The 72,089-nt window shown below is 39.9% G+C and overlaps 1 protein-coding gene across 1 annotated transcript; it reads right to left on the reverse strand.

The window, feature by feature from the left end:
* Positions 1-1,842: 1,842 nt before the first annotated feature.
* Positions 1,843-58,014, reverse strand: loxl4 (lysyl oxidase-like 4). The gene is made up of 15 exons (XM_034184775.1): positions 57,941-58,014; positions 55,639-55,956; positions 53,307-53,602; positions 53,001-53,215; positions 38,382-38,420; positions 37,277-37,490; positions 37,001-37,178; positions 22,669-22,823; positions 20,616-20,783; positions 18,497-18,659; positions 18,161-18,404; positions 15,502-15,617; positions 14,131-14,267; positions 6,784-6,895; positions 1,843-6,686 (listed from the first exon to the last, which is right to left on the reverse strand). The coding sequence occupies exons 2-15, from the start codon at positions 55,931-55,933 to the stop codon at positions 6,616-6,618; spliced, it is 2,403 nt and encodes an 800-aa protein (XP_034040666.1). The 5' UTR covers positions 55,934-55,956; positions 57,941-58,014; the 3' UTR covers positions 1,843-6,615.
* Positions 58,015-72,089: the final 14,075 nt, after the last annotated feature.

Raw genomic sequence — 72,089 nt, forward strand, 5'->3', positions numbered from 1 at the left:
TGTTCAAATACTTATTTTCCTCACTGTAACTGATACAAGTTTGTGAAATGGCCTTTTGTGTGGATGATCGTAAGGTTGGTCCACTTTCTGGCCATGAAAATGTGGATGGGGAAGCTGAAAGGACAGCAAAAGTCTGACTTTAAATGTCATCTATTGCGAGTTAACATAACCGACCTGAGTAGCATCTGGGTTTTGTTCCATTCCAAAAAAGGACAGTATCAATTTTTTACAACCTACATCATGTTAAATCATTGTGGACAGCGGAGACTTTGAGTGTTCTACTCACCTTTGGCAATAGGAAAAATGTGTTTTTCAGTCAGTTATGATGTTTTTGTAATATTGTCTTAATACCGATTGTCTAAAAATAATTTACTGATTGATACAAGTATTACGTTCTTTCTAGTCCTATTGGTTGCACAGGTGTCTTGGAAAATATGTGTTTTTTGGGGGACTTTAATTTTGATAACCTTGACCTTTGACCAATCCTACAACAATTAGTCATCTGCTCATCCACTGGTGAGATTCTAGATTAGATTAGATAGAACTTTATTGATCCCTTGTGAAGACTCCCTCAGGGAAATTGAGGTTCCAGCAGCATTGTATAGTAGCACACAGGGTTAGTAGCACAAAGTGCATCAAAAGTAAGTAAAAAAGAAAAACACTTTGCAAATCTAAACATAAATACACAAATATAAATACCAGAAATACTGCTCACTACTGGTTTACTGGCTACTGTCAGGGTTTAGATTTTTGTTTCTTGTTTTTTTTTTTTTTTTGCTCCATTAGTTATTGTGTTTTGGTCTTTTTTTCTGTTTTGTTAGTTATCTTGCTCGTCTTTTTCTGCTTGGGTTTTCTCTGTCCCTTTCTCTCTTGTCTTTTCCGTGGTGCTTGGTAGTGGCTGTTTCACCTCTGTTTGCCACACCCTTGTCTGGTGCTTTCCAGCCAGATGAATGCACCTTGTGCCTTCTTTCAGCTCTTCTCCGTGTGTTTTCCTAGTCGTTTTGCCTCTTCGTTTTTTTGACCACCTGCCTGTGTACCCGACTCCCGCCTCTGTCTAAATGTTTTTTTGTACTGCTTCTTGTTTTGGACTGCCTTTACATGTACCGACCTCTGCCTGAAACTTCACTAAACCTTTTGAACCACAGAGCTGCTTGTCTGAGTTTTGCATTTGCGTCCAGACATCTTCAGCCACCAAGCCTGATTGCTACTACTGTTCGTCTCCTTCCTGTCCCGTCTTCCTGTTACTCCTCCTCCCTGCTGAGTGAGAAGTTGTACAGTCTGATGGCCTGAGGGACAAAGGAGTTTTTCAGTCTGTTGGTCCTGCACTTGGGAAGGAGCGGTCTGTGGCTGAAAAGGCTCCTTTGGTTGCTGATGTGCAGAGGGTGACTGGCATCATCCATATGTCCGCAGTTTGTCCAGTGTTCACTTCTCTGATCAGAGATGCGAGAGATTTGAATCACCCAAAATGAGTCAAAGCTCAACTGGCAGCATTGTTTTAACAGCGAGAGTTATGTAAAGATGATTGTTTCCTTTCGATTAATAAATCTTTTACATGATAACCTGGCTTCATTTACATTCATTTGAAGTGTACTTTACATTATTCTCTGGTCATCTAATCCACTGATGATGAACTAAATGCTCTAAACATCTGATTGCCCCAATATGAAACAAAATCCACCTGAAATAAACCCCTATGCATTTATTTATAAATGCATAGGAGCAGGTGGATGGAAAACGCATCAGTGCAGAGAAAATACATCCTGTGAGCAAACTTATCATCTAAAAATTCTGCAGGCTCATGCATTAAGAGCAAAAAAGAGGCAGAAAACAAAAGACAGCTTCGTATGTGATTAAGTTTTATTGATTCACAGTCATGATGAATGAATTGATTGTGATTTGTTGTTTTACTGTAACTTGCCTCCTCTCACTCAGCCAGTGTCTAATCAGTTATCCAAACTTTTTCTTTTCAAGGAAAATGTTCCAAAGCACCTATTTTCATACTTTAAAGGTTTACCAGCAGAGAAAACATGGATACAGATGACATATTGTAAACTCATATGCAACATATACAAAGCACCCAAAATTATATCACATGAAATGTTCCTTGAAGTCTTTGAGATGAGGTCAAAGTCCCTGAGAGCACAGGTTTCTATACATCAGCACCACAAACTGCAACTCACACTTTTAGCTTTAAAAGGCACAATAAAAGCTCAACTGGCCATGGAAAATGCATGTCCAAGTGTGTGCACTATGCAATGCTATACCTACAGCATGGGCACGCATACAGTAATATGTTGAGTAATTGTGAATGAACATAAGATCAAGAACATCATATACTTAATATGTCACATAGAACACAACGTCGTAGTGTGCCAACAAGCAGAAAATGTACCAAATCATGATGATGTTTGCAAAATGGGGTTCACTGTGTTCGGATATTATTACGCACATGTGCATGGATTATACAGTCTGTATCATAAGTATTTGGACAATAATGCAGTTTTTGTAATTTTACCTCTGTATACCTCAGCAATAGTCCTGAAATGAAACAATCAGCATGTGCTTGCATTGTAGATATTCAGCTTAATAAATGCAGCAGGGTTGACCAAAATTTCACACATACCATTTACTCGTATTTATGACCGTTTATGTATACAGTCGGTCTATTTTCAATTAACAGGCTCTGAAAATGAAAATGCCTCATTTATCTCATTAAGAATTATAAACAGAATGGTGAGGATGCCCCATGGTTGTCTCCCCAGGGAGGTCTTCTAGGCACATCCACCTGGGAGGAGACCCTGTGGAAGACCTTGGACACATGGGAGGCAATATATTTCCCAGTTGGCTTGGAAACACCTTGGAATCCCCTAGGAAAAGTTACAGGGCTTGGTCGAGGATAGGGAAGAGTGGGATGAGCTGTTTGGTCTGCTGCGACAGTAACCCAGACAGATAAGCGGTAGAAAATGAATGAATAAAAACAGTGTGGTGTTGTATGGTAAATCCATCTGGTGTAGGCTGTTCTCAAAAAGTAAGTGATTATGCAAGAAGGTGATCAGTGAGGGAAGTCACCAAGACACACCTGACAACTCTGGAGGAATTAACAGGCTTCTCTGTTTTGGACTGGGAAGACTTAAAACAACTTCTTCCAGTTGTACCACAGCTACATGGTGGAGTGGAACACGTAGATTTTCTTTAAAAGCAATGCAACAGGAGTTGCACAGGTATTGTTGTGTGATGTACATGTTTTCCAATCACAGCCACAGAAACCTACTGTATGTCCTTTGGCAATATCATGGATATTCCCTCACCAGTCTAAACATATCCTTCCTAAAAACTTTCCTAAAAACAAAGAATATACATAAAAACTTCTGTAAATGTAAATTGATATTAATAATAATTGTTATATTTAGTTTATCCAATCACATATGATAGGGTACAGAGGTAAAATTCCCAAAATTGAATCACTCTCCAAATACTTACAGACCTGAATGTAACAGCCATAATGCTTTCTGAGGCTCCTTCGTGGAATTAAAAATACAAAGGTTTACTAAAGACGACGACCATCTGCAGAAACAATGAAATCTATATTGGTCTTTATGGGTGACTTGACTACAGCGTGCTCTGGAAACTGAGTGAGAAAACCGTGTTAACAGGTTTAACCACTAAGAACAATAAGCCAAACACATCAAAGACATTAATGGAGTAAAACAAGCAGTTTGGAATTACACGCCGTAAAAAAAAAAAAAAAAGTGAGTTACATCATTATTTGGTGAAGTGCAGAAAATCAACTTATCCAGCAAAGCTGTAGGATAATACAGTACGTTTTCAAGGAGGCCTGGCTTGGACAACAAGTAAGGCTAATGTTTACTGTGTAAACCTGTGAATTTGTGAGTGTATTTTCTCCTCCCAGACAAACATGTTGTTCTCGTTGGGGAGCCGAAAATGCCAGCTTGCGGTCTTCGTATACGGCAGCCTACAAAAAGGCAGCTCTTAGAGTCAAACCTCCAGTCTCAAAGCTTTCCCGTCTGTCTGCTGTGACTCCTCTTACTTTGTCCTCCTTGTTCTCTTGAATCCGTCATAACCTTTTCATCCTCCTCTGAACGTCTTTGATTCCATGTGTGACAATTCCGCCATTTTTCTTTATAAAGCACGTGCTATACTGCTGACTTTAACCATAACCTTAACCCTAACCCAAACAGACATAATTAAAAGGCTTTTTTACGCTCTCCAAAGCCAGCTTCACTGCCTACCACAACGCTGCGGTTTTGTCAGACTGCTTTTCACTCCCATCACAAATGTTAAGACTCCACACTTCACTTACTGCTACTTTCATAACTAAAATAAAATAAATAATTATTCATCTGTCAAAGTTCTCTTATTTGGCAACTACAAAAAAAGTGTTTTCTGCCAGGTTAACGTATCTCACAAATATTTCAAACAAAACCTATTCAGTAATATACAGATAAATGTGTGTAAGGTCATGCTGTGTAAGTGTGAATCTCAGGAATAAATAAATTTACAGCATAAATAGTACATTTATCTGAAAGCTAAAAGCAAACTTTAGATCTCACTTCTGCAACTAACACACACACACACACACACACACGCACACACACAAATGTATAATTTTGTTGATAAAATCACAAATTTGGTGAATAATTTCAAAGTCATGTGGGAGCAGGTGGGGTAAAATTAAAATACTGATGTTAAAAAGTTAAAGTGCTTTGTTTTTTAAAAACATTTGACCTATTAAGGCTGTTTTTACTCTCACCTTGCTGCATGTTTGCAAAGAGAAGAACTGTTGGTAATCAAATGAAGCACCCCTGCCACCCTGTAAAGCCCCTTTCACACCGGGCCAATGTAGAATTGCGTAATTCCATGTACCGACTACACCAAGCTTATACAGCCCTACGTGGCAATACGCTGAGGGACGCAGAGGGGTCCATGAAATGGATACCAAAAAATTAAACATGTTTAATTTTTTTCACGACCTTTTGGAGTAGATAATGGACGCAGTGTTCCATGTAAGTCTACACAACATTGCGCTGCTGTACACCAAGCCTCCGTAACTGTACACAACCCAACCCAACTTTATCAGTACATACCTGCATTACTAGATTTTATTCATCCTGCTGGACTTTGCTGGCAGTGAAGCTTCAAAATCACAAAAGAAGAAGAGGTGGACTAGACAAGCTTCCACATCCACTAACTCCTCATGGACAGATCGCCAGCGAGAGGACATGTCCACCGTCCACTCCTCATGGCCAGATCGTGCACACGATCACGGCTGCAGCTCCACGGTGCTTTCACCTCCTCAAGTTCTCTCACAATTGTGGCACGTTACAGTAAATAAAGTCCATTAACTCCTGGAAATAATGTATTCTGACTTTTTCCAATGTATCAAATCCACCTGTGTGTCCAGGCAGCCTGTAAAAACAGCATCAATGAGCTAAGCTTCTCCCCCCTACGCGCAAGGTTTTTTCTTTTCCCTGCAAGCAACTTTCATAGTCATTCCTATGAACTAGATACATACGCAGGCCCGGTGTGAGAGGGGTTTAAGAGTGTGTTGTGAACCCCCCTCCCCCCAAAATAGGCAAAATTTAGAAGATTATTATTTACGAAAAATCATCAAGAAACGCAGATTAAGTTCAGCACATATAAAACCCACGTAATAAGGCAACAGCAGGCTGAAACCTCTAGGGTTCTTCACCTGGATTTGCTCTTTGCTGCGCTTTCTGGTATTGAACTTATTACGCCCCCTAGTGGCAAAGCATAAATGTGACCATACATACAACCGTAGGGCAGCATCGTGCACCAATGCACAAAGTATGAATAAAAACCAGGCTTACCAATTTGAAATGAATAGGAAATAACTGTAGAATGACTACTGTCATGTAAAAGAATGATTTTTGTTAGAGCTAAATAATAAAATATCTCATTAAACAATGCAAAAATGCACTGCACCAGACATGTAGTGAGGTTACTACAATACATTATGCTGAAAGGCCACTAATATTTGTAATATTTGTAAATGCACATCAGTTACATTTGTAAGTGTAGAAATGTCTTATAATGATGTCAAACAGTAAAATTTTAGATTTGATGCTACATCAGATGACTGAAGGTGCAGAAGAAACTCACATTGCATGCCTCATCATTTATATGTTTAGCTTTAGATTTTCCGGCATCACCAGCTTCCCCTGTTGACTTTTGTGACAGATTAGTTATAATGACATTAATGTCTTTAATGTATATATATTTGTATAGAATAGATAACTTAAGTTACAAGCTGTCCACATTCACAAAAATCAATATAGTTTGAGTCAATATCTTCTTACTTAAGTGAAAAACATGTTCAGCCGAGTGGCTCCTGTTCCACTCTTGTTGTCAGTGACTGTTTAGGTTGAGAATGAAGCCTCTGCGACGTCTGTAAAGTGATGTTTTCACTGATATTTTTATCTGCATCTGCCAAGTAGATGGACAGGTGCCATTTGGAGCGTTTCCTAGTACTTTGGGCCCGGCTGAAGTCCCAAACACCTGTGGCCATCAACCCCATCCCACCCTGAGCAGTCTCCAGGCCCATCGGAAGGCCGTCCTACTGGGCCCTGGGACAAGCTACACAAAGTTGTTGGTGATTTGTCTCTGGTGCTCAAACAGATCTTCAATCTCTGCACTGTAGGCATCACCTGTGAAGGAAAAAAGCACGACTATCAAAGACTGAAAAGGGGGGGGAAATGCAGAGCAAGTGAAATACAGGACAGAAAACTGCTTTCTTGGATTTACCTGCGTGACATCCATACATGTAAACTCTGTGCCCGTCGTATTTGCACCTACATCTCATGACATTATTCATGAAGTCAGACTCAGCCATGTCCATTGAGGGATTGACTTCAACCTGCAAGAAGACAAAATCATGAAGTTAGAAAATCTTCCACATCAATCTTCCATCAATACTATCACAAGGTATCACAATGCTGAGACATTACTGATTGTGATTAATTATTCATTCAATATGCATTAAGAACATTGAATATTTTTTTTCTATATTCATTCTTTTAAACACTCACATGTGCTCATGTTGCACATTTAAACAACATCTATCCTCCAGTTTTGTTTTTGTTTTTTAAGTTGTAATGTATATTTCAATACTCATTACAATACATCTGGTTTTAAGTATCATTTCAAAATGCTTTAGTTTTAACTCTCACTTATTTCTCAGATATTACCCACAAAAGTGTTGATATATGTCACAGAGTTCTTTGTAATCCTTTTTTTAACATTACTTCTACCATAAAAATTGCAGTTTTTCACATATTGTGTTTATTTAAATTCATTTATTGTGTGTAAATTACCTGCCATTTTCAGATTTTTATATTTTTTTTCCTGTATATTAATTCCTTCAGCATTTAGTTATTATTTAAGTGGGCAATATTTTACAGTAAGGGTACATTAATTAACAAGCCACTTATAAGTATTAACTAACAATTAATTAAGAGGTGACTATGGTGCTTATTAATCATTTATTAATAGTGTTCATGTTAACCAAGGTATTCATTTAAGTGTTTTATTACTGTTATTGAACTAAGAAACTAAATCAAAATGTGTACAATTTATTGGTTTGCATACACTTGCATACTTCCTCGTTGGCCAAACGTTTGGAAATTTGGTGAATAAATATCCACGGTAGGATCCACATTAGACACCTGTTTTGTCATCTTCATGCAAATTTCAGTGATGTATAGATACTTTAAAATGCAAAAGAAAAATAATTTCTCATGCTTGTTGGTCGAATGTCATAGCAGCAGACTGATTGGCCAAGTACTCCATATCAATGTGTTGACTATTTCAAGGCTGGAGAGTTGGTGCAATGACACAGACAGAACAAATAACAAGCACATGACCCAGACCACATTTAACTGCACCTTAACAACACTCCCATATATTAGCCCTTTCTAGCACCTACAGGGTGACCCAAAAAACAGAACCCATAGAAATTGTAATAAATCCTACGTGATCGTAGACAATACACTGAGAAGTCTCATGGTTTTTTTTTGTTTTTTTTTGTGCTCTCGTCACCAAATGATTCACATTTTGTGACTTTTTTTTTTAACTCACTATTACTAACCCTACCCCTATCCCCAACCCTAACCTTAACCATAACCTAACCCTACTCCTTCCTCTAACCCTAACCATAACACCCCAGACGCCCACCCCCCGCATCACTTCTAACTTCGTGCAGCCATCACGGAATGTATGAGAATAAATTTGTGCTCCCATTACGAACATGTTGCACTTTTCGTGACAATATCACAAACCAATAGATTAATGTATAGTTCATGCTGCTGAATCACAACATGCCGTGAGACTGGGTTGGTTGAGGAAGACGACTGGAACAACAGTCTTTGGTCAACCAAGAAAAAGACATTTTGCCTGGAGGCCTTTTTCGCCAACAAATTTTACCATTTGGAGCATAATTTTGAAAGAACATGACTTTTATGCAAACCGACCAAGATAACTGAAACTTTGAGGAATGATCGTACACACTTTGTAGGATTTATTATAGTTTTTATGGGTTCTGCTTTTTGTGTCACCCTGTACACAGTAAATTTTGCAGAGTAAAATTTATTCTGCTGGGATATCATTTGGTCCCAGTCTAAATAGAGTTAAATATACTCCATCACAGTGTAAAATCAACTCTTATTGGCGTAGAAACACTTGATCACAGAATGTTGGCTCAAGTCAAATCAGGTCCCAGAGCAAATGCACTACCAAAACACCACGGATCCTGGGATGGTAACCACCCAGGCAGACGGCACTGTGCATAGCTGCACCAAGTAATATTAAATATGTACGACTATCATGTCCAAAAAGATCTCATAAGAGTGTTGGAAGTTTGACTCGATATAAATCTAGGCACTTTGTAAACACTTATTGTAATGGCAGATTCATGTGAACTTCTGACTTACAGCTGCTTTTCACATCTCCATAAACATTAGAAAACAGGACAAGTTAAACTCTCTGTCATTCTTACTCTCTCACCCATGGCTGCCTGGCACATGGGCAAACAAAGAACAAGGCTGTATGTCCCAACACTGAGAAAGCCATTTGAAATAAAAGGCAGTTGGATGTAAAATTGTTAGAGTGCCTCTTATTAAACAGCACTCGTGGCTGGTATTGTTTTATAGCCCATCCCTTTCACATCCATAAAAAGCTGGATGACTTTTCCATCCAGGAGTTTTGTTTGGAAGGATATATACACCATAATTTCTTGGAGAATTTCTGTTAAATTGACATTTAACAGGACAAATCTGCACTTTAGCATATGGACTCCATGATGTGTGGTGGTTAGCTGTTTGATTTTGCTGGTATTATAAATAGAACAAATCCTACTGGTGATTTTTTTTTTTTTTTTTTTTTTTTTTACAGAAAACCCATCATAAAATATTTTATAACCTGTACAAACACAAAGACAATGGTGCCGACACAAAACATGAGCAGTGCCAACATAAGCAGCTTCATAATTCTAGTTTATGAATGTGGTTTAACCCCCGCCTATGCCTGCTCTCCTCACGGCAACATACAACCCCAAATCAGAAAAAGTTGGGATTTTATTGAAAATGAAAAACAAAACAGTGATTCTTACATCTACTTTGACATATACAGGTGAACCCTGTTAACTCACGCATGCATAAGTCATGATTTGGCTTTACTTACGGTCGATTTGTGTACCCCAAAAATTTAGACTGCTGTATAATATACTGTTTTTTTTTTTTTGGTTTTGGTTTTTTTTGGTCAACTTCATTAACTTGGGGTTTCAGATAAGTCATGGTCCAACTTTGTCAACCCCAACTCGCGCGAGATAACGGGGCTCACCTGTATTTCTTTGTAGACTGTATGAAACCAAGAAATGTCACGTTTTGTGTTAACTTCATTTAATTTGTTAGTACACAGCCATTTCTGCATTTCAGGCCAACACATTCCAAAAACCTGGAGTGGGGGCAAAATTGAGCTAGTAATGAGGTAAAAGAAAAACATAATAATAATAGCACTGCATTAAGAACCCACAATTGTGTGGGTTCCCTCCGGGTGCTCCAGCTTCCTCCCACATCCAAAGACCTGAAGGTTAGGTGGATTGGAAACTTTAAATTGTCCATCAGTGTGCGTACAGGTAACAATATGTTTGTTTGTCTATATGTGGCTCTGCATTAAGAAGCGTCATTCATCAATAGATGATATAACCACAAGTGATTACTTTGGGAAACCTTTGTCGAGCACAACACTGAGTTATATTCACAAATGCCACTTAAATATTTACTGCACAAAAAAAGAAGCTTTATGTTAAATTTGCTGAGAAACAGCATCAACGTCTTTGGGTTCTGAGGCATCTGGGTTGGTCCATCACACAGTGGAAATGTGTACTGTGGTCAGATGAATCAGTATTCAAGATCTTTTTTGGAAGAAATTGATGCCATGTGCTCTATACCAAAGACAAAAACACCCATCCAGACGGTCATCAGCAACAAGTCTAAAAGCCAAGGTCTGTTGTGTAGGGTTGTGTCAGTACTCTGCAAAGGTCATTTTTACTTCTATGATGGCAGCATTAATGCAGAAAAGTACATTGAGACTTTAAAGCAACATATGCTGCCTTCAAGATGACATCATTTTCAAGGACATCAAAGCATTTTTCAACAAGACAATGCAAAACCTTATTCTATGCATGTTTCAATGGCATGGGTGGAAGAAGAGGGTTTGGATACTGGACTGACCTGCTTGCAGTCCTGAGGTGAGAATGCTGCACACTTGAAGACATGTTTGTAGCAAAAATTGGACAAAAGTAAACCTGACATGCTTCCTCGCTTGGTATGCTCAATGCTAAAATGTCTTTTCAGTGTTGTGAGAATGATTGGCAACATTACAAAGCTTTTAACTCCCAACTTTTTATTTCTTTTTGGAAGGTGTTATACACCCAAATTAACAACTGAAATGAAGTTGACCACATAAAACATGAGATATTTTTGGTTCATATGGTCTGCATTGAAACAGGTCAAAGTAAACGTAATAATCATCGAGTTTTTGTTTGTTTTTATTATTATTATTAGTTTGAATTTTGCATATTGTCTCTGCTTTTTTTTTTTTTTTTTTTTTGTAACGTTGTAGGTATGCAATAGTAACTAAATTAGCCCAAAATTGAAGTCTGCTGCAATAGTTCCGCATAAGCATGTTTATATGTCTGAATTGGGTCTGAGTGATGCCATACACTATACTAATAGTTATGTGCAGAGCAGCTCTGCTGATACAACTATTCCCTTAATCTGGCCTGGTGATAACACTGAGAAGCCATTTACTCTAATAGCTGCTCTGTAAACTGCTACACCCACTTTAAATACAGGTTACAAACAGCTACAGCAAGCAAGAAAGCAAACAACTAAAAAAAAACCCTTCTAAACTTTTACTGAATGCACCAAACCTGTCTCTTAATTTTTTAAGGTAAATTACAGCGTTTGCAGAGGGCTGGTTCTGTGGCAGAACGTCTTTCTCAGAGAGAAAGAACTAATGAAAATAAAAGCAGGCCAGAAAGAATTCCTTGGTGCCAAATTAGGCGTTTCTAATGGAAGAAGGGGGTCTAGGTGCTGCTGTGGCGCGTGACAGAAGGCAATAGTTAATTTGGGTAATTGATATGTTACATTAGCGCTCGGTGGTTAATTGTAGCCTTGTTGACTCTTCCTTTAAAGCTCAGGGTTACTAAAGTGAGTTAATGGTGAAAAACTAACTACTTGGCTTACAGCATGCCGTGTACTCTTTTTTAAAACCGCTAAATTTAATGTTCATTTTAAAGGACCCTTCAAAAGACCTTTTGGCCTTCAATGGTTCATTCCATTTCACTCTCTTATTTCTTTCCACTCCATTTACGTGCTCTGTAATCTATCCACCTCCACTATGTGCATAACTGTATTATTCCACTTTATAATTACGCAGTGCTCTACATGCTTAAAGTACAAAACATTCTGTCTGAATGTGTATTTATAAATGTTCAGATAGAAATTTCTTCCACTGTGGCTAAATTACATATATCCAGAGATTTAGTGTGACCTCTTAAAGAATTATACCCCTTTTCAGAATGACATGGTGATACGGGTCAAAGACAAAATCGACTGTGGATTGATTGAGTTGCCTGACCTGGGTCTTTACATCGTGACCTTATGGAACACGACATCCTGTTGTGGTTCATGTCCCTGCTGTTTTTTGCTATCTAATGGTGCATTCTCAGTTTTGGATTTATGCTACAGTAATTTCAGTTTTGGTTAAGTTTGTGTTGTTTCTGGGTCTGTTCATGTAACTCTTTAGTAGTTTTAGTTCAGATTTTTTTTTAAAATGTGTATCTGTTCCAGTCTTGTTTCTAAGTGCCATTGGGATTTAGGTTTATTTCTAAATGTCCTACTTTTGTTTTATTCTAATGGCTTGTCAAGTTTACCCTACTTCCTGTTTTACTTTGACACAGTCTTCTCTGTTCTTGTTTGGTTTGCTTTCTTCCTGTTTGTGCTCACACCTGAACTCATTTAGCCATCAGTGCACCTGCGGCCAATTGTAATCACCTGCCAGTTTATTTAAACTCTGGTTCCTTAGCTGCTGGGTTTTTTTTTCTTTCTTTCTAGTGTTTCTGTGTGTTAATGTCTACCAAGTCAAATGTCCTGGTTTTGACCTGTAATTTCTTTTGTAACCTTTGACCCTGCTGTTTGCTTGATTTTTGGACTTTGTGCTTTAACCCCTTAAGGCCTGAATTTATATAGCTGTATATAAAAAATGTTTTGTGTGTGTTTTTGCCTTTAAGTAGATGGTAAATAATGTTGAGATTATTAATTTCACTTTTGCACAAAACATAAATAGTAATTTTTGTATTATGGTAATAATTTATGTTATAATAATAATAATGGTATGTTGCAAATTTGCGACAACAGGCATACTGGTCAATTTGGTATGTTGCATATTTGAGTCAAATATTGTACCATATATGCGACAATAGGCGTTAAGGAGTTAAACAGTGATCACCTGTGTATGACCTCTAAGACTGGCTTTCATTAAAGAACACAGTGTGTCATCGTGTGTTATATTATATATATATATTATATATATATATATATATATAATCTTCAGTCATAGAATAGATTTGGCCTTTAAACACAGAATTGCAATCCCATATGGCGTCTTAATTTCATTATAGAAAAATCACACGTTATGCCTCATCAGCAGTAGTTATTCTATGTTACTTCAAAAATATTCCAATATTAGACTGAATGCAGTGTCATCCAGGCCACCAGTCTATCACAGGGGAAGGCAACTTCCTACATTATGTTGTTAAGTCTTGTCTGTTAGCAAGCTACCTTTTAATCCAGTGCTGCTACTAGCATGACTAAGGAGTCAAGGCTCAAGTTTTGAGACACTTTGCTTTTGCAGTTCCACTAAAATTCTGGTACCTTCCAAAGACACAAGATGGTGGTTCATCAACACAATGACAAAAAAGATAAGACCGTGTGAATATTTATATCTTTAAATCACTTTCCCAATGTAATATTACATCACATTATTGTATTCTGCATATGCAGTGATGCGGAATGCAGTTTGTAGACATGTGACAGACCTGGTCAGTAGTGAACTTTGACAAACCTTGATTTGAACATCTCCCGTGTCCACAACAATGATCAGAAAGAATGCTTACAGGCTCTGTCACAGCTGGGAGGTATAGAAGTGGCAACATGCAAAGATCTGAGCACTGATGGTACCACAGAGAGATCTGTAGAGAGATGGTAATGGAGCTAGAAGTCCTTGATGTGTTTTACACCAGTACCCACAGTGAGTTGGCTAACTGACCCCAGACAAGCTAATGACAGACGTGGGGCCGAGTGAGGTGGACCAACATAACTGTGGTCACTGGGGGAGATGAGATGTCCTATTAAAACAAAGAACTATTGACCAGCAAAACTAACCAAGGTGACATTCAAGTTTTGTGAATCTCTTCAACATGTTTTGAGTAAATCTTTGGTTGGAATACTTTGTTCTTCTTTGTGATTTGCAAGCAGTGTTTCAAATGTACCACTATACATGAAGGTGGGAGTTAGAGAAATGATTCCTGACCTGGAAGACGTAATCTCCTGGCCGCACGTCTGTAATGTCGACCCACTGACAGTCGATATCGTGACGATAGGTATCCCAACAGCCCACAGATATGCCTTGGTCACCCATGTTGTAGCAGGAGAACCGCTTTTGGAGTCCTAACAAATGGATGCACAACATTAACAACAAACAGGAACAATTTTCTCATGGAAGACAGTCACGTTACGTTGCAAGTTGACCCCAAATGAAAAAGGGGTGTGTTCATTTTTAGTGTTAAATTACTCCTGTGATACAAAACCATTTGCTTTCTGCATGAGTGGGATGACAAGTATTCAAGTGTAATTATTTAGTCAGTTGAGTTCATGTTACAGGGAACAATTTGAAGGGCTTCTTAAGTTACTGTTGGGTTGTGAGATTTGGACACCAGTGACCTAAGGTGATGACTAGATGTCACAGGTACTAGGTCAGTTTGGAGGATCCTTGGATACGACTGGAATTACTTTATATCAAATAAGTGGTTACTTTGGTAGACTAAGATGAGTATCACTGTAAGGGAACATCAGGTATAACATTTTGGTAATGTGGAGTGTTTGTTTGGGCATGACCCAGCACTCGGGTGCCTCAGTGTTGAGGTCCCCAGTAGCTGAAGACCAAGGGAGTGCCCACGCTTCCAGTGGTGTTTGCTAACCTAGACTAAAGCAGATCTACAGCATGGTGAATTCAACAGTTCGCATGCTCCCAGACCAGTTCAATCCGGTGTTTCCTGTCATTTACTAGGAAAAATGTAATTGTTAAATTGGAGCAAATAGAAACTTGGGGCATGTGCAGTAATTTAAACTCATAATTTGCACTCTGGTCCCGTTGGTTAATGAAATCTGAGTGAATTTTTGGTTATTGCCATGGTAACCCTTGAATTTTTTTGACAAGGTGTTCCATTAAAGCCAACAGAAACTTGCATCTTGCAAATAATTTGACACCACAAATAAGACAGCATGACTAGCAGTTTATGAGATATGGCACAACAGTCACTGAAGTGGAATGTACCATACTGTGTAATTTATGTCTTTTTTTTTCAGGTTAGTGAATTATTCAGGTCGGTATGTGCAGCAACAATCACACCGTCAAAGCTTATTTAATGCTTTCATTTCCCATGTTTTAAACTTCCTCAGTTGCACTGGACTGCACATCATCTCCAGTTCTTCATAAGAGTTATTTCATCAGTGATGTAAACAATAGATGGAGTAAAGTAGCAACAATAGCTATTATATAGTACATTACCCACAATGTAAAAAAAAATAAAATGGAGTAGATGTAGCTTAAAAATTTTAATTAATTTTCTGTCAGGACTGGGAGAGTGTTTTGGGACTCCTGTACAGCGGTGCACGTTATTACCTTCAGGGCAGTAAGTGTCCTCTAGACAGAAACTGGCCTTGTGTCCCTCAGCAACCCTCGTGCCGTTCAGAGTCAGCAGGTCATAATGTGTAAAAACCTCAATGCTGTGGTAGTGCCTGGGATGACAGAGGGGGGAAATCCAGGTTACAGCGCTCGTGTGTGCGGTGCTGAGTGTGCGCATTTATGCTAATCGAACACTGGCTCCCTATGGCTGCCAGACAAATGACCTCACTTCTCGAGCATGAGTCACCATCACGCCTCTCACAGAAGCTTGTTATAGCTCCGACTTGGTGGAGCTGTTTACCCATTCTGTGTAAATGGAACGCTGTGAAACACACATTCATCGGCCTTCTGTGGAGTTCTAACAAACCTGACATGTCTGACCCTGTCCTCTATACTCCAGTGGACTTGTGGTGACTGGAGTGGATCAGCCACATGGTGACTAATGAATGTGGAGGGATGACTACATAGTTTGAGGCCACCCGTAACTTTGCTGGGACACCATTGACACTGTCAGTAATAAATGGCTCCTTCTTCTCTAGTGGCAACATGTACAATAAGCATTCACATCCTTTGGAAAGAAACTGAGGTGAGGGGATGTGTTAAGAGGGAACCTGAGGACAAAACACTGGTTAAAATACCTCTGAGGTCCATAAAACGTTCACGCTTTGCATGCTACTGACAGATAAAGTGTTCTTCATGTGAAACTGCACGACAGCTTATTTTCCTTCCTTGTAACACTTGAACTCAATTAAATTTAATATAGCTCAAATTACTGGGAGTGGAGAAAATTATACACTGTAATATTTTATCTGGAAAATTGTGCACCAGAAGCAGGTGTTTGTCAGAGTATTATTGGCAGCTTCACACCAGACGCACCTGCACCCAGGACATGCTGACCACAGGAACAACAATAACAGCAAAAAAGAGAAAATCTAAGTAGTTTCAACAAGACTCCATTTTGCAATGATAAAGTATTTTCTCTGTCTGGCCCCGCCCCTTTCTGTTCATTTATATCAAGATGTAATAGTTTCTAATGCTCAGGTCAAACCTTTCTACCAAGGTTTGTGGAAATTGATTTACTATTAAAATGCCCCATTTTACAATGTGAAAAATGTATGTATTTACTTTGTATTTACATGTTTTTGCACACCCTTTTAAAATTAAATTTTAGGAGTTTTATGTTGATTACACCATTATTCCCTGTTTCAACTTTAATTTATTTCTTTTTATATCGCGCCATATCACAACAAAGCTGCCTCAAGGTGCTTCACACGAGTAAGGTCTAATCTTATCAACCCTTAGAGTAAGCACACAGGCGACAGTGGTGAGGAAAAACTCCCTCAGATGGTATTGAGGAAGAAACCTCAAGCAGACCAGACTCAGAGGGGTGACCCACTGCTTAGGCCATTCTAACAGTTACAAGGTTTTTACAAAGCTGAAGAAACAGGAAATCAAACACGATCTCCAAAATACAAATTATAAAATATTTCAGTGGTTCTTATCAAGCAGGGGGTGTCACTTACTGAATATTAGCTAATGCTAGATGAGGCAAATGTTAGCTTTAACATTCATCTGTAAACAATCCTGTTCAGAACCTCAGAAGGTAAGAAAGTAACATATTAAAAAAGCTAGACAGTTACATAATTCAGTATTGTTTGGCTTGCACCACACACTGGACCAAATACAGCAAAACTACCAGTGTTAATTTAACACTGCAAAGAGGTGACACATATCCAGCGGCTTCGCATTTAAAAATATCTCAACATCTCGAGTGCATGATTTCATCCAAGATCCATGAGGAAAAGTTTCCAGTTTGCTGAAAGAATTGTTGTAATCTTCTAGTTCTTTGTGTGGGAATCTGGAGTATGATCTCTTGATCCTAAGCACCTGATCGTTCCCAGATGAGTTGCTGCACAGTGGAGCAGCACAAAAACTACTCATATGAACCACTTTTTTAAATTTTCAGACCAGCTATTTTGGGTAGATCACTCAAAAAACAGGCACCCCTGTGTCGTGTTTACCGGAAAATGTTACACGTCTATTTTCATGCCAAAAATCGTAGTGCATTGTGGGAAAATTATGGTGCATTAGCCACTGGAAAAACACTTTCTAGTGTTACCCTAACATTGTCCATGTTAATTTAACAGTGGCGATTTTGCTTTGTAGAGTTCAGCCATTGCAACTAAGGTTGAGAAATAGTCTGGCCAGAAATCATATTACGCATTTCTTCCAGGCATGAATGGGGAAATACATTGTAATATTTGTAGTTCCAGGGAAGAAGGCTATATTAATGTTTCACCAATCAAATGGGTGTTTTTACCTCTTTTGATGATCAAATTCTTAATTGGGGTGTCAGAACTAACCCCACTCTCAAGTACCCCATAATTCTAACCACGCAGGTGTCAAGACATTTTGTACAATTATTCCAAAAGGTGCAATATAAATAAATACAAATTAAATTTCTTTAATTCACTCATTTGCTGAACCCACTCATTCCAAATTTAATATTATAATTTTTAAAGATTATTGTTGTCCAACATTATGTGGCGTACTGCAAAATGTAAATCTATCCATTAATGGCTGCATCAAACATTTTTTGTAAGATTTGTGAAAGTCTACTTGACAAAAATAAAACAAACTTTCAGCTATGTTGTACCTGTGGCATTGGTGCCATGTCCAGCTCTCCCTTGAGGCTTTGGGTCTGAAATCAGACCGACCCAGGTTCATAATGCGGGAAGAGAAGCGCAGCAGGCGGCGATGGCCGTAGGGCCAGTTCATTCTGGCAGCAGAAGAGGACAGACAGTTCTCCTCATTGGCACAGGTCAGCAGGTGGAGAGGTCGGTCTTCCAGATAGGCTGTCTCCTGGACCAGTTGGGCATCCAGAACAAGGTCAGGTGCAGCTGAGACAGGTGAGATGTGAGAGGTAAAACATTAGGGGCACAGTGTCATCAGAAGATAAACCTTGGAACTATAATGAGCCAGCTGAGCTTACTGTCTGAACAGCTGACCCCAGCGGACTTAGAGCCACCTCCTCGAGGACAATGAATGTGGTTGTTACGACGACACTGTTGAATGGAAAGTTCTGTGCCAACACAGTGAGCTCCACTGAGAATTATTTCAGCTGCATTTGGGTCACCGGGCCAGTACCAGGTCTCCTGTTGAAAGGTGGGAGTGGAAGCATAAGGCATAGACAGCTTGTCGATGAATAGTTTCATTGTTTACTCTTCACATCAGGGAATTAAGGGGGAGTGACTATGGATTGGCTTCTGTCTATTTGTTTTTGCCATTTTTTTGTTTTTGCTTTATGAGACACTGCTGATGGAACTTCACAAATCTTGAAGAAATGATGCTTGTGACAGGTGTTGTGAATTTTCTAAATTGCACAAAGTTATTATGAGGTTTGTTTGTCAAAGAATCCATGCAGAGTATCTCAGACACTAATGACACTTGGAGAATAAATGAGAAATGATCTCCCGGCACATATACTCGTATGACAGTTGGATAATGTGGAGACTTTTAAATCGAGACTGAAAACCCATTTGTTTTCCTTGTTTTATTGTGTTATTATAATAACATATAAGGATAAAATAATATATAATAAATATAAGGATAAAATATAAGATAAAACATAATATATATATATATAAGGATTTATCCTTGTGCTCTTTTTATGTTTTGTGTTTTTATTTTTAATTTTTTTTGTTTAACTAAATTTTTGCTGTTTTCGGTATTGTGTTGGCAATCTCATTGTAAGTTGGTGCTATAGAAATGATTAAATTTGATATGAAATGATGTATGTCATTGTTTTGTGACATTACATAATGACACTATACTTTATTGTATCAGGACAAAAGCCATAGTTACTTCAGAATACATGAGATAATTAGAATTTGTAATGCCATTGGGCAAAAGGCAGGATATACACTATAGAGGAAACCAGACAGACAACCAATCAGTATCATAATCACAACTTGGAGAAATTCTGAGTGCCGAGTTATCCAAACTTGGAAGACTTTGTGTTATGGGGCAAGGTACAGCATATGGATAGAACCCCCACACACATGAGGATACATTCAAACATCACACAGAAGGGTCCCAAAATGAGTTTGAACCCACGAAGATGCAGTAAGATAACAATGTTAGCAAATGCCCAAATTGGCGGATCCACAATATGGAGCACCACTAGCTGCTTATGGGAGGCATGTCCAGTGTGGACATTAGCATAGGATTAACATGGGTTTCAACGATGATGGTGAGAGCACATGTGCAATGAAGGGGAATGACACTGAGCCAATTCACAAATTAAAACCATCACGGAATTTATTTAATATGCAGAAATACTGTCAAAATAATTTTTAGAATGGCAGTTGTAAACACGGTGGATAATCCACTTCCAGGCTCCCGATATTTATCATTTCCCATGATGCTGTGCATATTACAGCTTATTTCTACCAAATGATATATGAAGCTTTGGATTGTGAAACTGGTCAATTAAAAAATGGAATTACACAACATTTCACATTGTAGAAAGTGCATGCAAATTTCTAAGATGAGTGGATCTGCACATCCTGGAGGCAATTTCAACAAGAGGCACTTTGCTTAATTGCTTAATGTACTGCCAAGTTATATGTACTGCAAAACTTTGATTTTAAAATTGTTCTTTGTAGTATGCCAGTCAAGAAATATCACATTCTGAAGCCTAACACCTAACATTTCAGTGCCTAGTCAGGTCAGGACACTGTCCTGGCTGAAGGCCATGTGGCTATGAAGGTATAAATCATGAGATATTTTTGTTCTAGACAAATGGAAACGATTACATTCTTATCTTCACAAAAAAGAGTACATCTTAAACTTTACGTGATGATTACTATTCAAAACTTTAATGAATTTAGAAATAAATGAGAGCTTATGAGAAGGAGGTGCTGGGCTAGTGGTTAAGTGTTGGGCTTGAGACCAGAGGATCCTTGGTTCAAATCCCAGCCTGACTGGAAAATCACTAAGGGCCCTTGGGCAAGGTCCTTAATACCCTATTTGCTCCCGGTGTGTGGTGGGCCAAGTAATATGCTTACATCCACTCAAGGCCTGCTGTGTTCGTCAGGGTGGACTGTTACCTGATGAGCACTGGCAGCAAATCCAAGGCCCAGTTGTCTGCAAACAACCATGGCCTCATTGATACCCCAGTTCTCACTGCAGACGGAACCCCAGCGCTTATAGCCCCCAATCTCCATCAACACCTCCACGCGACCTTCTGATGGAACTCTACCACCAGCCAGGCGTACCTGTAAAGAAAAAGATCAGCTTTATTTATCCTGAAGGAATTATTTTGCCAGAGTACAAAAACAACAAATAATGGTTAAATACACAATTACAGAAAGTGTTAGTGTTAAACTGAAATCAATCTTTTTTCTTTTTCTTTTTTACAACAAATTAATGCAAAATGACTAGAAGATATATTGCACATAACTGTATTTGTTATGTATTCATCCTGTAGAAGGGGGAGGAATTATACAGTCTGACTACCTCTTGTGGTGTTCTGTAGTGCACCTCGGTGGTCTCAGTCTATGACTAAAGGTGCTCTGACAGGACATTAGTGTGCCCTGCAGGGGGTGGGAGGTGTTGTCTCGGATGGTGATCAGTTTTCTCAGCATCCTCCTCTCCAACACCTCCACCACAGACTCCAGCTCCACCCCCAGGACAGAGCCAGCCCTCCTGATGAGCTTGTTGAGTCTGTTTGCATCAGCTGCCTTCAGCCTGCTGCCCCAGCACACTACAGCGTAGAAGATGATGCTGTGGAGACCACCAAGTGATAAAACATCTGCAACATATTTCTGCAGACACTGAAAGATCTGAGCCTCTTGAGGAAGTACAGTCGGCTCTGGCCTTTCTTATACACAGCATCTGTGTTTACAGTCCAGTTTATTGTCCATGTGGACATCCAGGTACTTCTAGTAGTCCACAATGTCCACCTCGTTCCACTGATGGTAACTGGGTTTGGACAGGTCTTCCATCTCCACCACCAGCTCCTTCATGTTAGATACAATAAGCTGCAGGTGGTTGAGTCCACACCACTCCACAAACCTGTCCACCGCACTCCTGTGCTCAGCCTTCTGGTCACTGTTGATGCAGCCCACAATGGCAGAGTCATCCGAAAACTTCTGCAGGTGGCAGGACTGTGACCAGAACCTGAAGTGTAGAGTGTGAACAGGAAGGGAGAAAGGACAGTCCCCTGTGGTGTCCCATGGTGTTCAGATGTAATGACAAATTTAACTTAAATTTAATTTAACCTTTATTTAACCAGGTTAGTCCCATTGAGATCAAGCCCTCTTTATCAGCCCAACTCCTCTGTTGAGCTGATACTGCAGGGGATCCAGCGACGATACGACGACTGTGATGCCATTACATGTTCAGACTTAAGACGCACCTATTTTCCTTTTAGTATGGCTAGCGTATGGGCACAGTATATTACTATGCTTTTTACCGTTTTAAATTCATTTTATTAGGAAACGGAGCGGGTCGCGGCCTCAACTTTATCTAAAGTCTGGGTCTTTTAGTGAAGCTTAGGGCTAGTGGCTAGCGATCAGTATTTCTTCTGTTTTTCCTAATGCTTAATGCTGACAAATTATACTGTATTTGTTGTCTTTCCAATGCCTGATTCTGTTTTTTCTCTCTGTTTGAGGTGTGGCTCTGTCCAGAGATGGGAGTGGTGTCTACTTCTGCAACCCTCCCGTCCTGTGCACCAGCAAAATTTCCTGTACATTCGTTTTGTAAATTGTATTAGTTGCATGGCCCAAGCAGAGGGTCACCCCTTTGAGTTTGGTCTGTTTGAGGTTTCTTCCTCAAATCATCAGAGGGAGTTTTTCCTTACCATTGTCACCTGTGTGCTTGCTCTGGGGGTTGATAAGGTTAGACCTTACTTGTATAAAGCATCTTGAGGCAACTTTGTTGTGATTTGGCACTATAGAAATGAAATAAATTAAATTGATGTGCTGGAAAATCCCACACAGTTGGACAGCACATCCCTTCAGCACTCTGGGGATGAGGCCATCAGAACCTGCAGCCTTTCCCGGACACAGATGACTCAATTCTCTTGAGGTTAAAGAGATGCACTGATAAGCACACTTGCATTGATTTCAGACATGATTTGAGACAGTGTAACGTCCATACCGTGGTATCCATGCCAGTCTGTGGGACATTACAGCGCACTGAGGCATCCTGATTGTGTTTGAATGTCCACAGTGGAACTTCCTGGAAGTAGCAGTCAAGGAGGGAGCGTTCTGTCCCCCTACACTGGACATTGTTCATGTGTATAGGTCCTGTACCTACAGAGGGCAAAGTGGAAGATTTAGAGATCAAGTAGATGGAAATAATACGGTACAGGAAAATACCATACTTGTTCCCTTTGTGGGACAACATGAGGTAGACACAACGTCATAAGCAGACTTTATCATAGCATCACACACAACTGAATCTTGGTTTTTGTTTCATGTGCTTTCTCTATTTCATCTTCAAATCAACAACAAAAAGTTCAATCTGTCAAGGTGAAATGCTCCAGACAAGCAGCACGTCCTCAGTCATCTGCTTACGGGATCTGTCACACCTCATTACCACTACTGTGTTCTTTTCTGGTACAACAACAAGCACGACGTTATGTGAAGTCCAACATCTCAGGTAAGAAAAGCAGAGCTGTGAGCAAACTTCACCAAAAGCAAGGCTAAACCTGTGTCAGCAAAATAAACAAGACTTACACGGTGATTCACGAGAAACGTGATGATCCCAAAACAAAATAGAAGCTGCAATGCAACCCTGTAATACTTTAACAACGGCAATACTGTATTAAAAAAAAATCTATAGAAACCTCAGTTTTCTTAAAACAAAAGGTGCAAGTTGTAAACTTGGAAATGTTGCATGACAGAAATAAACACTCCAACAACATAAAACCACAAAAACCTTGGGAAAGAGAGAGAAACAGAGTAAAAAGGGGTGAAAAAGAGGATAGTTGACATGGTCAGGACCAGATGGCAGCCTAACTCTCTCTGTCCCCCGTGTTGGTTTTGGTAGATTGCAGGCCTGGTACCATACTGGTCACAATGTGTGGCTTCATCCCCATGAAAAAGATACATTTAAACCACTTTCACCTACACGCAAGACGTAAACTCCCAGTGCTTAAGATATCAAGACAATCATGGACACCGCACCAACAAGCCTCGAAATGAACAGTGACAAGCCATATTTAAAAATTCCTTTTGGGAAATCCACAAGAGCCCTGAAAAAATTCAGAGAAAATGTACACGTTTCATGTGCACACAATGTATAGTACATACAGTCAGGTCCATGAGTAGCTGGACAGTGAAACGATTTTAATTTTGCCTCTGTACACCAGTACAATGGAGTTGAAATGAAACAATGAAGATGTGTTTGTAGTGGAGGCTTTAAACTTTAATTTGGGTTTGGGGGAGGGTGGAAGTAACAAGAATATCACATTAAACACTTAGGAGTTACATCCATTTTCATTCCATCTTCATTTTCAAAGTCATCTAAATGTTAGGATCATTTTCAACACATTATCAATTATACAGTTTTCTTTGGACAAGTCAGAGGATGGATACATGAACATGAAAAAGAAAAAATAATATAGCACCTTCAACTGCACCACAGACTAAAACAGTTAAATGTGGTCTGTTAAACATTAGGTCTCTCTCTTCTAAGTCCCTGTTAGTAAATTATATAATAATTGATCAACATATTGATTTATTCTGCCTTACAGAAACCTGGTTACAGCAGGATGAATATGTTAGTTTAAATGAGTCAACACCCCCGAGTCACACTAACTGTCAGAATGCTCGTAGCACGGGCCGGGGCGGAGGATTAGCAGCAATCTTCCATTCCAGCTTATTAATTAATCAAAAACCCAGACAGAGCTTTAATTCATTTGAAAGCTTGTCTCTTAGTCTTGTCCATCCAAATTGGAAGTCCCAAAAACCAGTTTTATTTGTTATTATCTATCGTCCACCTGGTCGTTACTGTGAGTGTCTCTGTGAATTTTCAGACCTTTTGTCTGACTTAGTGCTTAGCTCAGATAAGATAATTATAGTGGGCGATTTTAACATCCACACAGATGCTGAGAATGACAGCCTCAACACTGCATTTAATCTATTATTAGACTCTATTGGCTTTGCTCAAAAAGTAAATGAGTCCACCCACCACTTTAATCATATCTTAGATCTTGTTCTGACTTATGGTATGGAAATAGAAGACTTAACAGTATTCCCTGAAAACTCCCTTCTGTCTGATCATTTCTTAATAACATTTACATTTACTCTGATGGACTACCCAGCAGTGGGGAATAAGTTTCATTACACTAGAAGTCTTTCAGAAAGCGCTGTAACTAGGTTTAAGGATATGATTCCTTCTTTATGTTCTCTAATGCCATATACCAACACAGTGCAGAGTAGCTACCTAAACTCTGTAAGGGAGATAGAGTATCTCGTCAATAGTTTTACATCCTCATTGAAGACAACTTTGGATGCTGTAGCTCCTCTGAAAAAGAGAGCTTTAAATCAGAAGTGTCTGACTCCGTGGTATAACTCACAAACTCGTAGCTTAAAGCAGATAACCCGTAAGTTGGAGAGGAAATGGCATCTCACTAATTTAGAAGATCTTCACTTAGCCTGGAAAAAGAGTCTGTTGCTCTATAAAAAAAGCCCTCCGTAAAGCTAGGACATCTTTCTACTCATCACTAATTGAAGAAAATAAGAACAACCCCAGGTTTCTTTTCAGCACTGTAGCCAGGCTGACAAAGAGTCAGAGCTCTATTGAGCTGAGTATTCCATTAACTTTAACTAGTAATGACTTCATGACTTTCTTTGCTAACAAAATTTTAACTATTAGAGAAAAAATTACTCATAACCATCCCAAAGACGTATCGTTATCTTTGGCTGCTTTCAGTGATGCCGGTATTTGGTTAGACTCTTTCTCTCCGATTGTTCTGTCTGAGTTATTTTCATTAGTTACTTCATCCAAACCATCAACATGTTTATTAGACCCCATTCCTACCAGGCTGCTCAAGGAAGCCCTACCATTATTTAATGCTTCGATCTTAAATATGATCAATCTATCTTTGTTAGTTGGCTATGTACCACAGGCTTTTAAGGTGGCAGTAATTAAACCATTACTTAAAAAGCCATCACTTGACCCAGCTATCTTAGCTAATTATAGGCCAATCTCCAACCTTCCTTTTCTCTCAAAAATTCTTGAAAGGGTAGTTGTAAAACAGCTAACTGATCATCTGCAGAGGAATGGTCTATTTGAAGAGTTTCAGTCAGGTTTTAGAATTCATCATAGTACAGAAACAGCATTAGTGAAGGTTACAAATGATCTTCTTATGGCCTCGGACAGTGGACTCATCTCTGTGCTTGTTCTGTTAGACCTCAGTGCTGCTTTTGATACTGTTGACCATAAAATTTTATTACAGAGATTAGAGCATGCCATAGGTATTAAAGGCACTGCGCTGCGGTGGTTTGAATCATATTTGTCTAATAGATTACAATTTGTTCATGTAAATGGGGAATCTTCTTCACAGACTAAAGTTAATTATGGAGTTCCACAAGGTTCTGTGCTAGGACCAATTTTATTCACTTTATACATGCTTCCCTTAGGCAGTATTATTAGACGGTATTGCTTAAATTTTCATTGTTACGCAGATGATACCCAGCTTTATCTATCCATGAAGCCAGAGGACACACACCAATTAGCTAAACTGCAGGATTGTCTTACAGACATAAAGACATGGATGACCTCTAATTTCCTGCTTTTAAACTCAGATAAAACTGAAGTTATTGTACTTGGCCCCACAAATCTTAGAAACATGGTGTCTAACCAGATCCTTACTCTGGATGGCATTACCCTGACCTCTAGTAATACTGTGAGAAATCTTGGAGTCATTTTTGATCAGGATATGTCATTCAAAGCGCATATTAAACAAATATGTAGGACTGCTTTTTTGCATTTACGCAATATCTCTAAAATCAGAAAGGTCTTGTCTCAGAGTGATGCTGAAAAACTAATTCATGCATTTATTTCCTCTAGGCTGGACTATTGTAATTCATTATTATCAGGTTGTCCTAAAAGTTCCCTAAAAAGCCTTCAGTTAATTCAAAATGCTGCAGCTAGAGTACTGACGGGGACTAGAAGGAGAGAGCATATCTCACCCATATTGGCCTCTCTTCATTGGCTTCCTGTTAATTCTAGAATAGAATTTAAATTCTTCTTCTTACTTATAAGGTTTTGAATAATCAGGTCCCATCTTATCTTAGGGACCTCGTAGTACCATATCACCCCAATAGAGCGCTTCGCTCTCAGACTGCAGGCTTACTTGTAGTTCCTAGGGTTTGCAAGAGTAGAATGGGAGGCAGAGCCTTCAGCTTTCAGGCTCCTCTCCTGTGGAACCAGCTCCCAATTCAGATCAGGGAGACAGACACCCTCTCTACTTTTAAGATTAGGCTTAAAACTTTCCTTTTTGCTAAAGCTTATAGTTAGGGCTGGATCAGGTGACCCTGAACCATCCCTTAGTTATGCTGCTATAGACGTAGACTGCTGGGGGGTTCCCATGATGCACTGTTTCTTTCTCTTTTTGCTCTGTATGCACCACTCTGCATTTAATCATTAGTGATCGATCTCTGCTCCCCTCCACAGCATGTCTTTTTCCTGGTTCTCTCCCTCAGCCCCAACCAGTCCCAGCAGAAGACTGCCCCTCCCTGAGCCTGGTTCTGCTGGAGGTTTCTTCCTGTTAAAAGGGAGTTTTTCCTTCCCACTGTAGCCAAGTGCTTGCTCACAGGGGGTCGTTTTGACCGTTGGGGTTTTACATAATTATTGTATGGCCTTGCCTTACAATATAAAGCGCCTTGGGGCAACTGTTTGTTGTGATTTGGCGCTATATAAAAAAATTGATTGATTGATTGATTTCCAAGTCACGGAATATGTCTTGCACATTATTTATATCAGTCACTATGAAATACAAACAGTATGATACTGCTTCTTAAATCTAATTGAATGGAAGCCACCAAGGCACCCTGACAACTCTTAAGTACTTATAGGTTGCTGTGTGTGTGGCTGAAGAAACTGTGCATAGTACAACATTTGTCTGAATACATAATGCATGAATTTGGTTTCCCCAATTACCTATAAGCAGCTTCCTTTGTCTTCTCCCCTGTGCCTGGGATTGCAACAGCAGATCATCATATTAAAAAACTGTCACTGTCCAAATACTTATGGACCTGGCTGGTCATGCAAAGTCACAGAAGCATTCAGGGTGCTTGGCCCTCGTACATATCTAGAGAAAGTATTTCATCAGTAAAACTAAACAGTGAAGTAAAAGACAAAAAAAAAACAACATTGGTCAAAAAAAGAAAACCAAAACTTTATTCCTGTAATTCACCTGCCACGTACGATAAGTGACCGCAGTTTAGAAAATATCTTCGCTTTCATTTTTCCTAACATAATTTTACCAAAAAAGATCAAAACATGAAACTGAAAATGCCTTTGATTGACATTTAAAGATTACTATAACAGCATAATGAGGTACAATATAAACACGGGACCTTAAATTCAGCAATTACATGGAACAGGTTGCGGTTGATTACTGTATAATTAGAATCAGCAGATGCCACAGATCACTTGGACAGATAAAAATTGCTTTAGGATATGGAAACTTTGCAGAGCTGGTTACATACTTGTTGAGAATAGCACAAATAGTTGGGTTAGTGGTTACAATGAAAACTGTGTTCTTTTCCTCTCTGAAATTACATTCCATTTTAGGCACATTAATGTCGTGTCTGAAGTGTGTTTCTTTCCACAGAACGTCTCTTTCTATATTGTTAAGTTAGTTTGTAAGTAACTTTCTGATTTGTTTCAGAGTGTTGTGCTGAGAACAAAACTGAGCAGTTGCATTGACTGTTTTGAACAAGTGGACCAGGGGCACAAGCCCTGCAAGCTACCTGTGCACGATCAATGGCATGTCATGTTGCCCGCTGATCCTACTGTTAATTTTCCCAAATTCTCAGGCATATCTTTCTGAGTTGATTTCAACACTGAATGTGTTATTTTAACACTCTCGATGTTGAAACTTATAGTGTTGTAGTTTCTTGGAAAGAGGAGTTCTTGTAACACACATAGTGATGTCTCACACGCAAAAAAAAAAATTACTCTTCCAATGTACTGTCCATAATATATTAGTACGTTTTCATACATGAGAACACTGAGCGTAAAAGCACATTTTTAAAATACTGAAGGGTTGTGCACCCTCCTATCTTGTGGAACTCATTAAGCCTTATGTTCCATCTCATACTCTGCAGTCTCTTTGCTCTCTGGGTGGAGAGTTTTTTCTTATCACATTCCATACCCCATAGACATTACAAAGTGAACTTCTGTCAAATATTTGAAATCTAATCTTAAAACTAATCTGTTTTTTTTTTTTTTCTTTATAGTCAGTGTAGTTACACCCAGTGAGTCAAGTCTTCATAAATACTCAAAATGTTGGCTTCTCAGAATGCAAAGATGAAGAATCACACCATACTTTTTCTGAGTCAGGCTCAAAACTTATCAATTGTCCATCATACCTCTCTTGTTTTAAGTATTATTTCCAAAATGTCTGTTGTTGATATCCATCCTAGTTGCACTTTGGTAAAACAATGTCCTCAAAGGCACTTAAGAACAATAAGTCAATTCAGCATCTCAGCATGCATGGTGCATGCTGGGCCTGGACAAAGTTCACAATTACTCAAGACACACAACAGGGGTCAACAGCAATGTAAATATTGAAGATTTTGAGCACCGGAAAGTCGACATTTTGAAAGAATTTTGTAAAAAATGAGGCTACAGAATAGGTGGGAAGTAGAAGAAAGAACTTGTGGTCCTAGTTCATGTACTCACACTTAAAAATGCCCCCATAGTCATCACTAAAGAAGATGAATGGGAAGCTGTTAAGAAAGACTAAAAGTCTTTACTGATGATGACAGTTGACTGATTTGTTACAACTATCAGACGTCTGGGAAAACGAGATATTGGTTACAAGTAAATGGCCCCCTGCAATGCTAACCAGTACACTGTACTTCACACTATGACACTACAGTCTTCAGATCTATGCTTTAGTATACTGCAATATAGACACTGCATTATCAAATATTTAGCTGGGTTTATTTGGATATGTAACACATAAAAGTAAAAACAACAGTTATAAATTAGTCCACTCAGCACGTCCTTTGGGATCTTGCAATTCCTTTGGAAAAGTGTGTAGGGACGTATGGTGGATCACAATTCTCGTACACTTGGCAACTTTGCTATTTCCGCTTTTGCTGCCCAAATGTACCACCATCAACTGAACAATGTGGACCTGGCATTCAGCTTTAACACTGCTTAAAAAGGCTAATTAAACTTTAAGGGCAAGATAAAAATGGATCACACGCACTTGAGTAACGCAGGTTCATGGTTCCAGTCAAAGTTTGACCGGAATATTTGACACGGTCACATCACATGCATGTTGATAATGCTGATTTGTCTTATTCAGGACAGAAAAGAAGATTGTTGCAATCTACTTTGCTTGAGACCACTGATGTAAACCACAAAAGTCGCCTGTCATCACCGTCCTCAGCAACGTACATTTGCCAGTGTGGTGCACAAGCTCAAAGCTGACGGCTTACTTATCTCATACTGTGTTTGTGTTGGCACGTCTAGGGGTGTCACCACATTTGCGAGTGAGTTCGTATGTACGAGCCTCTCAGCAGATCTGATGCTTGGAACCACATTCGTCGGCAGATTATCTATCACTCTGTATTTTGCTCAACCGTCCAGACGCTCACTTGCAACTTTTATCACAGTTCGATCATTACGGTCTCCTTTGTGAGCCATTGTGATACAAAATACTGATTGCTTGAAAAAAAATGATGCAAATCTTGTGTTTTTCTCTTACACTGAAAGAAAACAAGTGTGTGGGCCACAATGGAAATAAGTGAATTTCACTTTGTGTTATCCTGTATTTAAATGTATTGTATATGTTTATACGAATAAAAACAATTCAAAAATTCAATATGTAATGTAGTGTTGTCAATGTATTACTATCCTGAAAGAGGAATTAAATATGTATAGAAATACATATGAAATTTGACTACTTCAGGATGTCTTTTCCAGTAGGGTTTTTTTTTTTTAAGTCTAATTTGGGCATCTTCCAGTGCCATATACTGCAGGCCTATGTTTATGTGGGCTTTTGGCACAGGAAAATTATATGTCTCTCTAAACTCTCTAAAAGGTGGCATGTTATAGAAAGGAAGCTGTGATGGCTTTGATGTCCACTGATCCTGAAATGGCAGAATGCATGTGTAAGACAGTGTGCTGTGATGTATGTGCGAGTGAGTCACCGGCTGAGGAAACACTGTATAGGAAAACTGCATTTCCAGGATGAGAGAGTTATGAAGTATAAGTAAAGGGTAAACCTGCCACTTGTCAAACCAAACTGCAGAGCCACAAGTGAATGGTATAATACTAGAGTGACTCTTTTTTCCCCATTCATATATGTGTGTATGTCATGTCACTGCAAAAGACTGGCGGCCTACTCAAAGTGGACTCCGCCTCTTGCCCAGTGACTGCTGGGAAAGGCTCCAACTCCCCTGGTGACCCTTACATGAAATAAGAGGGTATAGAAAATGAATGAATGTACACATCAGCACCTAGCTGAACACAGCAAACTGGGAAAACCTACACAAAGAATTCTGAAAGTTCTGTTGTTTGGACTGCGAGGAGGCATCTGTGTTTGCCAGAATAATTCCATAAAAAGTACAGCAAAAAAAAAATGTAAATTCCTTCACAGAAAATACTGTAAATTTTACAGTATAAAACCATTGTAATTTGCAAAAAGTTTATATTTGGTAAAATTTGTAATTTGCACTCTGCTTGTGTTGCAAACACATTAAGTGCTTGCGCCACCATTCTGTCAAATGGTGGAAAAAGCAGCTAGGGGATCCTCGGTTCAAATCCCTGCCAGACTGGAAAATCGCTCAGGGCTCATGGGCAAGATCTTTAATCCCCAAGTTGCTCCCGGCGTGTAGTAGGCATCTTGCACAGCCAACACCCTGACATTGGTGTGTCTGTGTGTGAATGGGTGAATGTGAGGCATCACTGTAAAGTGCTTTGACCATAAAAAACACCATATAATTGGTGTGAGCCCATCTACAAACGTAATAAACTGCAGAAACTGTTTTATCCTACTGAGATACAGCCTATTCAGTTCTAAACAGATGATTTTTTCAGAAGTCCTCATATTAACATACTTTGTACAAATACAGTTAAAAAATCTGTTAATATGACAATATGATATACAATTCAATATATTTTCAGAGTAGTACTTATTGTGTGACAGCGTAGTGGTGCAAACAGTAAGCGTGCTCATCTCCCCAGCAAAATATCCAGGCTGCGTGTTGCCTCTTCTCTTCATACAGATGGATGGATTTGTTTTTGAAAAACCAGACCAACATATGGATCTCATGCCAAACATCTTGTGGTGGTCCTGAGCAAAATGGGGGCAGTCACAACCTAATTTCATTAAATGGTGAAATAATTAGTTGAAAAACACCATGATAATGCTGATTTAGCAGGAAAATGTGGTTTGATTGACATTCCCTGACATGATTGACGTCCCAACAGCCAGGGGCTGTGAGCATGGACCGGGCCGCCGGGCCACCCGCCCTTGACCACCACCCAATCCTCTCTGCACCCGACCCCTATGGCCCCCTCTGCAGGTGGTGAACCCACAGGAGGGTGGGCCCACGTCGCTCTTTCGGGCTGAGCCCGGCCGGGCCCCATGCACTGGGGCAGTTTGCAGCCGAGTGTGAAGCGTCCGGGATGAAAATCAGCACCTCCAAATCCGAGGCCATTGTTCTCGACCGGAAAAAGGTGCTTTGCCCTCTTCAGGTTGGTGGAGTGTCCTTGCCTCAAGTGGAGGAGTTTAAGTATCTCGGGGTCTTGCTCACGAGTGAGGGACGGATGGAGCGTGAGATCGATAGATCGGTGCAGCATCTGCAGTGATGCGGTCGCTGTGTTGGACCGTCATGGTGAAGAGAAAGCTGAGAAGGGGGCAAAGCTCTCGATTTACCGATCGATCTATGTTCCGATCCTCACCTATGGTCATGACATTTGGCTCATGACCGAAAGAACGAGATCACGAGTACAAGCAGCCGAGATGAGTTTCCTCTGCAGGGTGGCTGTGCGCTCCCTTAGAGATAGGGTGAGGAGCTCGGTCATTCAGGAGGAGCTCGGAGTCGAGCCACTGCTCCTCCATGTCGAAAGGAGTCAGTTGAGGTGGCTCGGGCATCTTTTCCGGATGCCCCCTGGACACCTCACTGGAGAGGTGTTCCGGGCACGTCCCATTGGGAGGAGGCACTGGGGAAGACCCAGGACACGCTGGAGGGACTACATCTCTCGGCTGGCTTGGGAACGCCTTGGGGTTCCCCTGGAGGAGCTGGGGGAGGTGTGTGTGGATCGGCAGGTCTGGGCGGCTTTGCTTGAGCTGCTGCCCCCGTGACCGGACTCTGGATAAAGTGGAAGAAAATGGATGGATGTGGTTTGATTGATTGGTTTAAAATGTATTTTATTTTTTTGGAAATTACAAGTTTATACCATAAAATTTACATGGTTTTCTGTAAAGGTATTTACATTTTTACCTCTGCCAAGGAGGTTATGTTTTCGGTCGCGTTTGTTTGTTTGTCTGTCTGTCAGCAGGATAACTCAAAAGGTTTTGAACGGATTTTGATGAAAGTTTGTGGAGTGGTTGGAAATGACAAGAGGAACAAGTGATTAAATTTTAGTGGTGATCCGGATCCCGATGCTAACGCGTTAGCATGTCTATGGCATTTTCAGTGTTAAAAGCTAGCATTAAGCAGTTGCAGCTGTCATCACGTTCGGGTGCATTTGTTTTCAAATTGTAATATTTCTTAAATTTATTTTTGTTTATATATTAATAATCTAATGATTATTATATACAGTTTTAGAGAAAGAGACAAAAAGAAATAGATCACTGTGCCAAAGAGGGAATCTCTTTAGGGTCAGTGACCCTATGGCCTTGTTTAGAGAAGTGTTTCATAAATGTTAAAAAAATTCATATATTTGCAGTTTAGTTAAATAATAAATTGAATTTTGTCTCTTATTTGTTTTTGTCTATAAGCACATGCAATATCAATATCAGTGCTCAGATGACAGTAGCTTCTGGGAAAGGTGCAAGTTGCAATAAACTGTGATGCCAAGCGCTAAGGATACATGCTATCCAGTCACAGCAGATGAAACTTTTTTTTACTACTGAGCAAACATCATTGTTAGACTTTTTTAGGTTCAATGATTCCACGGCGTGTAGACGTTATGGCATCAGTGACCCCATGGCCTTGGTGGAGGTTTGCACTCTCTGAGTGCTTCTAGTTTATTGTATTTCTTGCTGAATCACAGCAATAGATATTTATTTTTTCTTTCTTTACAGTGTATCACTGGAACCAGTGGATGAATGACATGGGATATAAAACATGCTGCTTCTTATGAGAGCCAACTAGCACACACTTTATTACTCTGAGGCTCAGAAATGATGGCACCGTGAACGAGATCACCCACAGAACACCCCATTAAAGGGGTTAAAAGGTAAAAGGGATTAAGCTGACACTTACAAAAATACACTCTGTGTGATCAACTGAACAGCTAAACCAGCAGAATGTTATCCAACATTTCATCTCTTTCAGCATGATTAGAGACTACACCCTGGTCTGAAAGGAGTGAGAAAGCCATTCTCACATCTCCTAAGGGTGGGGACACCTTGGGTGCAGCTGGATACTCACTGTGCATCACAAGAGCTGGAAATGTGAAAAGTAAGTAGAAAAGACCACAGCAGAATGAATGAAGGTTTTATTTGAAACCAGCAAGATGATGTATGTGATCTTAATCTTAAATGTTGGCATAAACTGACTGGTTTCAAGTTTGGTTTCTGTGGGTCCTATCTTGCCAGTCTATGGCACACAGTCTAAACTGCATCGTGTAAGAGAATTTTGGTCAATTCCATACCACTTGGCTATTTGCAGGGCATGTAACAAATTCAGGTGCACATCACAAAGGTGTTGTATGTAGGGATTTGTGTGGGGTGTGATTTTGGTGAAACGTGAATTATGCTAATCAGATTGTCATCTGTCATCCCCTTTTTAAAAGCTATAGTGTACTGGACCCTGACACTTTGCTGCTTAGATGAAGGACTGAGGTAAGAGGTTTTCTGGCAAGATGTGCATGCAGTGTTTCACGGTGTAAGTGGAGAGCAGCCACCCAGGCACCCTGAGGTGAAGCATTAAGCAGTAATGTGAAACTTTGTATGTTTCCATTCATGCTTACTTTTATTTAATTGTGCACAAGTGCATTTGTGATTTAAAAAACGCAGACCAATGGTATTGGATGGAAATTAACAATAACACCCTGCTCTGTGTATAGCTGTGCATGATTTTGGGCAGCTGATTAACACAAGACTCATTGTTACACTAGAAGAACTCAGAGTGCAAACCTCCGCCAAGGTCATGGCGTCACTGACGCCATAACATCTACACGCCGTGGAATCATTGAACCTAAAAAAGTCTAACAATGATGTTTGCGCAGTAGTAAAAAAAAGTTTCATCTGCTGTGACTGGATAGCATGTATCCTTAGCGCTTGGCATCACAGTTTATTGCAACTTGCACCTTTCCCAGAAGCTACTGTCATCTGAGCACTGATATTGATATTGCATGTGCTTATAGACAAAAACAAATAAGAGACAAAATTCAATTTATTATTCAACTAAACTGCAAATTTATGAATTTTTTAACATTTATGAAACACTTCTGACCCTAAAGAGATTCCCTCCTTGGCACAGTGATCTATTTCTTTTTGTCTCTTTCTCTAAAATTGTATATAATAATCATTAGATTATTCATATATAAACAAAAATAAATTTAAGAAATATTACAATTTGAAAACAAATGCACCCAAACGTGATGACAGCTGCAACTGCTTAATGCTAACTTTTAATATTGAAAATGCCATAGACATGCTAACGCGTTAGCATCGGGATTCGGATCGTGATCCGGATCACCACTAAAATTTAATCACTTGTTCCTCTTGTCATTTCCAACCACTCCACAAAATTTCATCAAAATCTGTTCAAAACCTTTTGAGTTATCCTGCTGACAGACAGACAGACAAACAAACGCGACCGAAAACATAACCTCCTTGGCGGAGGTAATAATACTACAATCAACATATTTGCAGATACAAAGATAATGTATATGTTACAAAGACATAGATACAGTAACAGATCATCAGGATGGACGAGCTGGATGCAGACTCTAAGCAGGTTTTCACATTTGAAAGTTTTGACCAATGGTCTGCACTAAGGTTTGATGGCAGTTTTTGTTTTTAATTGGTTTATTCAGTGCCTTGTCTTTATCAAGAGTATTAGATATATTTGCAGGCTAATGCCATTTAATTTCATTGCAAAGTATTAATATGGTATTCAAAGCAGCAAAAATTTGATATGCAACACTGGAGATTAATTCTAATTTACCAAATGAAAGGCATCAGAGAGCTGATGCACGTACCCTGTTGTCTCCACACACCATGACAGAAATGTACAGTATTAGATATACATATGTCTGTCATGGTGTTTTTGACTATGTATGACTTTATCATGACTTGTGTGTGAAGTCATTCATAACAATCAATCACATATTTTGTGGATCAGTATATGATTTAGATCACTCATAGGAGTCTTGTTGAGTGGTTGAGATATACAAAAAGGATTGGATTTTATTTATTTATTTATTTATTTTTGTACCATGTTTAGGTTGACCTTTTGACCAAACTACTCCAAAATTTAATCACCTCTAGATATCTAGAGGTGATTAAATTTTGGATCCAAGTAATACTCCCACCATATCTGAAGGAAATCCATCCAGCTGTTTTTGAGTTATCTTATCGACAGTCACAGACACACACATCAGTACAAACAATACCCTGCTATCGTCACGACTTCACTGATGATAAAAAAAACTGTCTCATCATTGGCAGGAAAGCAGGAGAAAAGTGCAACAAATCCAATGAGCTATGCGAATTCCATTTTGGGAGGGGTCAAGAAGATGAATGATGACCACTGAAGCTTCCTGTAATTGGTCTTAAAGTCCAAACAAAAAAACAGAGATTTGTATTTCAAAAGAACCTGAGCAACAACTTCTTTTGCTTTTACCAAAATTGGCTCTTTGCCATAGCTCGGGGAAGCTTTCACCAAAGTGAAAAGTTTCAAAGTCTGAACAAAACATGGCAAATATAAAAACATTCTAAGACTGGAAAAGTTTCACCTAGCTTAAAAGGAACACAAAAAATACAAACACTTTCTGAAGATTCAGAAAAACAAGGCTGAATTCATAAAAGGTTCAGTGGTTTGATAGCATCCTTTCTCACCTTGTCCCATAAATGCTCCCATTAGGGCATCCTTGGCAGTACCAAAGCCCAGTTCCCTGCACACAACACTGGCAGCAGTTCTATCCCACAAGTGGTCCACGATTGTCCCCCATTTTCCATCTCGGAGCACTTCCACGCGGCCTTCACCCAGCCTGGGACCTGCCTTCAGACGCACAGGCTGCACAGGAAGTCATAAAGCATAGTTTACCTCAGGCATGTGCACAGAGTTTACAGTGAGCGGTTGTGCAGGTGTGCGACTAAGTGTGCCCATCTTACCACCACTGGATGAGGTGCCTGGGGTCTTCCTGAGGACATTCGAGCAAATTGAGGCCCTGGTACACATTTAACAACTGCATGTCTGCCGTTCTTACAAGGTGAGGGGCTACGGGGGATTGACAGCTGAGCGTGGCACTCTGACAGCGTGTTCTCGATTCCCAAACAGTGCACTTTTTCTACCCAGAATCCTTTCTTCTTTGCCATGATGCTCAGTCTGGGAAAAAAAAAGTGGAAGTTGTAGTTTGATAATACTACAAAATTCAAACCATGATGCAGAGTGGGCACAACTAACCTGAAAGCTAGCTTCGCTAATCTGCTAACTGAAAAGTTAACTGTGAATCTGCAAAACTGTTTCATATCAACAGTCTGTTTCTTGAATGTACATCTTGCAGATTAACAATAGCAGATGATGGAAACGGTGAACGTTTGCACCGACACAAACATGGAGACAATGCAGAACCCCCAAGTAGCCCATGTTATAAGTCTCATATTTTAATGTTTTTGACCGCTGCACTTAATTCAAAAAATACTGGGTTGCTTAAAGTTATCTGAAGTAAATGTAGTGGAAGCTTATTGGTCAGCTAATGGTTTTCAAAGTCATCTGAAAAGCAAATCTGCCAAGAAAAAAGTTAGCTTTGCTAATTAACTGTTAGCTGATTATCTGAGCTGTGCCTGCCCCTGCCTTTCTCGAGGTCGGTCATCCAGCCGTTTAACCTCTAGGGGTGATTTTGTAGGTGAACACATCAGCGAACTCAATACAAATACATAACTTTTCAAAGTCGTCAATAAAGTCAATTTAATGTACAATGAATGTTTCATTCCAGGTCAGCTTGGTGTACAAATCTCACCGTTCCAGGCAGCGAGAGCTGCCAGCTGTCTGATAGACACAAGTTGGAGACAAAAGCAAACCGGCTGATTTCAATAGAACAGCATACAGCCCGAGCGTGTTTTCACCGAGTGGACAGTCACGGAAGCATGAATTCTCACCTTCAGAATGGTCACTTCGCTGAAGTGACGTGGCACCGACCTCAAGAATTGTGTGTCGTAAGACCTGAGCAAATTAAATGTAACGGCTGTTTATGAAAGATTACAAATATAGTTTTACCTTGTTGAAGGATCTGCAACCTTGCTGTCCCATATTTTCCTGCAAAAGAACAAAGATGGATGTTATGTCAGGCCTGTATATTTACTGAGGTTAGGGCCCCTTCACACATAACACAATTGACATCGACTAGTGCACGAAGGAGGAACTGCATGCCAGTCGTGAAAAATCGGAGCTGTCTCTAACGCCTCGTACACCTGTCGCAACAACTATTCATGCACAACCAGTGGCTGAAAGACAGAGTGTGCCCTGTGAGAGCCCATTTAATCCCTCTCTCGGCAGGTGTCGGCCAAATTCCAAGTGAGATACATGAACATCCAACACCACTCACTGGACACTTAGAAAATGTGTGGCCATTTGTGCTGTTAGCATGAAAATAGTGAGCACGCAACCACCTTTGAGCTGGCTGTGGAATTTGTCTAAGTGCTACCACAACTGTGGAGTTGCCAAGCAAAACATGTTGTCGGCTCCCCCCTCAGCACGTGCCGTGTGTGTGTATCACACGTGTGTTCACACTTGCATGACATGCTGAAGTATGTACAGTTGGGGAGCAGGCAGCCAGAGCACGAGCGCACACAGCACAGCGAGTCGCCTTTCAGCTGATCAGCTGAGCCAGAGACTCACTGACAGCTGCAGATACGTCACTTTCAGTCACTTTTCGTCTAATTTCTCTTTTTTTTTTTAAATAATACATTTATCTCCTTGTTGATGTTAGGCATTTTACACTCCTGTTACAGGACAGTGATGGTAGTGCAGTGGTAAAGTTGCTGTCTGTTAATCAGAGCTTTTGTAAATTGCAGGTTCAAATCCATTATTTTCTGTTTCTCCACAGCAGCACGCGATGTGGTGCAACACATTCCAGCTGCTCACACTGTGTTCGTGCACGCACACGAGTGTGCATGAATCCATTGCCGGTGTGTCGTGCATGCCTGTGTGACCATGTGTCCCTCATGACAGCAGGTGTAATGTTTCGTGGTTCCCCATTTCATGTTTGGTTCGTGAATTTTCTTCCGGTGTATTTTGTATTATGTGCTTACTGGCACACACAGATCACCATATGAGGTACATATAGGTGACTAATTTATCATGAGACATTGTGATTAATTTATGATCTTCTGTAATGTCTGCTGTTAGTTTTATAGGTAGATAGGCCACACAAGAGGGATTTCTGCAACATCAATCACACAGAAAGGTAGTTTTACTTAAATTAATTGCTGGTCACAGCTTTATGCACAGCTTTTAAGCGGCCAAATATAACGTCTGGATCCGACATCAGAATGAGCTGTGTGTGGCTTTGTGGTAAGTATAAAACCCGTTATAAAGATGGTGATGACTGGTATCGTTGAAGAAAAAATGTAATGCTTCTTAGTTCACCATGTTCACTTTCCATCTCCTGATTTGTAGGTTCAGTAGCCTATATTCCCATCTGGAATGTGTGGCTCCTTGATGACTGTGTTTTTTGTGTTTATGTTTAGTGTAACAGGCTATCATATGTTCCTCGACTATAAAGAACAGTCACCAACATGAGCGTTCAACATGAAAGTGGTTCTGGGTAATTTTATCCAAATTAGCTACATTTAACTTTATTAAACATTTGTTTGCTTTCTTTGAAACTAACATGCCTGTTGAGTACAAGCAATTCCTTCTTTAATGCTGCTTGTCACGACACAGCAGACTTGTACAGGATGTAACAACTAAAAAAAAAGTCTTAAATAAAACGTGTGTCAAAGACAGTTTGAAGTGTGCCACAAAGACATTCAACAACAGCCATGTATAACATTTCTGGGGAAAACGGAGTTTGACCAAAGAAAATATACAAAAAGTCTGGCACAATGCTGTCGTGTATGTCTCGGAAATGCCTGAACCAAACACAAATTTGCACTCAAAGTAAGCTGGCTCACTTTGGAGAGAGGTGGAGAGGAAAGCATTCTGTTCTCTTGGCAAGTACACCAAACCAACATGCCACACTGCACATGGCCAGGGTGTCCTCAAACCAGTGCACAGAGCCCAAACTATCACAGACATTCAAATCAATGACTGCAAAATACTCTGAAGCACATGCATGTACAACCTGACCAATGAAGTACACGACTCACATTTTCACACATTATTAATGGTTATTATTGGGTCTTCAATTTACTTACTAATGGGCTACTACTCATTATTATGGAGATAAACACTGACATCAAAAGGCCTGATGGTCTATGAAGGACTTAATTAAACTCTTGCCTCACAGCAAGGGCTGGGGTTCAAAGCCCACTCATGCTCCATCACCTTTATCGTCTCTTAAACTTGTGCCAAATCAAGATGTGGATTCATGCTGGATCTGCTGTGGTGACCCCAAGCAAATGGGAGTAGCCACAAGAATTATGACCAGAGAAGTGCTTGTGGTATGCCTCATCTGAGTCACTCAACCCATTCATTTGGCACAAAATCATTCCAGTGGTGTCAAGGATCCTCCATAGAGTCCTCGCCCCACAGACATCCAGTTGTCACCTTAGGTAACTGGTAACATGCGAAAAAGGAATACCAAGAACCTAAAAACCTGAGTCGTCTTTCCACTATAAAAGTGTCTGTATCACTGAAACACCGTTGTGCACTGAACCTATGGCCTCTGACTCTGGGTCCTCTTGAACTCAAATGCCGAGGATCCAGAAACATGAACAAGTGAACCTCTCTACAAGTTTGACTCTTTCAAACCATGCCAGATGGTTGAGATGACAAAGTCATTGAAAGCTTGGATCATAGTCTTGATCCAGGAGAATCACAAAACCAAACACTCCTCTCAATTGGTGCAATTAGGGCATCCATTAATTCCACAAAGATTACAGCACCATCCACAAAGTGAAAGACAGTAATCATTTACTCACAAAGGCACCTAAGCTGTAGGACTCCAAAACCCTACTCAAAACCCAGTCTGTCTATGATTTGAACAGCACAGGACAACCTGATACACACCAGAAGTTAATGAGAAAAAGTCAGATTGTCTCTACTATGCACAGTGTTCACAGTACCTTGTGTACAGGCTGTCTATAATGTCAGCAGGTTACTAAAAATACCACAAATTATAACGATATCCCACAGAACAACCAAATCACACACTTCACAAAAATCAATCTAGCCTAAGAATCATTGCAAATATTCACGCTTGCATTCAATGAGTATTTTCACAGCTTGGATGCGGTGGTTGATTGACGTATTGTTTGTGAAGTAAGACTTCTGTGGTCACTAAGTTTAATACAATTGAGAATGAATCCTGTTAAGAAAAATCCTTGCAAGTACCTTTCCTGGCACAGAGAGCAGGGTAATAACCTGGTAGGTAATATAATCTATGTGATCCCTCTATCCTTTCCAGAGGGATAACAAGTCTTTTCTTCTAGTTAGTAGGGATGATACCCACCTCCCAGATTGTAGCAAAGATTCCACCCCACTTAAAGTTCAACTCCAAAACCACATATTGCTAGATCTTTCCCTGCCCTCAGTTGTGTCATTGCCTTTGTTCATTCATTCATTTAATTAGTAAACAGAATGGGTTGTGGCCTCAACTTTATCTAAAGTTTGGGTTTTTTAGTGAAACTTAGGGCTAGTCGCCAGCAATTACTAAAGTATTTCTTATGTTTTTCTTGTTGCTTAATGCTGAGAAATTGTACCGTATCTGTTGTCTTTCTGCTGCCTGATTCTGTTTTGTTTTTCTCTCTCTCTGTTTGAGGTGCAGCTCTATCCAGAAGTGGGAGTGGGTGCCTTCTTCTGCAAGCCTCCCGTCGTGGCACCAGCATAGACTCCCAAAATTTCCTCTACGTTTGTATTGTCAAGTTTGTTGGTAGCATGGCCCAAGCAGAGGGTCACCCCTTTGAGTCTGGTCTGCTTGAGGTTTCTTCCTCAAATCAGATGGAGTTTTTCCTTACCACTGTTGTGTACGAGTATGTGCTTGCTCTAGGGGTTGGTAAGGTTAGACAGTACTTGTGTGAAGTGCCTTGAGGCAGCTTTGTTGTGATTTGGTGCTATATAAATGAAATAAATTGAAATAAAATTGAATTGAATTGTGAAATCACTCATATTTGGGGGCTCACAGTGAACTATGTTGAACAGCCTGACAGGAGGATCAACCTTATACAACTGCTCAAAGTAGTTGGCCCAGTAGGACAGTATACCAGAGTCATCGACCATGAAGGGAACCTGAGAATTCGTTTGAGATTTTACTCAGAGTTGCCAATGTTCACAGCACTGGCAGATTGCACTCAATTAAAATTTGATATGACAGGACTTTTGCAAGGGTTTTGTATGCACAACAAAACAGAAATGAAGGAAGTCTACTGGGCAGTCACTGAGATCTAGCTCTGAACAAACGGAGAGTCAGTCAGGAGCACAGCAGCAGTTCTAATATTCTCCATATGTGTCTTTAACACATCAGAGGATAGAACATGTTTAAGCTTCATATTAAGGCCCAGATTGAAGCTGATCTTGTAAGAACACGTGCCTCGAGCTACATAATGACACGACAAAGTTTGGGAAGCCCCTTTTTTTCTTTTTTTATTTTCACTGGCTACACAGCTCAGTGAAACATGCTGTGATAATGAATTTCAGCGGTATTACACTTTTAAAGAAGCAAATATTGTGATATTCACATGAAAGCATGGGCAGGTTAAATATTGCTTCTGATATGAAACTACAGACACTCGGCTAAATTACAGCAATAAAAATAAACCAAGAATGTTGGAGTCAAGAGACACGTTGTTGATGTTGTGGGTGAAGTCATGGGCTGCTGAGCGCACACTTTCCAAAAATCACAAAATAACCTATTTCCTGACGCTGTGAGCCATTTCAGTCTGTGACAGCTAAAGAATATCAACAACCCCTCCTCCAAAATATCCATATTTCTTAAGGAAGTTGGAGCCAAATAAAAATCAATTCTTTAGAAACACGCAATCTTTCTTTCCTGTTGTCAGATACCAATTTTTAATTTAAACGACCTGTGCTGGTTCTTCGGGTCCATTTGATGATGGTTCATTGTGCAGATTTGTTGCTTCAAAACCATGTTAAACATTTGATCTATTGATGCATAAAAAATCTTAATAAAAGCACATTTAAACTCACATGCATGGCTCCAAATAAAGTTATATGTGATGTCATGAGAGCTGTTGTAATTTACCCCGACACACTGTATAGAAATTAACACATTCTTTAGAGTCTTGAAATACACTTGTAAAATATGTTAAATGTGTCTGCCATGTGGCTCTGTAGTATTGTCTCCTCAAGAAATAGACATGGATGAGAACGTGCGCCCACTTTCTCATGAGGAAAAGATGTCTGACTTTCTTGTGACCTCACCACAGACTAATCGGCGACCGATTCTCCCCTTTCAGAAGCCAACAAGACTAGTAGACATCCTATAAATGAGGCCATTGGCTCTTTCATTTGACTAAATTACAGCAGTGTTTAAGATTCAGTTTTACACCCAAAAGTTAAAGCATAAATATGCCAAATTTTTCACATATAAAATGAAATAATTATCATCTCAGCTTTTATTTTCTTATGATGAGGAAAATCCATTCTGTGTGAATGCACTGAGCTGTAATAGCATGAGTTATATGAATGCATTAGTCAGCGTTCGTGCAGTGAACTGATACCTTCAGTTAGATTTTCCTGCCTCACCAGCATTCATCAGTCTGCTTAACCAGTGAATGTTTTCCAGCCCTTGCTGAGGAGCCAAGAGAAGTGGGAGTAATGATAGGGAGTCCCACCCGTCTGTTAGACGACAAGCATTACAGCAATGTTTGGGTTTCATCACCTTCACACTGCTACTTGTAACATCCACTGCTTATGATTTTCTGTCATTTTTAACTTAAATACTGTGTAAGAATTCATTTTAAATTTTAAAAAGCAGCAAATTACCAATATAGAAAATAAGAAATCCAGAAAGTCAGATTGAGGTTGGATTGCAATGTATCAAAACATTTATGTTTTAAAATTAATGGAAATATTTTGTATCTAATCATTAAAAATAATTTTTAATATATAATTTGTATTTTTATATTGCCCCAAGTGAAGGAGTTCAAGTACCTTAGGGTCTTGTTCATGAGTGAGGGGACGATGGAGCGTGAGATTGGACGGAGAATCGGCGCGGCAGTGGCGGTATTGCATTCACTCTACCGTACTGTTGTGACGAAAAGGGAGCTGACCCAAAAGGCGAAGCTCTCGATCTACTGGTCAATCTTCGTTCCTACTCTCACCTATGGTCATGAGGGTTGGGTCATGACGGAAAGAACTAGATCACGGGTACAACTGGCCGAAATGGGCTTCCTCAGGAGGGTGGCTGGTGTCTCCCTTACAGAGAAGGTGAGACGTTCGGTCATTCGTGGGGTTGAAAGGAGCCAGCTGAGGTCGTTCGGGCATCTGGTAAGGATGCCTCCTGGGTACCTCCCTAGGGAGGTGTTCCAGGCATGTCCATCTGGGAGGAGACCCCGGGGAAGACCCAGGACTAGGTGGAGAGATTATATCTCCATACTGGCCTGGGAATGCCTCGGGATCCCCCAGTCAGAGGTGGTCAATGTGGCACGGGAAAGGGAAGTCTGAGGTCCCCTGCTGGAGCTGTTGCCCCTGTGACTTGAACCCGGAAAAGCGGTTGAAGGTGAGTGAGTGAGTGAGTGAGTATATCTATATCTCTATATATTTTTCTGTTTTTTTACTTACCGCAATCAGCATGCTATATTTCATACACTCAACAAAAATATAAACGCAACACTTTTGGTTTTGCTCCCATTTTGTATGAGATGAACTCAAAGATCTAAAACTTTTTCCACATACACAATATCACCATTTCCCTCAAATATTGTTCACAAACCAGTGTAAATCTGTGATAGTGAGCACTTCTCCTTTGCTGAGATAATCCATCCCACCTCACAGCTGTGCCATATCAAGATGCTGATTAGACACCATGATTAGTGCACAGGTGTGCCTTAGACTGCCCACAATAAAAGGCCACTCTGAAAGGTGCAGTTTTATCACACAGCACAATGCCACAGATGTCGCAAGATTTGAGGGAGCGTGCAATTGGCATGCTGACAGCAGGAATGTCAACCAGAGCTGTTGCTCGTGTATTGAATGTTCATTTCTCTACCATAAGCCGTCTCCAAAGGCGTTTCAGAGAATTTGGCAGTACATCCAACCAGCCTCACAACCGCAGACCACGTGTAACCACACCAGCCCAGGACCTCCACATCCAGCATGTTCACCTCCATGATCGTCTGAGACCAGCCACTCGGACAGCTGCTGAAACAATCGGTTTGCATAACCAAAGAATTTCTGCACAAACTGTCAGAAACCGTCTCAGGGAAGCTCATCTGCATGCTCGTCGTCCTCATCGGGGTCTCGACCTGACTCCAGTTCGTCGTCGTAACCGACTTGAGTGGGCAAATGCTCACATTCACTGGTGTTTGGCACGTTGGAGAGGTGTTCTCTTCATGGATGATGCGAAGGAGATGTGTTGCACTGCATGAGGCAAATGGTGGTCACACCAGATACTGACTGGTATCCCCCCCCCAATAAAACAAAACTGCACCTTTCAGAGTGGCCTTTTATTGTGGGCAGTCTAAGGCACACCTGTGCACTAATCATGGTGTCTAATCAGCATCTTGGTATGGCACACCTGCGAGGTGGGATGGATTATCTCAGCAAAGGAGAAGTGCTCACTATCACAGATTTAAACTGGTTTGTGAACAATATTTGAGGGAAATGGTGATATTGTGTATGTGGAAAAAGTTTTAGATCTTTGAGTTCATCTCATACAAAATGGGAGCAAAACCAAAAGTGTTGCGTTTATATTTTTGTTGAGTATATATGGGATACTAAATCTGAAAGATAATTAAAATCCTCAGCTCACAAAACACAAAACTCAACTAATCAGTATACCCTTAAATACGCAACAAAGCAAGACTTTCCAACAGTTTGTCACAGAGTCTTGTGGGGCAGCACAGGGGGTCCTTTGGGGTTCTGGTTAGGGTTAAAATTAGTGAGCAAAGTGTTACCGTGTCATGAAAACATACACTTTTCGTGACGTATCATGAAAAGAAAAAACACTGAGACTGCGCTGAGGATTTGCTCAATAACTGGGTATGAAAGATGACTACTGCCACGGCAAAATATTGCAACAAAGGATGCACATTAACATCATCTCCTGTTTTTAGCTTACCATCCAATAAACATATAAAATAAATCATTCACTGCCTAGTTTAATAAATACGTATTTCAGTATTTATGAACATCAAAAAGTTGCTCTAGCCAGAATGACACACGCTAGTGGTTTATATATCTTGAGCTGTACATCTTTTCCTTAACATGCAGCATTTCCTGAATTTTTGACACAAAATAGCACAAAAGCAGATGGAATTTTTTTGCGTGTTTTCCGATGCCAAAATGCACACAAGACACATGACAAGTACTTATAGGGAAATCCTATCAAGAACAGTATATGTGACAATTTTTTTCTGACTTGTTGGTGTCTTGGTGTTTCTGAGGAACAGAGCTGTCAATTATGATGAATTGTGTTCCACTTCACAGGTCCTTGATCTTGACCACACGTTTGTTTGGACAGTGGGTTAATGCAACCACTGACCTCAACAAATATTTGGTTGCTTAGTTGCGTCATCTCTGTCTTTGGAAGTTTGACCATTCTTTGTTGTGCTTTGTTTTATTTGTTATTGGTAGTATGGCCAAAGCAGATGGTCACCCCTCAGAGCCTGGTCTGCTTGAGGTTTCTTCTTGTTACCAAAAATTGCTGGAGGGACTGTTTTCTTACCACTGTTGCCAATGTGCTTGCCCAGGGGTGGGGTAAGGTTAGACCTTACACTTGTGAAGCGCCTGAGGGTAACCTATGTTGTGATTTGGCACTGTATTAATGAATTTCATTGAAGTGAATCAAATTGAATTCATTGCCTATTTATCTCAAGCTGTGTGTGTGATTTAGCCACTCACTTTTCATCAAAATACTTGAATAACAGGTGTTAAATGGCATTTTGAGGCCATTGCACAAGTATTTCTAGCTTATTTATTCATTGATTTGATTTACATGCATGCCACATATCTGCTTTGTGGCTGAACACAGATGTCAAAGAATTTACAAAAAAAAAAAAAAAAAAAAATGCATCACATTTCAAGCTAGGTCGCCTTTGTTCCGAGCCACAAAAATAACTGCCAGCATGCATCGAGAAGTTAAACAATATGGAAATAAATTAGAGAGAAGGTTACTGAGGAAGATCATACAGACAGGAGATGGCAAAACCACCCTTGGTCACCCAAAGAACGGAAGACGATACTCCCACTATCAGCTAAAATGTAATTAAACATAAAATGATAGTTAAGTCCCTAAATCACTACAGTGACAGAAGAAGACAGACAGCTGCTGACACAGCAGCCCGCTGCGAGCTGCAGCCGTAATTGGATATATTTCACACAAGCCAGCGAAATTCTGGATTGTCTGTATGCCGTTCTAGTTCTTTCTCTCATTCTCCTCCTTCTCTCTCTTCCAATTCTATCATTCTCTTTCTCCCTCTCTCTCACACACACATGCACTCAGCTATAATTGGGGGTGTTTTTTTTTTTTTTTCACTCTCAGCAGAAGCCATGAAGAGCCTCAGTCCTGACCAACCTGTAATTACAGCATCTTTAGAATCTCATCCAAAAGACACAGGGAGCTGAGAGATGTGGCAGGGTTCAGGATTTCTAAGAATGGACCGACAGACTGGGAGCAAGGTGGAAGAGCAGGGGAGGAGTGTCACTGGCTAAATATGGTCCCTCCATGCAATACAATCACAATCTTTTATGGTTACTATCAAAGTGAGAAATATTACATGCAAACTGAATGTCATTGGCTCACAACCAAGCAGCAACCTAAGGAGGTGAAAAATTAAGGAAACACACAAGTGCCAACACCTGTAATTCGTTGAATGGCCACTTAAAGCTGGCTACAAAAGTGAGTCAATCCCCACAGAAGTCCATGTTAAAATATCCAATGATACATCAAAAATAAACAGCCTGGTACAAAAAGGTTTTCATCTCTGTAACTAGTTTCCTAGTTCGTCATGTGTACCGGGGTTGAATTTTTTTTTTTTTTATATATATATATATACCTTGTCTATTTAACCCTATTGTCGCATATATGCTACAATATTTGACTCAAATATACAACATACCAAATTGACCAGTATACCTGTTGTCGCATATTTGCAACATACCAGTATTATTATTATAACATTATAACATAAATTATTACCAAAATACCATTTTTTGTGCAAAAGTGAAATTAATAATCTCAACATTATTTACCATCTACTTAAAGGCAAAAACACACACAAAACATTTTTTTATATACAGCTATATAAATTCAGGTGTTAAGGGGTTAAGCTATTATGTTAAGCTATAAAGTTATGAATAATTAGGGAAATGATTGTTTCGAGTGACAGTGAGTGTACCAATGTCAGTGCAGGAAAACACTGGGATGTATATCAAATGCAAATAAGACATGTTTTCAGGAAGAATGAGACAAAATAACACCTGAAATGTTTCATCACTGGGTATCCTCAATGCCAAAATATATGTTAAGTGTTGTGAGAAGGAATGGCAACATTACAAAGTGGTAAATGCTTTAGCATCCAAAATGTTTCTTTTGGAATGTGTTGCCAGCCTTGAATGCAAAAAATGAATGTATATTAACAAAGAAATGAAGTTGACCACTCAAAACATGAAATATCTCAGGTTTATACTGTTATATTTTCCATACGCCCCAACGTTTTCTGATTTGGGGTTGCATTTTGTATGTTAGCAATGTTAGCGCTCGTTAGCAGATATTGATATCTTGGTGATTTTGATACAGTGATAGCTGGTTAGAGATTTTAATACTCACACCAACCGTTGTAAGAAATACCCCCCAGTCCACAAAGATATGTGTTAATCAGTCACTGGCATTCAGGTGAATTAGCCTGTTACTCTTAGCTAGCGAGGTAACCTCGAAATAGTAGGGCATATTCCGGCTTCATTCATCCTGCCCAGGTGTTGCTCACTCTCCACCACTTCAAGCATTTATGTTGGACAGGAATTTTGGTGGAGGCACATTGACATCTGGAGTCCGTCCCATTTGAGCTTCAAGCTCACTCTTCAAAAAACCTATGGGTGATGTCATAAAGGGTTTGTCCAGTGTAGATATGGTCTATGTCCACAACCAACTGGAAGACCTGTGTTTTTTGTATTGCAGTGCCATGAGAAGTAGTTTTGTTGTTGTTAATGTTAACTGCATATAAATACATAGATTTGGTTTTATCATAATTTTTTAGATTTAATAAACTGATATTGCAGAAACAAACAAATTTCCATATTGAACGATGGACAACAGGTCTAGATTTGGAAACATATCATTCTGGTTTCGCCAAGTATATCGCGTAAACACAAACAAAGGCCGAGATGTATGGCTGCTGCTGCTACTTTAAATTTGTAATTTAATGAAACGATAATACAGCACAAGTTTGCCAAAAAACTTTTCAAAGTACATTTCAAAACTCATTTGTGACATAAACAATACTTTCCACAGTGTTGTGGCCGAGGTCAAAGACTTCAATAACTTGTCAAGTGCTATAATTTAAATATTTCTTCCTAAAACCTAGAGAGACATTTAAAAACAGCTCACTGGAGGAGCTAATGAGCAGCTTCCCTGCAGGCTTCAGTCCAAAATCTTCAAGGTACAGTAGCTCTGACCTCCTCTGTCATATCACTTACAGTAAAATCTTATATTTTGCAACCACAAAAAGCTACACTTAACCATCAAACTCCTCACACTCTTGTACTTATAATCCCTTGCGTTCAGTGACAAATGTTTAATGCGAAGGAAAAAAATCATAGAGAAGCATGAAAAGCTTTGCACCTGCAATGCGGGGAAGCTGTGGTCTCATAAATGATCCTGTTCAGGTGCAGTGTGGAGCAAGGCTGTCAGTGACAACTCATTCTGGTCATCTTTTGCACTGAAGCTATGACACCTAGTGCTCACCCTGCACCTGCAGTCGAATTCAGTGAAAGCATCGCTGTTCCCAGCAGCAGCTCTGCAGAGAGCATGTCATTCATGGATAGTGCAGGATTGCTCTCAAAGAGATAAGCTGAATAGGATACATTTAGGGGGAAAAGACCATAAAATCTGAGTCTATAAAACAAACTACTTAGCTCCTCGGTAAGAGGTTTTGAGTAACCAGAGGCTTTTGCACCTACACTATAGAACAGATGTTGCGGTCAGTCAGTCACCAGTTGAGTCAGACGATTTCTAGCCAAGTGAGCAAAGACGTAGCTGAACTGTGAATCACAGAAAAGTCTCCGACAACCAGATCCAACTGGGTCCCCGTCCAGCGAGGACCTGCGGTTAAAGAGTACAACTTTCCCAAAAACCACTGAAAGTATTTTTCTGATGGAGACGAGAAGGAACGGATCTGGGTCAAAAAAGGGGAAAGCAAACATCCGTGTACAAGAGAATTTTTGTGCAGGATCGACTGAACATGTTGATCAGTGGCAGCGTGGCACACGTGCTCTTGGAATGTAACGAAAAATCGAGCAGGTACGCCACCGACTTTCACCCACACAGGCTGCCAATAAGAGAGTAAGCTGCTTCAATAAACTGTCCTGTAGGTGTCTCTGTCTGGTGCCGCTGTATTGATGAGACAGCAAAAGCACAATCAGCAGTGATGTTACATGTCAGCATGAGAATCTAAAAGTTAAAGTGGTACTGTTTGTCTGAGAGCTGCAAGCTGAAGATAGCATCAGAGAGAGACGAAGAGGCAATAGGGTGAGCAGAGGTGACTTGCCTAGAGACGAGTGTAAATTAAGGGCTGTAGAGAGGGGACAGAGATCCCTTTATCATCCTGAGGCTGCAAGCGGAGGGGGAGAAAGGGGGACACGGGGGAGAAAGGGTTGCTGGTGAAAAATAAGCCAAGATGCCTCGACTAAAAACCACTTGAAATGGGAGGCAGTTTTATTCTAGAAGATGTTTTTATTCATTTTACATAGAGAGCAATAATACAGCTCGACGCGCCTTTGGTCCCAATATCGGAGCGTTCTGCAGTCTGATATCAGTTCATGAATATCACCTTGAATCAAACCCACTGTGGAAAAATAATTTAATTTTTAATCATCCATTAATGCTCCTGAAGACAGCAGAAAATAGGATTGAATTCTGTTGAAGTAGAATTATGAAGCACATCCTATGTGCTTATTTTCACCTTTGCACAAATGAAAAGGGCCAGTTTTTTTAAAAAAAAGCAAAATTTTCTCACATGATGTGCAACTTGAGAGTGAGGTAGCAGTATTTTTCCCAAGAACTGCCTTGCTGGTTAACTGATGGGCAGGCCTCATTAGTCTGTCAAGTGTGTGACAGAATCCATTTCAGATACAGAACATTTGCAAATAGCTTCCAAGCAAAAAGTGTTGTTTCAGTAATCTTCAGCTAATCACCTAATCGCTGTTATTTTGCAAACATACTGTATGTGCATCTCAATGCTGTGGCTGCAGATTCTATTAAGAAAATTTAGGTTTTTGCAACAGCTTTACACATTTACTTTTACTACCTGCAGCAATAGAGACCATTCAAACTGTTCACAGGAGCTCTTATGTGACATATTTAAAACACTAGAGTGTCAAGGGCCCTGTGGGTTCCCGGTTCAATTAAAGTCCAAGGCAAGACTCGTTCATTTAAAAATGGCTGCCATTTCCAAATGAACGAATCTACGCAAATAATTTGGGGATGGGAACAATTTCAATGACCAATATTGTGCCCTTGGTAAATTAAAAGAAAAGATACGGACAGTTTTTGAGAAAATTGGGTACAAATACCCAAAGGGGCTGTTTTTGGCATAAAAATGGCTGCCATTTCCAAATGCATTAATCTGACTATAACTTTTTATGACAAGAAATATATCAATGACCCATATTATGCCCTTGTCAAATTAGAAGAAAAGTTATTGCTCAAAACGGCTAGTTTTGGCATTAAAAATGGCCGCCATTTCCAAACAAATGAATCTACGAATATGATTTTTAGACGGGAACGATGTCAGTGACCCATATTACACCCTTGCCAAATTAGAAAAAAGATTATAGTTTTTGAGATATCACAAAAAACTGACAACAACAATGACTACAATGGACGTCATGCCACTGCATAGGGTTAGAAGTCTATTGGTGGGTAACCTAATAGCATGCCAGTCCCAGCAGGCCCCCAGCTTTGCACCAGAGTCCTGCCAGGCCTCTGTAATAGTAAGGGAAACTATTCTGTTTGATATTTTTACTTAAAAATGGGATTTTACTTTCCAGAAAGCACAGCATCAAAGAAACCCAGAAGAATCCAGGGATTTTCATACTATATTTCTCCATCATCTGTGTCAGTTGATCTTTGATATAAGCAACAATGTTGTCAGTTTTCTGTTGAATTTTGGACACTGAGTTGACAGAATTCCTATAATTCTCTTCTTTACGTTGGTCATAAGTGACAGATGTGCACCAGTGCCCAAACTGTTTTACTTTTCTTTCCTGCCAAATATCAAAACTCCCAGTTTGAATCGCACTTATTACAATTGAACTTAAGCCAAAGTTCAAACTTACTTGTATGTTCTGACATTGTGTTGGGCTGCATCTGGAAAACCGAGCATCCCACACACAACTCTGCTGCTGTTAAGGCTCCAACCCATGTCGCAGACCTGCCTCCATCTCCCAGCATGCTTCACTTCCACAACACCCTCTGTGACCAGGTTCTTCGTCTTCGTAGCCATCAGAATGGGGCGTAGACGAACTTCTTCGATCTGCACTTTACTGCGACCCTTAGGGGAAGTGAAAGTAACTAACGCATATTTGAAAGAGTGGTACACAGATCAAAATATTGTGAGGTGTCTTTTCAGGATGTCTCTGTACCTGATAGTGGTAGGGTCTGTAAAACCTGGGGATCTCTTGCGGGTGTCCATTCCCGTGGTAATAACCTGGATGTCTGCGACTGGCCAGTATGCCCTGCCATTGATGTGCAGGGCTGCCATTGTGCCTTGAAGTCACCACACTTCTACTGGGGTTCGGATCCACCCTCCGTTCAGAGCTGCACACCACCCCCAAGTCTTCAGAGTGTTTACAGTCATTCACACCCCAACCATTATGCTTGCAGTCCTTCAAAGACTTCTCAGAGCCATCACAGCGAACGTTGTCCATCCATATTGGGCCTTGTCAAAGAAACATCATGACTCACTCAGCATGATTCTGACCAATTTTGCAATCAACAAGAGTAAAAGCAAATAATCTATTTAAGGAACTAAATCAGTTTCTAACACTTGACTTTTACTGGCACACTAATTTAGGGTTGCACCTAGCAGAATGTTTAGCCAGGAGATACGCTTTACAAGGCAGGAGATCCTGCTCCTTCAATCCACTCAACCTTCTCTCTAATTTAGATTTAAAAGCAGCACTAAAGAATATCCATAAACCAATGGCAAGTATTGCACAACTCTGGCAAACGAATGCTGTCATTATTCTAAAACAAATGCCCTTACTGGACCTATATATTTGCCGTGCCAGTCTGCCAGGCGACCTTAATGAGATGTAGACTCCAATCCCGCAACAAGTTATCTTTGTCACTTTATGATAGTTGGTTATTTTGGATGTCTTAATTGGTGGTCTTTTCATGAAGGCATGCTTTTTAGTGTGTTATTGGATGAGCTTGGAAGCTGCTTTCCATAAGATGATGCTGGTCAAATTACAGTTTAACATGTCACTCATTCACTAAAAGTCAGTTTGGTCAACAAGGAAGCTGTGTAATTTCACATTTCGTCACCTGTTTGCGATTACTTAAATGCTGTGAAACATTTTAGCCTCCTCCCTCATTTCCTGTGGGTTAACTGCCGAAGGTAACGAGGGCGCCTGCACACACTGTATCACCTAACCAGGTGGTAGAGAAGAAACCTCAACAACATGCCTTATATTTCCTTTTCCTTCAGGCTAAAAACATATCTCTGGAACAAAAGGGCCTGTAGGGTAGTAGTTATTGGCCTGGACTGGAAATCTAGTTATGAGACACATTTTAATTCCAGGTGTAAATGAGGCCTAAATTTGGGCTCCCATTGCAAATTTGTGGCACCAATTCTGTCCTGACTACACAAATGAGGAAACCAGGCCTGATTTATTAAATTGATGATGATTCCTTGATTGATGATGATTCCTTATGCGCAAGCGCTACTCGATAGTCTATACTGTACTGCAGTACATTACCAGTGCAGTACAGTGCATTACCACACTTTTTCATAAAGCTAGACTGTGGCTAACATTTCAAAGCTGTGTTCTGTTGAAAAGCGCAACATGCTTTTGATAGGATTTATGTTGAGCAGAATCAGAAGGAAGCTTCTGTTCGGAGAATGGTATGTATTTTGTACCTACACATCCACCATAACCTACTTTTACCATGTAGATATCATATATTTATGCTCCAGTTAATTTTCACCCTGCTCTAAAGAAATCACTCACTGCTCACTCCAAAACAGAAAACAATCTGCACTGTAAATTCAATTTTCGCTTATACTGCAGCTTATTTGGCATCAAAAATAACTGAGCAGCCAAATCCATATTCAAGCACAAATGATGAGCAGGTCCAGTCATGCTCCAGTGTACCAAAGTTGAGCAACATGTGTTACAGGTTTGATGCTTGAGTTTCTTCTAATATGCTGCCCCATGTTTCGACCAAAATCCATCATCCCCGCTTCACTCCACGCTGCATTCACTTTACTTAGATGGCCTGACTTTCATAAATATTATCCCGTCTGCCCAAATTTCACATTTTGTGGATCACAACATGTTCCTACATAATAAATTTTATTAAACATGCTTAAAAGTTTACCGATTGCTCACGATGTTTTACGATACTTTTACTGCAGATTATAATATTAATAATATAATTGTAATAACATACGTTTGTGTTTTCGGGGATTGGGAGGTCTGCTCTACACATGGTTAGATGATATGCGTCTACATAGTTCAACTATCTTCAGTGATCACTTGACGTTAATATTTTGTGCCGAGCTCGCATTCACGAGTATATTTTTTTCCTTTCATAAATAAAAGCTTGATTTGAAAACTGCATTGTGTTTAGTCATGCTGTCAGTTGTCTCACATTAAACTGAACATCCCAGAAAAATAATTTTGGCAAGTGTTCAAAACTAGTAAAATGGGGAATTGTTTTGCATACAGTTCTGTATTTAAATTTTCTCACCTTGTCCTTCTCCATACTTTGCACTGTGCGCCCACGTGATCCCACCCTGGAACCCCAGCTCCCTGCACACCACATTGGCCAACTTGATGTCCACCTCATCGTCACACACGGTTCCCCATGTGTTGTTGTGCAGCACCTCTACACGCCCTTCGTGTGCCTCTCGAGCCCAGTTTCCCGCCAAACGCACCTTGGCAGCCGGGGCACGCGCTGCCCTGCGTTGAGGTTGAGCACATGTGGGACAGCAGAGGGACAGCAGGAAGAAAAGGAGGCAGCTCGAGCACAAGGTGTGGGTCATTGTGGCTCAGTGGAGGAGGAGTCCTGGAGGTAAAGGATGAACCGTGCAAGTCAATTTCTGCTCTACATTTAAAGAACTTGTGCCTAATTGACCACTAAACTCAATTAGGCAGTCAATTAAAAGTTACAGCAATTCTCTGTAATAAAACAACGTTCATTTCACACACAAAAGTTCACACATAAATGCTCTATAATTTCTTTAAGCAATAAAAAAAGCAACGAGTCAGCATTAAAGCAACCTCTTCACTCTTAAAAGGGCCGATCATGACACCATCTTCTCAAAATGCTTCAGGTATGCATTTGCTGACATAAATTTCCATATATGTTGGCAAAGAACTTTCAAACTTAATTTTACCACCAACTGGACTCACTCCACCCCTTAAAATTTCCCCACCTCCTACCTCTGATAAATATGTAAGATAATGTCGTATCTTTCCTTCGACATAAATAAATTTGAATTACGACTCATTATGAACAACAAAATGATAATTTTCATCAGCAGAAAGAAAAATGATCATTTTCATAAAGTATGTTTTCTGAGCATCCCAAAAAAGAAGAACTTTTGATCCATTATTCTTGGTAATCTATTGATTATTGCACATGTGCAGTGTCACCAAAAACAGCCTATGGATTTTGACCAATAACGTGTATGAACAAGTGAATGTGAAGCATCATTGCAAAGCGCTGTAAGCTTCTGATTCAAAAGCACTTTGTAAATGCAGTACATTTACCATTTGGAACAAATTCGTATTTTAAACAACCTGAATGTTGCAATCAAACATCTGTGTGTTCTACTCAGCTTTAAAAATTGCATCATATGAGACAAAGCTTGTTTTGCTTTTTACACTGCTGAAGAGATATTATTAGAACATGAGCAGTAGAGCTCACAATGAACTCTAAACCAGGTTTTTTGTTGTTGTTTTTTGTACCATAAAATTGTAAAGTGCCGTTATTGTGTTCATGCATTTTATGGTTTATAACATATATTAGTGATTTTATTACATTTCCTTAGATACTATTTACCAATATTTGTGGTAAACACTGGAACTATGTTCTAAGATTGGTGTAGGGTTGATATAAACCACTGTATTGTATCTTTGAAAAATGACAGTATTGACTGTATTTCATCAGACAGTTTGTTTCACTAATGTGGCAGCAATTAAAAAGTAGGGTTTTTATGTTTCGGGGGGGGGGGGTTTTTTGTTGCTATTTTAAGTATACAGAGAGTTTTTAATCATTCTCTTAGATCATTTTTTAAAAAGCCCTTTTTGCAAATAAAGCAATAATTAAAGATGAGTAGAGCACTCAGACACTTGATTACTAACAATATTTTAATCTGACTAGTGCAAAAAGATTGGAAGTTAAGCTTCTTTTTAAGGCGGTTTCACTCATGTCAAACACAGACATATAATTTGTCACACAGAAGCATACTTTAGGATTGCAGTTCACACACACAAATAAACATCCCTCAAGGTAACAACACAGACAAGCAGGTTATAACTGGAGGTTAACAAGCGCCACAGCCAAAGAACGAGACACTGAAACACTAAAGTACTGCAGGCCACAGCACACGTAGGAATTAACGTCAGAACAGAAGACAAAAAAAAAAAAAACTATCAATAAAATACTTCGAGGCTACAAAAATCAGCCCAACACTGAAGCCTTGTGCAATTTGGTGTAATAAGAAAATGAAGTGCCATGCCAAGTTCACTTATACAGATTTCAGAGATGGCTGCAATGATATTACTCCAAAAAGCACCTGTTGCACTAAATACATCAGGTGCAAAGTATTAATAAGAATATAAAAATAATAAATTAAAGAAATATGTACATACATCTTCAACCACTTATCCAGGATCGGGTCACAGGAAATTAAAGAAATATAATTTTTCTAAATGAATTTTAATAAATAATTAAAAATGCTGTTTTTTTTTGTTTTGTTTTTTTAAATAGTAGTTATAAAAATATCCAGGAAAAAGTATAATTGGGGAGGTGAAAGTTGACTCACCTGACAGGCAGCTGATGTTTGCAGTCGTGGACGTCACCAGGTAGGGGAGAGTGACTGAGTGAAGGAGTGTAACTACTAAGTATTCTCTTTAGTCTATCCTCCCTCCTTCTCCCTATATCCCTCCCTGCATCCATCCCTCCCTCCCTCCCTCCCTCCCTCCTTCCTTCTGCCTCTTTCCCTCATTCAGCTAATGACTTTATTCAAATACCCTCACGTACTCACTCTATGAAATTAAATGCTATATTTATATAATCTTGTTCCATCAACCGGTCCCACATAACGTAGTTGCTTACGATAGGAGGCAGCATATATGATTAAATGCAACAAGTTGTTACCCAGGGACACAGAACGCACCATTAATTGTAAGAATGTTTAACAGAATATACAAGTCACTGTATATTCTGTTTCACACTGTAACCACTTGTTACAGTGGCCTGTGCCTCCTCCCCTCCCCTTTCATGATCCAAATGAACCCTCTATTCAGCAACAGGTGACTCAGCTAGATACATTTGTACCAGACCATGATTCAGCAAGGTCTATCAAGGGTGTTCCCTTTTTTTTGCCATAGATGTTTCAAATGTTCTGTTACGTGTTACTCTGTTACTAACATCATGACATCACATTCGAGACTGTACATCATAAGTTCAAATGAATAAAAAACAGGTTATAAAGCATTTTTTCCTCTATGGTTGTATGTTGTGGTGAAATATACACTAAAATGTAGGAAATGGCACCTAAAAATTTGTAACTTGCATGCCCCCCAGACCTCCTAAGGGAAGCACGACCAGGCTCATTCACAAACTCATACCCCCACCCTTTACAAAATCCTGGATCTGCCCCTGGAGTACACCCTGGACAGGCCGCCAGATTATCGCAGGGCTGGCACATATAGATAAACACACGGTTAATACTGGAATACCTGAAGGGATCCCATGCAAACATTGGGAGAACATGGAAATCCCACACAGAAAAACCCTGGTCGGAAGCAAACCTGGAAGTTTCTCTCTGGAAAGTAACAGTGCTAACCAGTTAGTCACCAAGCTGCCCCAGTGTAACAACGTACAACAATTAATTGCACATTTTCTTTCAATTTTAAACAACCAAGTTATGTGGGGCCGATTGACATAACTAGGCTAAGTAAATGTAGCATTTAATTTCTTAGACAGCAGTTTGCTGTAATTCCTGAACGTCGGCATTGCATTCCGTCTGTTCCTTCCGGTCAGATTGCCATTTTACCAGCACTGATGAATATGTACAAGCATAGTGAGCAAAGCGTGTAGGATGAAACACGAGGCCGTCAGTCCCAGGAAATAAACTAATCAGTAATCTCCTGTCAGAACAGAGTGAAATTAGTCAAAAGAAACCACCAGCCTCATCAGTTTTAGGGCCGTTTAGCCCCACGGCACTCGCAAAATTCAAACTTAATGAACTCTGTTTATATGATTAAACTGTTTTTCTCACGGAGCTTTACTCTTCTCGGGTCCTGATGTTTTATACACAGAGCATTACACAACAGCACGGGCAAACATTTGTAAAAGTAACCAACAGGAAGGACTCGGGTCCAGAATAGTATGAAATATCAAGTTCCAAGTATCTGATTGAAGCTTCCTGGACCACAGGGTAGATATTTCCTTGTTGAGATGGCCACAAACCACTTCGTTTAAAATAGGCTTGGCCTTACGGTGGCCATAGTGAACGTGACTGATGGGAATATACCATACCACCCCCGCCTAGGAGTGTGGTACTATAGGCTAACCTACAATCAGCGAATCAAACATGTAAGCCAGCAGTGTAGGTCCACATGGGGGAAAAAAAAAAAAGCTGAAAATATAATGTCTTCATGATTTCATAGAGGTCACTTTCAGGCTTTAGTCAGATTTAGATTTTCTCCATGTTTCTAAGCCGTTTTGTTTATTTTCGAGTTTATTTAAGGTGGATTTAGTGCAAAATTAGCTACATGGGAATATTAGGCTGCTGAGTGTTGTGTCGGTAAACTCTATTTCCACTCAGTGGGCTCCCTTTTAAAAGCAGTAAGGTGTATTCATAGACATGAAAATTTACAACTTTGAAAGGGGAAGCAAGAGCAGAAACATCAACCACCACCGTAAAACCACCGAAGTCACACGGAGATGTGTGTTGTGTGCACGCTTTGAAGCTGTAATTGAGATGTTTGTGTGTCAGTCATGGTGTGACCAGGCAGCGTGATGGTGGCCCCTCCCTGAGTGGTAAACCCAAACAGGAAGACCAGACCCCATATTAGAGGACCTTACATGGCAAGAGGAGGGAGACGAAACTACAGATCTGTTCAGCAAACTCCTAAAATGATACCCCCCAATCTGTCATACTCGCTTGCTTACATGTATCATAGATCAGTGGTAGTAAGTGTTTTGTGGTGAAACACCTGACTGAACAAATTGATCAACCTCTGTACAAATAATTGACAACTATGTTGCAAACAACTTGATGATGAACTGGAATTATCTTCCTTTATGCATTTCCTTTCATGTGTGCTACCATTGTGTGGCATTTCATTGAAATCCATACAGCAGCTTAGGTAGAGTTAACTTAAAATTCCAGCTAACTCTCATTGAAAACATCTCACCAAAATTATTTTCCCTCATGCACATTCTCATGTGATGTCCTACCATTGTGTGAAGTTTGAGATCAGCCAAATAGTTTAAGAGGAGTTGCGCTCCTATGCATTAATTAAATATGAAAGAACAATTATCTCATTTTGGACATCAGAACATAAGTATTTTCTGTCATGTACATCTACATATGGTGCACTACCCTTCTGTGAAGGTTAATTGGTACCAACCTGGCGGTCTTGGAGAAGTTGCGCTTAAGAGGTCAATATCATGCGACGCATCAATTACATACAAAACTCCAATTATCTTGTGTTGAAGTCACTCGACCAGAATTATTTTCCTACATGCACATATTCATAAAGTGTGCTACCAATGTGTGACGTTTCACTGAAATCAACCAAACGGTGTAGGAGGAGCTGCGCTAATAAAACTCATGAACAGACAGTGATCCTTATATCTCAAAGGAACTCCTTCAGTGTCTTGAATGAAGAACTTCTGTTGCATGTGAGACTAATTAAGACAGTTTAAACAACAGTTCAGTGACTGTATGCGAGATGAGCTGCAGCCCTCCGAGGGTTTGCAAGTGCGAGTACCCGAGCAAAGCGGCTCCCTGCGGCAGATCGCTCCCTCTGTCCACCTCTAATTACACCGACCGAGCCGACTCTGCCCTTACCCACAATCTGTGGAAGCATGAAATAATACATGCTCTCCAACAATAAACAAGTGCCTTTTCAAATGACAGCACCACCTCCATGTTTAGCCGTGCTGCCTGTTCTCCAAGCTTCCACGCAGCTTTTACTTTCACCCATGATGGAGCGTTCTGATACGAACTCACTGACTGAAAAGATTTAACAGCTGAAAAAGTCCAACACAATTTAATATCATGCATGCCACTTTAATTAGATAGTTTCTTAGATTGCTAATCCTGTGTGCAAGTGCATACTAGTGGTGTTTCCTCTTCCTTTTGGTTCTGTGATCACAGATTACAGCTTCAGTTTCCCTGCCGCTTCTTTCATGGCAGTCACACACACTCCTTACGCGGATGTCGGGGTCACCGTACAGTTGTTCCTAACACCAGCCTGATTTACTTCTTCTGTGTTAAGGATGATTTAAAGCAAGATATTCACTGAGCAGGCTGTTCATTTCAATGGGAATCTTGTATGTGCAACAATGCCCCCTAGTGGGCAGTAGGAAAGCCAGAGCCGTTTGAGAATATCAATCAGAAAAAAAGGAGAAAGATCAGCAGTGCTTTCTGACTGGTTCTTGTCCTTATGTTTGTTCTGGAAGGTAAGAAAACCCGAATACTGTGGTGCATGATGGTGATAAGGCCTGGAAGACATGTTGTTGTGGCTTCTGGTCCAATCCAGCTTGAGCTCAGCGGCCCACATCATCACAAGTTTCATTCAAAGACCCCTTAAAGCCATCACTGAATATTTCCCACATACATGGGGCCTGGGAACAAGTTTAAACTATGTCAGCCATACTGGTTTCTATCATTTACATCAATATATTGTACAAAATCAAAACTAAACTGGTGCACTGCACTCACAGAGCGCAAACCTCCACCAACACTAGTTTCCAATTCCACCAATTTTTACCTTGGAAAAAAATTTCAAGGTCAAAGTCCTGTTAGAAGTGAGTTTTCATAAGATAAATTATAATGCAAAAAAATATAATTAGATCAAAAGGGCTTTTCAATGTTAGAAAGAAAAGAATATCCGCTAAATCCACAATATGGATCAGATGGCCATCAAACTTAGTCTATTCATTGAGAGTGCCAGTTTGCACCTCTTTGTCACAAATGAGAGTGATTGAGATATAACGCAAAATGTACACTAAATGGGCTTTTCAATATTAAATTAAAATGTCCACAAAATCCCCAATCCAGATCGGATGTGGATCAAACTTTGTCAGGCGATAGAGAGTGCCAGTCTGCACCTCACTTTCAAATATGAGAGTGATTGGGGCATGTTTGAATAAGATATAATGTAAAATATACGTTAAATGGGGTTTTCAATGTTAAATTCAAATGTCCACAAAATCCACAATCCGGAACGGATCTGGATCAAACTTTGTGAGGCGATAGTGAGTGCCAGTCTGCACCTCACTTTCAAATATGAGTGTGACTGGGGCATGTTTGATTAAGATATAAAATATACATTTAATGTGGATTTCGATGTTAAATTTAAAGGGCCACAAAATCTGCACTCTGAATCAGATCCGGATCAGACTTTCAGTCGATAAAGGATACCATCCTACATAACTCTCTCAAATATGAAAGGAATTTGATCTTTTTGGCATAGAAATTTTTGAAAATTCGATCAATGTTAAAGGTAGGGATTTTTCCTGAATTTGCCCTTTGACCTTTGAAAATGTAATCATGTCTTGCCTATCAGGATATTTAATCCTGAATAAAAGTTTCATAATGATACACAAAAAATTGTGGGCTCCAGGCTGTTCAAAATCAAACAGAGATACAAACAGGGGCGATATCATAAACATCTCCAACTTCAGGTTATGATATCTATCTAGCTAGACATGTTTCGGTGTTGTAGGAAGCAAACGTGTTTTGTCACCAGTCCTTATATGCTTTCCACCCCATTTGATACTCAAATATATCTGCTGGTTCCTTTTAAGTTGTACAGCAGTCTTTGCTTGGCCCAGATTTTGAACCAGAACCAACTGTAATTTGAATTCATTCATCAGAGGAGCCATTACCACTTCCACCGAAAGTATTCCACTCATTTACTGTTTTGGAAGAAGTTGCCAGTGTCTGTGTTGTCTTACTTAACTTACAAATTAAACATGTTACTTCAAAGTGCTGTAACTGAGAAGGGTGAGACCTTAACCACACCATGAGCAAGCATACTGGTGACAGCGGTAAGGGGAGAAACTCCCTATAGCATCTTTTGATTACACGAAGAAACCTCAAGCAGACCAGACTCATGGTGGTGACCATCTTCTACACCCATTCAAAGAAGGAATAAGAAAAAAAAAGCCCTCTTTTAAATCTATCAATAAAATGATTTCCTCAATTAAATAGGAAGATAAAACACATACCCGATAACAAAGCTCTTATATCAAGGATATATCCATCCATCCATCCATTTTCTTCCGCTTTATCCGGAGTCGGGTCGCGGGGGCAGCAGCTCAAGCAAAGCCGCCCAGACCTCCCGATCCACATACACCTCCCCCAGCTCCTCCGGTAGAACCCCAAGGCGTTCCCAAGCCAGCTGAGAGACATAGTCCCTCCAGCATGTCCTGGGTCTTCTCCGGGGCCTCCTCCCAATGGGACATGTCTGGAACACCTCTCCAGCAAGGCGTCCAGGGGGCATCTGGAAAAGATGCCCGAGCCACCTCAACTGAATTCTTTCGACGTGGAGGAGCAGAGGCTCAACTCTGAGCTCCTCCCGAGTGACCGAGCTCCTCACCCTATCTCTAAGGGAGTGCACAGCCACCCTGCAGAGGAAACTCATCTCGGCTGCTTGTACTCGCGATCTCGTTCTTTCGGTCATGAGCCAAATCCCATGACCATAGGTAAGAATCGGAACGTAGATCGATCGGTAAATTGAGAGCTTTGCCCCCCTACTCAGCTGTCTCTTCACGACGGTCCGATACAGCGACCACATCACTGCAGATGCTGCACCGATCCATGTATCGATCTCACGCTCCATCCGTCCCTCACTCATGAACAAGACCCCGAGATACTTAAACTCCTCCACTTGAGGCAAAGACACTCCACCAACCTGAAGAGGGCAAAGCACCTTTTTCCGGTAGAGAACCATGGCCTCGGATTTGGAGGTGCTGATTTTCATCCCGGATGCTTCACACTCGGCTGCAAACCGCCCCAGTGCACGCTGAAGGTCCTGATTTGACGAAACACAACGCCACAAAAATTAAGCATCCAGCCCCTCTCCAGGAGTTGGGTACCAGAGCCCAAGCTGTGCGTGGAGGTGAGCCCGACTATATCTAGTCGGTATCTCTCAACCTCCCGCACAAGCTCAGGCTCCTCCCCCCCTAGCGAGGTGACATTCCACGTCCCAACAGCCAGGGGCTGTGAGCATGGGCCACCCGCCCTCAACCGCCACCCAATCCTCTCTCTGTAGGTGGTGAACCCACAGGAGGGCGGGCCCACGTCGCTGTTTCGGGCTGAACCGGCCGGGCCCCATGGATATATAATGTTTTTTTTTTCTATGGAAAATCATCCAGTCAATAAAATTATCTGTAACTGGGAACTCGGATTTTCCTAGTCAATAGGAAATGCATCTGGGAGTGGTGTAGAAACAAGACTAAGCTTACAACCCTGGCCAAAACAGCAAAAGAGCTGCCTGGTGGAGAGAGGAACATTATCAGGACATTGAAGAGAAGCCGATAAAATGGTTTTGGCAAAGGAGAAGGGCAGGTGTCCATGTGACAGGGAAGGGTCTGAAATACAAGGCACTGCGGCTGCATAACCAACATGAAACCAGAACTTCAAAGCATCAAATTTGGTATTTGAAGTTTTTGGAACGACATATCAAACAGACAATGCACTCATGTTACTCAGTAACAATCAAGAAAAAACAAAAACAAAAAAAAACACACTTGTATGTGGTCATAACAGGCCCTGATTTTTTTTTTCTTCAAATAATTATATACTTATTCACAGAGCCATAGAAAAATTAGAAGACAACAGATAAATACAGATAACACCGTGCTGCAAAAAGAACTAAACAATCATGCATATAGTCCAATATTAAATAGAAACTAGCATGTTGCCTGTGGGCATCCACGGGCTCTAAATGGAGTAGTGTACATAAAATAAATTGCTGACATTTTTCAAGGGTGGTAATAAATTATGCAAAGCTTGTACAATGATTTTAACTGAAAGTGCAGGAAATTAAAATGAGAGTTTTGTGAATAATTGGATTTATTATTTGGCACATTTAGTTGATGTTTTACAACTGCCAAGGTTGAGATTTTCTTTGTTCAGAGCTTCTGTGGTTACCAGGGACTGATTAAGGCACCTTTTAAAAAAAATAAATAAATACTTTATCATCCTTGACATCAGAAAAAGTGATGTGGGAGGGTGGATTTTTTTTTTTCTTAGAAACCGGTACATACGTCATTTCAAAGCTGAAAAAGGATACCTACAGCACCTGCATACTAAGTGAAGTGAGGCACTGAAAATCAGATATTTTAAAAATAAATCTTGTTTCCATTTGAATACAGTAAGTGAACTGCATACGAGTAGTGTGGTAAACATGCATACTGTGTGTGAGACTGAGCAACTGACTGTGGTTGTCAATGACTGTCTTTGGCCAAAGCATGTGCTGGTTCATGCACCACCTGTATGCCATCTATGAAGTTTGACAAAATAAAAAAAAATAAATGATGCCACTCGATTTGGGAATGCAGGCAGGGATGATAAACTGTTTTTTTTTGTTTGTTTGTTTAAATGGGGCCTAATGGTGATAACAACGTCCATTGGTCACTGTTGTTACGTATTATCCGTAATTTCTCCAAAAATATTAGTCCTATCAACTTTGTTTTCTTTAAATTCTTTAAAGCTACAGCATTGTGGGATTTAGTGTTGTCTAGTGGTAAGGTTGTCAACTGCATTATGCCATCACCAATCCCATTTTTGTTTCCCTTCTCATTTTTGCTTCTTTGGCAATGGAGATTCATGCTCCCTTGCCTTCTCTTGTGATAACTGTGTATAATCCTGCAAAATGCAAAAAAACAGGGTAAGTGTGTCCCTCATGACACTGCAACACAATGGACTCCATGAGGGGTCCCACTCCCATGTGATGGGCTCATTCTAAGCTTATGAAAAGAAATCTATTGATTATTGCAGGTAAACATACACTATTGAGCAGATGGTTATCAATGTTATATTCCATTTCTGCTAATAAAAGCCCCTAAATCTTACACACTGTTGCTTTAAAGGAACCAGCTCATTTTGACATTAGAAACATAATGTCAAATTTTCAATTTTTCAATTCAAAAAACGATTTCTTCCAACATGGACGACCTGGTACATGACAACATGAAGACCATTATAGAAGATTACTAAGTAACTGTCTCAAAATGTCTGATTAAAAACAATCAAATTTTCTTACAAACTGCAGAAAGTGTGTCTGTGTGTGTGTGTGTAATTTCTGGTTTTCGTTCTGCCAGGTGTTGGGAACATATAATTAGAATACAGTGGATAATTTACCTGCCTTTATTTGGAAGACATATTATTCCGAAATGACTTACAAATCAAGGAACTAATCAGTTTAAGATTCGAACAGATCAGCAGATGCAAACATCTGGTGCAGCCAACTTAAGAAACTGGACGTTACCAGAAGTAGTTGCAGAACAGTAAGGTTTTGTGTGCATGCTCCATTTTAAAGTTCACACTTTTTCCTGATTTTGTGCATTGGTATTAACAGACTGTTGTACAACCAGGTATGTGACGCCATAACTAACAAATGTCCCATAAACCTGATAAATCAAACACACAGCTTATCCCATTTATACATTTATTTTAGCCCATTTCAGAGTGCTAATATGTTCCAAAACTGTACTTAAGTAAAAAGGTGACATAAAAATAAATAGTGTGTTGGGAGGGCTACATTAACTCAAACCCTATTAAAACCTTTTAGGCATCTAGATGCATGCTGAGATGGGGCAGACTGAATTACTTCTTCATTGTAATAAACATTTACTTAAAGATGTCCAGTAAAATGGGCTCTTCCAGTTGATCAATGGTGACTTTTCTTGTGAACACTGACACCTACTGGAAGATACAGAAACGACATACCACTGCAACATCTTAAAAAAACAAAACAAAAACAAAACAAAACCTTAAAGTTCAGTATATTTGCCCTTTTTCTCATCACTATCCTCACTGGGTCACAGAGACAGAGAGATGAGTGATACAAACACATTTATTAATATAAAAATGCTCTTTGGCAATGCAGCATAATAACATATTTAGGAAATTAAGAAAACAACTGGAGTGCCCTAATTATCAATGAGTTGTTCATAATTCAAAATAAAATTTTCATGAGGCATTTGCTAGAACGTGTGGAAATGCAGAACGTTAACTCAGAAGTCTTCTGTTCCATTCTGAAACAGACGCCACATTAAAATTAAGATACACTGGCAACAAAATTCCATTTTACAGGTCTTGTAATAGTCACCAATAACATTAAACGCACTGTGCAACTGCAGCTAACAGCACCAACAGCATTAGCAAAAACCAACAAATGCACTTTCACGGTCTGATGTAGAATACCTCTTTCACAAACTTTTGGCCACAAGACGAAAATACAATAAAGGCAGAAGTGCAGCATGTGACAGTGTTTCCACTAAATACTTCAAAACAGCAAACGTTTCACAAAGCAAATACTGTAAAACCAGCAATAATAGGACAGGGGCCTTGTCGAAAACATGTTTTCTTTAACTTAGCATGAAGTGGAAAGGGAAAAAAAAAAACAGTCTGCAAATTAAAAAGCTCAATATAGCTTTTAAGGTGTAAAAACAAAGGAAAAAAGTATAAATAAGAAAATAAATACTCACTATGCAGTAGGTGCATACTTCATCGTTGGGTGTAGTGTGGATTTATAGCCAGGTGTTGTAGCTTTAATTGTGTAGTGAGGAACAAACATATGTTCTAATGGGTTTTAATGCACCGCTTAGTGTTCAAACAGCAAATTAGGTTAGTTTCAGTGCACAGCTGCAAGACTGTTTTTTTGGTTAAAACAAAATACTGAAACTGAAGTGGGGGAGATTTGTTTTTTAAAGTTTAAAAACTGTGGACATGTGTGCACATAACTGAGCATAATTTATTCAGCACTATGCCATTTTAAACTATCTTTTTGAGATCTACTGCCAGACAAAAACATACAAAACAAAAAGAAAGGAAAAAAAAAAAGAGCCACAAAAATAAAGCCACAGAAAATATATACTTTGGATACTGATATCTGCCATATGTCATCTTGAAGCATATCTCAGGGATGTTCATTTCTAATTCCACCTCAGTTTGTAAGAGTTTTGGCATTCACAAGATGTGCTCAATATGTGCACCGCTCCTCTGGTTCAGCCAGATCTCCCTTTAAGGGCCCCTTCACACATAACATGATTGAAGCCGACTAGCGCACGAAGGAGGAATTGCATGCCAGTCGCGAAAATTTGGAGCCGTCTCCAATGCCTCGTACATGTGTCTCTACAACTATTCTCGCACAGCAGCAGCTGAAAGACAGAGAGCCCATTCAATCCCTCCCGCGGCAGGTGTCGCCCAAATTCCAGGTGTCACACACTCACATCAAACACTACTCGCTGGAGACTTAGAAAATGTGGTGCCGTTTGCACTGTTAGCACAAAAATAGAGCGCAGACGATCACGTTCGAGCTGCAAGTGAAATTTGTCTATTGCAAAGCAAGACACGACATGCTGATATGTATTTACAGACATGATCACTTGGGTTTGCAAGATCGATTTGTACTAGTAGAACGCAACCAGTTTCCCTTTTTGCTCGATTGTAAATGGCATCCTCATTGGATCAGTCTCAAACTACATCAGAAGAAATTTCTCACATCTATCTTGATGTATGAAAATAAAAACTGAATTTAGATTAGCCATTGCAGAATTAGAGTTAAATGATTTTGTGGCACTTTTTTGAAACACCCTATAATTTCATGATCATGATGCAAATGTTCCATTAAAGCACAATGATAGCTCAATATAAATTCAAAACAATTATTTGCACTGTGCACACAGGTCAACACTTCTACTGACCATACTACTAACGTATCTCCCTGTCACGTGCAACAAAAAGCCACCGGGGGAACATACCGAAGATAACCACAAGTTGTTTGGTGCAAGTAAGTCGGCTACATCAAAATGAAGTTGACAAAGGTACAGGGTTATTGCAGACTTCTGGAAATGTACAAACAAAAACAAAAAACCAAAGTTGAACTGAAAACTATATGCGTGCTAACTGTAAGGCTGTCGCCAGTTATCACACAGTGCCTGTACCTGTTAGTAGTAAAGGCACACTAAAAACAGGAATAAAATAAACTTAGATGGACAAAACCAGTAGCAAAAGTATATTGCATTTGTCATTGCAAGTATGCACAAACTGTTCCACTGTCAGCGATCACTACCTGCAAGAATACTGTGATCACATCACATATAAACAATTATTGCATTGTTTGTCTAGCACATCTGTGAAAAGCTTTATACAGGATTCTGTAGAGAACACAGAACTTGAAACCTGAAAATGTGACACTATGCCATTTGGAAACCACAGTTTGAACATTTGTACACTCTTAATTAGGATGTGAGATGCACCAACTCCATTCCAAAAAGGTGCCTGTGGCCCTACTTCTTACAGTCTTAGTGTGTACGACAAGGACAGCGTTCTTCTGTCTGACTGCAGACATGTTGGTGCTTGTGCGTGTTGTTAACATCACGAAACAAACATTCAGTATGACTATGTTTCAACAAAAGAGTAGCCCGATATGAGTAAAATTATATTTAAATTTTACAATACCTTAATTCAGTTGGTGTTTATGTGCACTTATCCTTGTCTTTACGATAAAGGGCTACAGAGTACAGCAAAATGACACCGTTTTGCTGTCTATTCGTCGAAAGAAAAACTTGCCAGACCGGAAGGGTTTGAAATACCAGGTATCTCTGGCTGCCAAGTCTTTGGTCTGGTGGACAATCTGTTTCTGGTACAGAAAGAAAAGCGGGACATGAATCTTGGTTTAAAGCAGAGACTGATGTGATCACAGCCAGGCTGTGGTTAGAATAAGTTCACATGAACTATTAAAAGTCAGGTGCACAATAAAGAGAGACTTTTCTCAAGAGAAGGTCCCTGGTTTGGTCTGTGAAGGACCTTGGCCTATAAAAAACACAGTGTGCCCTTTCATTATTGCTGAACAAACAGAGCTATAACTATTTTCAACAGTGGGCCAAAGCAGTTTCACTTCCCCTTTAATGGGGAAGCAACAGTGAAGACACTGTTAACTGCAGGTTTGTGATCTGATCTTAGAGTAGTCCCTTAAAGCCAGGATAAGCCACCATGTGCACAGAAGGGCTAGCATACAAGGTTCATTTCAAAGATTACGCTTAATTATTTCAAAGGGTAGTTGCTTCTCTCTGTTAAAGTTGTAACTAGGAACAACATCAATGCAGAATGTGGTTGAGCAAAAACCATCGGACTCTCAGTCCTTGCAAATGTTATCTATCCACTTAGATCCCTGGTCCAGTTTAGTACCAGTTCCATTTGTCAGTCTATACGCCAAAGTTTCTGAACAAACCGAGCTCAAGGCTGCCAGGGTTTCCTGTCCTTGCCTTTCTGTTCAGGAATGTGTTTGTAGCGGCATTTGTCCCAAAATGGCAGCCAGTGGTTCTCCAGAAGTAACACTCATCTCCATTCACTGGGCCACGCCGCCTGGGACTGTGCAGAGAGAAACAAGACAGACATCATAGTAACGCCTGATAGCTTCATTAAAACCGAACAAACAGCATTCCAGTTGTGGCAACTCCAAAATCAGAAAAGGGTGAGACAAATTAAAGAAAAAGAGGGAAAAAAGTGTTTTCTTCCATTTACTTTGACTTCTACTTCATCACAAACAGTATGAACCCAAGAAATTTCATGTTTTATGTGTTCAACATTTATTATACATCTATTACTGCATTTCAGGCTGTAACACATTAAAAAAATTAGGGTGAGGGAAATTTATAGCTAGTAATGGAGTATAACAATAAAATAAAACAATTCATTAAATAATGTTATTCAAACAGATTATGTCAGCAGGTGATCATAATTTCTGACAAAAGTAGTACCCATGAAAGGCTGCGTCTTTGAGGACCAAAGATGGCAGGAGATCTCTAATTTGTTAACCAATGTGTGACAAAATTATTGAAATGTTTTAAAACAATGTTCCGTAACCTCTAAACCCTAGAGTCCCAAATTTGGGGACTTGCCCTGTTTTGGAAAATTTGAACACTCATAACTAACCAATGCTGACACCAACATACACTTATTATACATCAAAATGTCAAGCAAAGTCTCCTGTACAAAAGTATCCACCTCAATCACATATCAACTAACCACAGCTGAAACGCCAAGCAAATAGACATAAATCGGAATTCATTTTTTGGGAAAAAAAAAAAAAACCCACTCATTTACTCCTACCAAGTATTATTTACTTTCAATTTTTTTTTTGTATCCACAACATCCCCTAGGACCTGTCTTTTAGCTGATCTAAACTTTTGCATTTTTGACCTTGTACAAGCTGAGAAATAAATATTGAGAAGGGATTTGCATATTTCTCCCTCTACAGTGCATATCATTAAATGATTGAAGGAATCTGAAGGCATTTCAGTGAGTAAAGGGCAAAGACTCAGGCCTAAGCTGAACACCTGTTATTTCCAGTCCCTCAGAAGGCACTACATCAAGAACCATCATTCATAAATAGCTGATATAACCGCATGGGCAAGTGGACAGATGGTTTGTTAGGCTCTAGGCTGGACTATTGTAATTCATTATTATCAGGTTGTCCTAAAAGTTCCCTAAAAAG

Source organism: Thalassophryne amazonica, chromosome 13 (genome assembly GCF_902500255.1).
Source record: "Thalassophryne amazonica chromosome 13, fThaAma1.1, whole genome shotgun sequence".
Classification (NCBI taxonomy): Eukaryota; Metazoa; Chordata; class Actinopteri; order Batrachoidiformes; family Batrachoididae; genus Thalassophryne; species Thalassophryne amazonica.

Coding starts and splice junctions, on each gene's coding strand:
- loxl4 (XM_034184775.1), bottom strand. CDS start 55,933: ATGACCCACACCTTGTGCTCGAGCTGCCTCCTTTTCTTCCTGCTGTCC. Junction 15,618..18,160: donor ACATGGCACCAATGCCACAG/GTACAACATAGC, acceptor CTGTCATCCCAG/GCACTACCACAGCATTGAGG. Junction 6,896..14,130: donor CAGGAGATTACGTCTTCCAG/GTCAGGAATCAT, acceptor GTCTTCTTGCAG/GTTGAAGTCAATCCCTCAAT.